Genomic DNA, 72,089 nt, shown 5'->3' on the forward strand with positions numbered 1-72,089 from the left:
TGGATAAAAGGCACGTAAATTTAGACCCTGCTCCCTCCATTTTCTTGCATATGACCTTGAACCAGTCAAGGGCGACCCTCTCTCCATGGTCTCTGTTCCTCTCAGGCTCACACCCCTCTTCTCCCAGAGATTCAGAAAGGAGGAAAGCACCTGAAGAAAAGATGAAGAAGCCCCGGAGGAAGTGACACAGGCTGGAAATTTCAGACTAACGAAACTCTCCGGGAATTTCATGACGTCAGAAGGATGAAGGATCAAATGTTGGGGGCTGATACAAACTTAGAAAGGAGGATGACAATTTACAAAGCATAGAAACGGTGTTGGCTCCCCGTTGACAATTATGCCATGGGAAGAAGGCAGTCCCTGCTCTTACTACTCTTGATAAGTTTATTACAAAGAAATACAGCACTTTAATTCTCAAAGTTTTAAAATCCAGTGTACTAAATAAATATTCCTTTTACTGTTTTTACATTTACATATATATTTATAACTACATCAAGTGAGTCCTTAACTTTTCTAAAGGTTATGTAATAATCATCATTTTTACTATTGATTATTAAGATTGTGCTGTAGCTTCAGTTTGCATGTTTATTTTTATTGGGGAGGAAAAATGTTTTCTGTAACCTTCAATGTTCTTCAGCTGGTCTAATAATCAAGTTAATCAGAGAAAAACAGAACAAAATTAATTACAAACCTACAGGAGTCAGACAAGTGCAGTGAAACCCAAGGAGAAGCCAAACAATTGAGGCTCATGTGTGATCTCAGGACACGGGATGGGAGACAGTGCCAGGTCTTCAACGGGGAAGAATGTGATTCACAGAAGAGCTAGTAATTTGTTTGGTAATTAGATGTTTGTCCTGCCGTACAGATACACCACTCAGATAAAGTTATGTCTTGATAATAGCTCTCTCTCTGGCCCAGGCCCCCTTTCTAAATTCTTTTAGGTAGTTCAGAGAGAGGGAAAAGGTTTTCTTTGTTTCAGTCTGCTGTGTCTTGATTGCCTACAGCTCAGAACAGTAAGTATACCAGTGTTGCACATTGGGAAGGGCTCTTTTTTAGTCCCTTTACCTTCCTGCACTACTGTGGTCTAGGTACACATCTGTCTGTATTAAATTCATGTTTCAGCTTATGTGTTTTTTGTCTGTCTCAATAGAATGTAAAGTCTGTACATATGAGATAACATGGTAGTGGGACATATCACATTAATTGGATGTTTCCCTGATACCCAGAATAGCAGTTGGTACACTGTAGATACTCAGTAAACACATTTTAATTGAATGATAAGTGACAAATACAATTGTAGATAGTTAAAGTGTGCAATGTGGTGATGTGATATACGTATACACTGTGAAATGATTACCAAGGTCAAGATAATTAAGACATCCACAACCTCATAGTTAACTCTTTGTGTGTGTGTGGTGAGAATGCTTATAAGATCTACTCTCAGCAAATTTTAAATATACAATATTATATTATTAACTATGGTCACTGTGAGTGTACTAGATCCTTGAAGAGACGTCTGAACACCCATGTTCACTGCAGCGTTATTCACAATAGCCACAGTATGGAAACAACCTAAAAGTTCTTTGGTGGACGAATGAATAAAGGAAAAGTTGTATATGTTCATATTGGTATATTATTCAGCCATAAAAAGGAAATTCTGCCATTTGTGAAAATATGGATAAACTTGGAGGACGTTATGCTAAGTGAAGTAAGCCAGAGAGAGAAAGACAAATACTACATCGTATCATTTATATGTAGACTCAAAAAAAGGAAAAGAAAATCAATTTCTCATGAACAGAGAATAAAATGGTGGTTGACAGGGACTGGGCCAGAGGGAATGGAGAGAAATACGTCAAAGGGTACAAATTTTCAGTTACAAGAAGAATAAATAATCCTTTTTTTTTTTTTTTTTTTTTTTTTTTTGCAGTACGCGGGCCTCTCACTGTTGTGGCCTCTCCCGTTGCGGAGCACAGGCTCCGGGCGCGCAGGCTCAGCGGCCATGGCTCACGGGTCCAGCCGCTCCGCGGCATGTGGGATCTTCCCGGACCGGGGCACGAACCCGCGTCCCCTGCATCGGCAGGTGGACTCTCAACCACTGCGCCACCAGGGAAGCCCTAAATAATACTTTTAAATGAATCAAGGAGAAAAGTGAGAGGGCAATACTGGGTAAGAGTATTAGGCTGTGTCACATGTGCTGGAGACAACCCAGTGAACTTGTCCACAGAGCCCTCCCCCCACCCACCGCCACCACCAGAAGCTCCTGCCGGTCGTCAGCCCGGGACTTTAGAAGATTTTCCCACAAGAGGGAGGCCAGTACAGGTCCCTGCGCTCCTCCTTCATTTGTGCTGGACAAGCAATGGGTACTGCTTTGACTTTCATCTCCTATGACCTTCATAAGGATTAAAGTAGGCAATTTGCTGTCATTTGGATGACGGAGACACAGTAACAGACCTCATTATTTCTCATTTTCTCCTGAAAAACACAATTCTCAAAGTCTGGAAGCTGTGATGAGTGAGGAGACAAAACTGCAAAATTTCCAAAGAGCATCCCTTCCCCTGGCATATATGTCAAGGTGAGGATCCTCGCCTTCCCTCCTAACCTGCCCCTGGTATTTGCACCCAGACTGGATGCCCACCGCTCTTTCTCTCTCCAGACTCTTCGCTGGCCAGACACTGTGCCCTTGCGGTGAGTGCGAGAGCAGCCACTGGAGCCTAATGCCAGTCAGGGCAAAGCAATCCAGACCCTGGGAACTCACAGCCCCCAATCCAGGGCCTCAGTGTCCGCAGTGGCCTCAGACACAAGTCCCCAGACTTGATGGGACACAGTCCTGTGAGAGCCAGAGGACATGGTCTCCTGCTAGGCTGCCATTTCTCTACTCCCCCGCTCATTGTGGGCCCTACAGCAGCTCCTCTGGACATTCTCTGCACTCCTCTCTCTTCTTTCCTTCATTCCCTGTGGCCCAATCCCACCTGGAGAGAGTCCCAGACATCCGCCCCACCCACCATGTCTCTACAAGCCTGTCCTTTGGGATTAATTGCCTGGACCCAGGGTAATGTTGTCATCAAGTCTTTATTGATGAGGAAGAAAGAGCAACAGCTCCTTGTTTATAGCAAGATATTAGTGGATCTAAAGTGGAACCAGACCCTGTTGAGTACTGGGGGAGCAGGCAAGGTGGGCCAACACAGACAGCTGGACTTTTAAAAAGGCATAGAGAGTGAGACATTTCAGGGCAAGAAGAGATCTGAGTTGGGAGAGAAAAAAAACTTACTGAACCTGAGGAGAACATTGTCAGCCCAAGTGCTGGACCAAGAGAGTCACAAAGGGGAGAGCCTCTGCAGGGGACTGGTCCCTAAGGTCTCCCATCAGCTGTCATGTCTAGGAAGACCAGAGGAGTCAGGGTCCTCTTCTGTAACCCAGGATGTGTCGCCCCCCCAGCATTCCTGGGTGCTTTGATGGATCCAGAGATGCAACAGGGGAACTCTATGCATTAGGGTTAGTCAATTTGTCCAAAATAGCACAGAGGAATTAGAAAAGAAGTACTTGATTTTTGCTGATCCCATTGGAAGTGTGTCCCAGCATTGTAACCAGGCTCCAGGTTCCTGGAGAGGTGATGTTGGTGGGCTGCAGAAAGAGAGGGCTGCCAAGTCAGTTCATGCTGGGAGGCGGAACTGGACGCACAGAAATATGCTAACCCCCTGAGCAAAGACCCTGGAGCAATGTTTTAGGATGTCACTTGGGATCGTGTGACTGGAGAAGCGAGAAGGACAACCCCCTGATGGGCTCAGGGAGCTGCTCCGACCTGGGCAGCAAACAAGGTCATGAAACAGGCAATCAGGACAGGGTAGAAATGTCAAATCCAGGCTTCTCACCAGACCCCAAGTGTCCTGCAGGCCCCGAATTGGGTGGGAAGGACGGCACCTCTGTGCACATGTGCTCCCTCCTCCTCGCCGCCCAGTATGTCCCCTGAGCAAACAGGCTCTGTGTGGAGTTGGACAGAGGAGGTCCCCTCTACTCAGGGGGAAGGAAGAGGGCTGGGCTTTTATAATTTCTAGAACATTCCAACACTCTGACCCCTCCTACCTCCTTCGATTTCACAAAACTGGGAAACATCCCCAGCTTGGAGTCTGCAGTTTACCCCTTCCCACTGACATCATGTGAAGTCTGTCAATCAGTCCTTCCTAACACTCAGGGGACCTTCTGAACCCCTCACATGAGGGAATCTACCAATTATTCAGTGGATGGAAGTGGGCAGGTTTCTATCCCAAGGCCAGACCCAGGTCCACCAGGCTAAAAATGGAGAAAGAGCAGTGAACCTTTCATTTCCTGTGAAGGTTAATCGAGGTGGTGGATAAAAAGTGCTGACACCGTTGCTCACCACGTTGTGTTCAATAAACAGAGAGGTTTATGATTATCGTTGTTACTAATCTCACTCTATTGCAGCTTATTAATAAAGGGGTTTGGCGGCCTGGGAGTTAAAATGTCTATTGAGTACAATCCAGTTTAACCTAATTTTATGCACAAGGCATTTATACCCATAGCAGGAATGTGGTGAAAGGAATCTTCCGGAAAGATATCAAGGTGGAAAACACTCTTCAAAACTCCTAGCCTTCTTTGGCTGTTTTATAATTGAATTACTTGGACATCGCAGTGAATGGAGGAAAGGAAGGCATGAAGGACTCTTAGGGGTGGAGGGAGGGTCACACTTTCTTTGTATCCTGAAACTGGAAAAAAAAAATCTCCATGTGATGAAGCCCGGGGTGGGAGTCACCCATGAGCATGGCAGATCCTTAAAAACCAAATATAGCTTCTGAACTTTGTAGGGAAATTTGTTGGTATTTATGAAGAGTGCTTAATATGAGAAGAGCAGAATTTTATTTCTGTGGCTAACGATGTCACTTTGGTCAGAATTTCTGCTGAACTTTCCTAATTTTGAGGAAATAGTAATTATCATAATATACGTGGAAAGGGGCCAATGGGATTATCGTTTGGCTACCAAGCCCCCAGGAAAATGGCTGGGGCTAATTGCCATTGGGGAGCGTCCTCTGCGGGAAGAACCTAAAAGAAAATGTTTACTGGTAGCAGCCACCACGATGAGGACAGGGTTTGGTGCACCTTATCCACGTTCATGTCTCCCCTTGTATCCAAGTTCCCGAACAGCCCACAGTGCCCACCCTCAGTGGCTCTCAGTCTCGGAAATGTCTGACTTCCCAGGGCTCCCAGCCTCTCCCTCTGCTCACATTCTCATATTTAATCTTTTCACGCCAGTTTGCTGTGCTGATCCCATCTTTCTGGGAGGAAACACCTCAAACAAACACTGGTTTCCTTTTTAATTTCTAAACTCCACCCAGAGAAAAGTCTTTTTTTTTTTTTTTTTTGAGAAAAGTCTTTTAGTCTCCATTTTCCCAGGAGAAAAGGAATATACCCATACTATACACTGTTGATTCCTTCACAGTGTCCCTTTAGGAATGCCCAGCTCTACACTGCCCAGTCCCCGCCCTTCCTTCTTTTTTTTTTTTGCGGTACGCGGGCCTCTCACTGTTGTGGCCTCCCCCATTGCGGAGCACAGGCTCCGGACGCGCAGGCTCAGCGGCCATGGCTCACGGGCCCAGCCGCTCTGCGGCATGTGGGATCTTCCCGGACTGGGGTACAAACCTGCATCCCCTGCATCGGCAGGCGGACTTTTAACCACTGCGCCACCGGGGAAGCCCCGCCCTTCCTTCTTATTGTGATTTTGACCTGACCTGCTTCAGAGAAGCCCTGACTTAAGCCCCCGAGTGCCAAGCATATCCCCCATTGCATTTCCCTTGCTCCCTGAATAGGCTCATGATCTGCTATGTTTCTTATATAACACCTAAGTGACAACTTGATGCAGACAGAAGTTTATGTTGTTTCCTTTGGGAATGACATCACCATATTTTTATAATGTTTTAATTGTTGGACATCTTGATGAGTTTGATCTGCGCAAAGATTCTCCAACAATGATGCTTTCTAGTTTTGTTGTTTCTGTCCAATATCAGGAACCAATAATCTCTTCCCACACCCATGGCTATAACTGACCCTATTAGGAAAACTCAATCCATGTTTGTGCAGTGAATCAATGATTGAGTCCTTGAATCCCCTACCCCCATTTATTCCCTCCTGAATGAAAATCAGATTCAATCAATTCATCAGGATGTAGGGGAAGATCCAATCATGATTAACCTGATGGACAGTCTGGAATCTAATCAGGCATCGCTTTCTGATTGGTTGTTAGTAGTTGGAAATGGGGAAGACATGATTAGAAAGGCCTATAAAAGCCTCGGGCATCAAAGAAGAGATGCAGAAACTTCTTCCTCTGGAGTCACTGTCTGGGTTCTCCACCCGGTCTTAGGACTCAGCACCCTGCCAACCACATCAGAGCTGGTAAGTTATAGACCTCAGTCAAGGACACTCTCCTCTTATGTATGGTCAGCTGGTCTTGAACTGTGCCATGTAGCTCAGGATGGCAGGGAGAGGGGTATCTTTAGTTATTTCTTTTCCGATGAACAAATTTAATGCTTTGGTTTTGCCTCTCAGTGTAGTTTTGCCTCACTCTCAACATTTTGATTTGTCCTTTGGTTTATATCATTTTTAATTATCTTAACCAAGAAGATTTTCCTTTTAATGAAAACATCTAACAGTTTAGAATTTTATTTCTTGATGTTTACAATATTTAGTCTGTACACAAAAGAGCATTCATTTTAGGTGTATGTCCTTCATCTTTTCCAGCCCAAGTTAACAGTGGGAATTGTGGATGGAGGCTGTGTTGGGCCACATGATGCTCTTATTCCCATAGTTTTAGGGACCTAAGCGATTTTCTAAAAGTTTTCACCAAAAAGATTAGGGTCAGCCTTCAGGCTCGTGGTACCCACTTCCCAGTGCAGTACAATTAAGCGAAGTAGTGAATGGAAATGAATGGACAAGTCGTTGGTTTTCTACCTCCTTGGAAGGAGGCTTGCTCTGGTTCCTGTAGAGGCAGCGTTATGGATTTGTGCCCACAGAGACTAGAGTAGAATTCTGCTAACAGAGGCTTTTCCACTACTGTGGGAGCAGTGATTTGGCTATGAGTTTGTTCCTCTGCAGGGTGAGAAGACAGATTAAGGGGTGCTCATGCTTGACTGAGAAAGATGCCTTGTTCCCTGCAAGTTTCCACAGGATTCCTTTTGGAGCAGAGTCAGCATGAGTGTCTGGAACCCACCCAGACTCCTGGGCCTGGCGGGAATGAGCCTGCTGAGGGATAAGACCGTGGTCATCTCCATTTTGGAGTACCTGCCCACCGAGCTCTTCCCACCACTGTTCATTTTGGCCTTCTATGGGAGACACAGTGAGGCCCTGAAGGCCATGGTGCAAGCCTGGCCCTTTGTCCGCCTGCCTCTGGGGGGTCTGATGCAGACGCCTCACCGGGGGACCTTACAAGCAGTGTTGGACGGTATTGATGTCCTAGTTGCCCAGCAGGATCGCCCCAGGTGAGTCTGATCCAAGTATCCTGGTAGAGTCCTAGACATCCTTGAGAGGCAGCTGGTGTCATAAGAGTGGATGGCCGGTTGATGGACTAGAGGCTTCTGATGATGCCAAATGAAGAGGCTCAGAGGCCTTGGCCATTGCTGAGTTCACTTTGGGAAATGCCTTCCAGAAATGTAGGAGTACCTAAGATGAAAGGGCACCTGAAGGAACATGTCCCCACATCTTTCTAGTGATGCTTAAGGTACTAGAAGTGGAGAACCAGGAAGGATGGAAGGGGAAACAAGATGGAGGAAGGTGAGACGGAGAGGGAAGAAGAGGGCAAGGCAGCAGGTGATGTCACGGATGAGAATTAAAAGCTCAGGTGGGAAATGAGTGCTGCCTAAATGCTGAGACTGTGGTTTCATTATGTGTGGATCTTAAACCATCGCTGCCAATCTGCTGTTTCCCCACAGGAGGTGCAGGCTGCGGGTACTGGATTTAAGAAATACCAGCCAGGACTTCTGGAGAATGTGGTCTGGATACAGGGTCCATGGATGTTCAAGCTCACTGATGGCACAAGTGGCTGAGGACAAGTCAAGGGCAGAGCGGTCCTTGGCTCCCGTGGTGGTGTTCATAGAACTTCACCTCAAAGAAAGGACTGTGGATAGATTCCTCACCTACCTCATCAGGTGGGTGGAGGAGAGGAAAGCTTCCATACACCTGTGCTGTAAGAAACTGAAGATACTTTCAATGCCCATGGAAAATATTATGAAGGTCCTGAGTATGGTGCAACTGGACTGCATCCAGGAGGTGCAAGTGAACTGCACCTGGCATCTGTCCACCCTGGCCGTGTTTGCTCCTCTCCTGGGCCAGATGAATAAAGTGCAGAGACTCCTTCTCTCCCACATCCACGTCTCTGCACTTGACGAGCAGGAACAGCAGCACGTTGTCCAAATTACCTCTCAGTTCCTCAGGCTGCACCACCTCCGGGATCTCTGCATGGAATCTCCCTCCTTCCTTGAAGGCTGTCTGGATGAGATGCTCAGGTGAGTGTGCACCACTGACCAGGTAATGATGAACACAACACTAGAATGTGAAACACACTGTCCGCTTTGCTGCTTTATCCTGAAGTGTGGTATCACATAACCATACAAATCAAGGTAGGGACCCAAACTGGGATAGGGGCTCTGGAAAGGGACACCATGCTAGGAAGATATAGACTAGAGGCTAGGATCTAGTGGGTGTGAGTATGTGATTTCTTCGTTAGGAAGAGATATCTTTGTTTAGATGACTTAGGAAAACAGGGGGCCTTAAAGAATGAAAACTCCATCAGGCCTGAACATTTCTAAATGGAAGCTCTGTGCTCATCAGTTTTGTGACCACATTGAGCCTGTCTCAGATTCCCTGTCTGTAAAAGGTTGTTTTTTGCTCCAGATAAGGTACTTAATATATGGAAAATGCATGATTCTGGAGATGATGGTAATAGAGCAGGAGCCTAAGGGATAATAAATATTGGAAGATGGTTTGCAGATGATGCAGGGATGTAACTAAGGCCCTGTAGACCGGCAACCCCAGCTGATGTCGTGAGATCTTGCCCACGCTGGTCCACTATGCATGTCACCCAGAAGCCTCACCTGGCCTGAGGTATGGGTGCCTGTGGCCCACGCATGGGCTGAAGGAAGCCTGAGTAGGAAGAGTTTTAGGTATGTCACGTACTATTAAAATTCAGTGATGCCCACTCTTGATGGACACACGGTGTCAGGCTCTCCTCTGAGCATGTTCTAGTGCATTCCATTATCTTCATTCATCCTCAAAAGAAAGTGGAGTATGTTGTACCCTTTTAGCAGATTAGGAAAGAAGGCTTTCAGGGTTCTGTGGACTTGATCCAGTCACACAAAGAAGGTGAAAGATCTCAGGATAAAATGAGACAGCGCATTCTGGGTATTGATCATTATCAGATGGTGAGACCAAACTTAGCCTTGGGCAGATCACTTGTCTCCCACCTTAAGTTCACTTTCCACCCCAGTTTCTAAGACATAATTGCTCTGTTTCTCCCCAGGTGTCTGACAACCCCCTTGGACAACCTTGCAATAACTCACTGCCTCCTTTCGGATTCAGACTTGAGCCATCTGTCCCAGTGTCCGAACATCAGTCAGCTAAAGGGCCTGGATCTGAGTGGCATCACCCTGACCTACTCTAGTCCTGAGCTCCTCCCGGTTCTGTTGGAGAAAGTTGCAGCCACCCTCCAGGAACTGTATTTAGAGCAATGTGGGATCATGGACTCTCACCTCGAGACCATCCTGCCGCCCCTGAGCCGCTGCTCCCAGCTCACGTTCTTCAGCCTGAGGGGAAACCTCATCTCCATGGCCATCATGGAGAAGCTGCTGCGACACACCTCCGGGCTGCCCAGTTTAAGTCAAGAGCTGTATCCTGTCCCTCAGGAGAGTTACAGCTCTCAGCGAATCCTCCAACCTGGGAGACTTGCACAGTGTCGGGCTGAACTGTTTGAGATTCTGAGAGTCTTAGGACGTCCCAGGATCATTTGGATTAGTTCCAGCCCCTGTCTGCACTGTGGAGATAACACATTCTCTCATCCCCAGCCCATCGTATACCGCTGAAATACCCCTAACTACTTGGGTGCATCTGTCAAAAGCTTTCTTCTGAGCACTTGGAAATTGAAATCTAGGACATAGTTGAATCGTAAAGGGAAAACAGACCCGTGGTTTCAGACATCTGCTCAATGTAAATGTGAAAAGAAAAAGTGATTAAGGGAGGGTGCAGGATTGCAGAGGGAAAAGTTGACTCTGACAGGTAATAGACCTTTAGGGGACATGTGTCCTATAGAGTCAGAAATATGAATCTAAGTTTCTTTAGGTGGATTCGAGCTTGAGACACATATGTTGGAGCTCTCCCTGGGTGGATTTTGTAAAGAAATGGTCAGAAATAAAGAGGCCCTCAGTGTAAACTGACTGCTGCCCTCCATGACGTATTATTCAGCGTTCTCAGTTTATAACTCAGCAAACTCCAGTTACTGATGGAAAAAAAAAAAGAAAGCACTGAGTTGTCTGTGATCTGACACGTTACCATTCAAGCAAGTTCTTTATTCTGTCTGGGGCATCTCTTTCTTCCATCCTTATTTCTGTGGCTGCTCAGTAGGTTAATACACACAAAGGTGAACATACTCAGTGGTCAATGAGCCACTGGAATGAGAGTTCTTGGCAGGGCCCTCACTGCTCTCTCAGACCATGACCCTGGATATGAGCAGCCCTCATGGTTCTCTTGTGGGTCCAGATGTCTCAGCCAGGGCAGGAAGGGCATGGGGAGGGCATAAGAGAGATCGGAGTCATCTCTTGTGATAGACATTCTGAGCCTCAGGTCTCCTAGGCCACCTGTTGGTAGATCAGACCAGAGGATAAAAATTAGTTTGGTAAGCAGGACTCTACAGTTCAGTATTAAAAAAATAAATTAGGGCTTCCCTGATGGCGCAGTGGTTGAGAATCTGCCTGCTAATGCAGGGGACACGGGTTCGAGCCCTGGTCTGGGAGGATCCCACATGCCGCAGAGCAACTAGGTCCGTGAGCCACAACTACTGAGCCTGCGCGTCTGGAGCCTGTGCTCCCCAACAAGAAAGACCGCGATAGTGAGAGTCCCGCGCACCGCGATGAAGAGTGGCCCCCGCTTGCCGCAACTAGAGAAAGCCCTCGCACGGAAACGAAGATGCAACACAGCAAAAATAAATAAATTAATTAACTCCTACCCCCAACATCTAAAAAAATAATAATTAATTAATTAAATTAATTTTTTTAAAAACACAAAAAACAAACCAAAACCCTGCTGTTATGTAAATGTCAGTTGACTAAATCATTGTGCTCTGATCTATCTATTAAAGATATGTGTCATTTTAAAATTATAAAAAATATTTAATACTTTTAAAGAATAGATGTGGATTTAAAAAAATGTTTTATTTGGTTTGGAGCCTCAAAACAAATAGGATTTTAAAACTGATTTTAAAAATCAATGAACACGGATATTTTTTCTCCCTTAAAAATATTTAGAATAATCAAATTTTAGAGCTAGAAGGATTATAGTTATAGTTTTTAAAGTAGACTTTATTTTTCAGAACAGTTGTAGATTCATAGTAAAGCTGAGCAGGAAGTACCGAGAGTTCCCATCTAACTGCTGCCCCTATACGTGCACAGCCACTCTATTGGCATCTCCACCACAGGAATACATTTGTTATAATTCTTGAACATACACTGAGACATCATTATCACCCAAATTTCATAGTTTACACTGAGGTTCACTCTTGGAGTTGTATATTCTATGAGTTTTGGCAAATATTTAGTTGTAGTGTCCTACAGAGTAGTTTTACTGCCCTAAAAATCCTCTTTACTCTGCTATTTATCCTTCCATTCCTGCAACCCTGGCAACCACTGATCTTTTTGCTTTCCCCAGAGCTTTGCTTTTTCTAAAATATTATATAAATGGAATCATCTGGTATGTAGCCTTTTCGGATTGGCTTCTCAGTTAGTAATAAGCATGTAAGTTTCCTCCATGTCTTTTCATGTTTTGATAATATTCCATCGTCTGAATATACCAGAGTTTATTTATTCATTCATATACTGAAGGACATCTTGGTTGCTTCCTTGGTTTGCTGCTATAAGCATCTGTGTGCACATTTGATATGGACATAAGTTTTCAACACATTTGGGTAGATACCAAGGAGTGAGATTGCTGGATCATATAAAAAAGGTGTGCATTGGGCTTCCCTGGTGGCGCAGTGGTTGAGAGTCCACCTGCCGATGCAGGGGACATGGGTTCATGCCTCGGTCTGGGACGATCCCACATGCCACGGAGCTGCTAGGCCTGTGAGCCATGGCTGCTGAGCCTGCGCGTCCGGAGCCTGTGCTCCGCAATGGGAGAGGCCACAACAGTGAGAGGTCCGCGTACCGCCAAAAAAAAAAGAAGCAAGGGAAAAGCAACAAATAACAGAGGGAATCCCCATAAGGTTATCATCTGATTTTTCAAAAGAAACTCTGTAGGCAAGAAGGGAGTGGTAAGATATATTTAAAGAAATGATAGGGAAAAACGTACAATCAATATTACTCTACCTAGCAAGGATCTCATTCAGATTCCACGGAGAAATCAAAAGCTTTACAGACAAGCAAAAGATAAGAGGATTCAGCACCACAAAACCACCTTTACAACAAATGCTAAAGGAACATTTCTAGGCAGGAAACACAAGAGAAAAAAAAAAGACCTACAAAAAGAAACACAAAACAGTTAAGAAAATGGTAATAGGAACATACATATCAATAATTACCTTAAATGTAAATGGATTAAATGCTCCAACCAGAAGACACAGACTGGCTGAATGGATACAAAAACAGGACCTATATATATGCCGTCTACAAGAGACCCACTTCAAACCTAGGGATACATACCCACTGAAAGTGAGGGGATGGTAAAGATACTCGATGCAAATGGAAATCAAAAGAAAGCTGGAGTAGCAATACTCATATCAGACAAAATAGACTTTAAAATTAAGACTGTTACAAGAGACAACGAAGGAAACAACACAATGATCAAGGGATCTATCCAAGAAGCAGATATAACAATTGTAAATATTTATGCATCCAACATAGGAGCACCTCAATACATAAGGCAAATGCTAACAGCCATAAAAAGGGAAACTCACAGTAACACAATAACACTGGAGGATTTTAACATCCCACTTACACCAATGGACAGATCATCCAGACAGAAAATAAATAAGGAAACGCAAGCCTTAAATGACACATTAGACCACATAGACTTAATTGATATTTATAGAACTTTCCATCAGAAAACAGCAGAATACACTTTCTTCTCAAGTGCACACGGAACATTCTCCAGGATAGATCACATCCTGGGTCACAAATCAAGCCTCGGTAAGTTTAAGAAAATTGAACTCATATCAAGCATCTTTTCTGATCACAACACTATGAGATTAGAAATCAATTACAGGAAAAAAACTGTAAAAACACACAAACACATGGAGGCTAAACAACATGCTGCTAAATAACTAAGAGCTCACTGAAGAAATTAAAAAAATACCGCAATGACAATGAAAACATAACCTAAAACCTATGGGATGCAGCAAAAGCAGTTCTAAGAGGGAAGTTTATAGCAATACACTCCTACCTTAAGAAGCAAGAAACATCTCAAATGAACAACCTAACCTTACACCTAAAGCAACTAGAGAAAGAAGAACAAACAAAACCCAAAAGTTAGTAGAAGTAAAGAAATCATAAAGATCGGAGCAGAAATAAATGAAATAGAAACAAAGAAAACAATAGCAAAGATCAATCAAATTCAAAGTTGGTTCTTTGAGAAGATAAATAAAATTCATAAACCTTTAGCCAAACTCATCAAGAAAAAAAGGGAGAGGACTCAAATCAATAAAATTAGAAATAGAAAAGGAGAAATTGCAACTGACACCACAGAAATACAAAGGATCGTAAGAAACGACTACAAGCAACTACATGCTAATAAAATGGACAACCTGGAAGAAATGGACAAATTCTTAGACAGGTACAACCTTCCAAGACTGAACCAGGAATAAATAGAAAATGTGAACAGATCAATCACGAGTAATGAAATTGAAACTGTGATTAAAAAGCTTCCAACAGGGAGGGTGGGAGGGAGGGAGACGCAAGAGGGAAGAGCTATGGGAACATATGTATATGTATAACTGATTCACTTTGTTATAAAGCAGAAACTAACACACCATTGTAAAGCAATTATAGTCCAATAAAGATGTTAAAAAAATGGTTAGCACCATTTTTAAAGTAAATATTGGTGCAATACGAAAAATAAATAAATAAGAGCATAAAAATAATAATAATAAAAAAGCTTCCAACAAATAAAAGTCCAGGACCATATGGCTTCACAGGTGAGTTCTATCAAACATTTAGAGAAGAGCTAACACTTATCCTTCTGAAACTATTCCACAAAATTGCAGAGGAAGAAACACTCCCAAGTTCATTCTACAAGGCACCATCATCCTGATACCAAAACCGGTGATATCACGAAAAGAAGAAAATTACAGATGAACATCACTGTTGAACATAAACACAGAAATCCTCAACAAAATAGAATCCTAGCAAACAGAATCCAACAACACATTAAAAGGATCATACACCATGATCAAGTGGGATTTATCCCAGGGATGCAAGGATTCTTCAATATATGCAAATCAATCAATGTGATATACCATATTAACAAATTAAAGAATTAAAACCATACGATCATCTCAATAGATGCAGAAAAAGTTTTTGACAAAATTCAACACCCATTTATGGTAAAAACTCTCCAGAAAGTGGGCATAGAGGGAACCTACCTCAACATAATAAAGGCCATATGCGAGAAACCCACAGCAAACATCATTCTCAATGCTGAAAAACTGAAAGCATTTCCTCTAAGATCAGGAACAAGACAAGGATGTCCACTCTCACCACTATTATTCAACATAGTTTTGGAAGTCCTAGCCACAGCAATCAGAGAAGAAAAGGAAATAAAAGGAATACAAATTGGAAAAGAAGAAGTAAAACTGTCACTGTTTGCAGGTAACATGATACTATACATAGAGAATCCTAAAGATGCCACCAGAAAACTACTAGAGCTAATCAATGAATTTGGTAAGGTTGCAGGATACAAAATTAATGCACAGAGACCTGTTGCATTCCTATACACTAACAACAAAAGATCAGAAAGAGAAATTAAGGAAACAATCCCATTTACCATCACAACAAAAATAATAAAATACCTAGGAATAAATCTACCTAAGGAGGCAAAAGACCTGTACTCAGAAAACTATAAGATACTGATGAAAGAAATCAAACAGATAGAGAGATATACCATGTTCTTGGATTGGAAGAATCCATATTGTGAAAACGACTATACTACCCAAAGGAACCTACAGATTTAATGCAATCTCTATCAAATTACCAATGGCATTTTTCACAGATTTAGAACAAAATATCTTACAATTTGTATAGAAACTCAAAAGACCCCGAATCACCAAAGCAGCCCTGAGAAAGAAAAACGGAGCTGGAGGAATCAGGCTCCCTGCCTTCAGACTATACACAAAGGTACAGTAATCAAGACAGTATGGTACTGGCACAAAATCAGAAATATAGAACCATGGAACAAGATAGAAAGTCCTGAGATAAACCCATGTGCCAATGGTCACCTAACCTATGACAAAGGAGGCAAGAGTATAGCAACACAATGGAGAAAAGACAGTCTCTTCAGTAAGTGGTGCTGGGAAAACTGGACAGCTCCATGTAAAAGAATGAAATTAGAACACTCCCTAATACCATACACAAAAATAAATTCAGAATGGATTAAAGAACTAAATGTAAGGCTGGATACTATAAAGCTCTTAGAGGAAAACAGGTAGAACACCCTCTGACATAAATAACAGCAAGATCTTTTTGATGCACCTCATGAAGTAATGAAAATAAGAGCAAAAATAAAGAAATGAGACCTAATTAAACTTAAAAGCTTCTGCACAGCAAAGGAAACCATAAACAAAATGAAAAGACAACCCACAGAATAGGAGAAAATATTTGCAAATGAAGAAACCAATAAGGGATTAATCTCCAAAATATACAAAGAGCTCATGCAGCTCAATATCAAAAAAACAAATCACTGAATCAAAAAATGGGCAGAAGACCTAAATAGACATTTCTCCAAAGAAGACATACAGATGGCCAAAAAGCACATGAAAAGATGTTCAGCATCACTAATTACTAGAGAAATGCAAATCAAAACTACAATGAGGTATCACCTCACACCAGTCAGAATGGCCATCATCAAAAAAATCTACAAATGATAAATGCTGGAGAGGATGTGGAAAAAAGGGAACCCTCTTACACTGTTGGTGGGAATGTAAATTGGCATAGCCACTATGGAGAACAGCATAAAAGTTTCTTAAAAACTCAAAATAGAGCTACCATATGATCCAGCAAGCCCACTCCTGGACATATATCCACAGAAAACCATAATTCGAAAAGACACATGTACCCCAGTGTTCATTGCAACACTATTTACAATAGCCAGGACCTGGAGGCAACCTAAATATCCATCGATAAAGGAATGGATAAAGAAGATGTGGTACATATACACAATGGAATATTACTCAGCCATAAAAAAGAATGAAATAATGCCATTTGCAGCAACATGGATAGACCTAGAGATTGTCATACTGAGTGAAGTAAGTCACACAGAGAAAGACCAGTATCATAGGATATCACTTATATGTGGAATCTAAAAAAAAGGGTACAAATGAACTTATTTTAAAAACAGAAATAGAGTTATAGATGTAGAAAATAAACTTATGGTTGCCAAGGAGGAAAGGGATAGGGAGGGATAAATTAGAAGTTTGAGATTGACATATACACACTACTATATATAAAAAAGATAACTAATAAGAACCTACTGGATAACACAGGGAACTCTACTCAATACTCTGTAATGACCTATATGGGAAAAGAATCTGAAAAAGAATGGACATATGTATATGTATAACTGAATCACTTTGCTGTACACCTGAAACTAACACAACATTGTAAATCAACTATACTTCAATAAAAATTTAAAAAAAGAGAAAAAACTCCACAAGGAGATATCACCTCGGAACATTTAGAATGGCTGCTATAAAGACAAGAGATAACAAGTGTTGATGAGGACATGGAGAAAAGGGAGCCCTTGAAACTGTTGCTGGGAATGTAAGTTGATGCAGCCACTGTGGAAAACAGTACGGAGGTTCCTCAAAAAATTAAATATACAACTACCATAGAATCCAGCTATTCCACTTCTGGGTACATATATGAGTGAAATGAAATCGGTATCAAAAAAAAATCTGCAGCCACAGTTTCACTGAAGCATTGTTTACAGTAGCAAGACATGTAAGCAATCTAAGGGTCCATCAATGGATGACGGAGAAAATATGAATGTATATATTTTTATATATATGAATATTATTCAGCCATAAATCCATAAAAAAGAAAGAAGTCCTGCCACTTTCGGTAACATGGATGGACCGTGACGGCATTGTGCTAAGTGAAATAAGTAAAGAAAGACCTATGGGGAAAGACATAAAGTGGTTAAAAGGTACAAACTTCCAGGCACAAAATAAATAAGTCAAGGGGATGGAATGTGTCTGTCATATAGCACAGTGACAAAAGTTAAAAACATTGTGTGTTGTGTATGAAAATTGCTAAGAGAGCAGATCTTTAAAATTCTCATCATGAGGAAAAAACACATTTATGTGATGTGATGTATGATAACTAAACTTCTTGTGGTGATCATTTCACAATGTATACATGTCACATCATTATGTTGTACACTGGAAAAGGAATACAGTGTTATAGGTCAACTATACCTCAATAAAACTGGAAAAATTCTTCTAGGAAAATATGCCAAAAGAAAAATGAAAAAAAATATAAGGAGACAGGGCTTTTACAGTGAAAAAGAAAAAAACCCCACAAATATTTGCATGTCTGACTGACTTAGCTGTGTAAACTATGATAGCCAGTGGAGAAGCAGTAGAGAGAGTGTGGCTGTACCACCCTGTGCTCACCCTCACCACACAGACCATAACACGTGTGTTTGGATGGTGTGTGCAGGATTAAATAACAGTATAAGGGGGAAAGAAACTTCACTTTTCTCACCAGTAGGGAAAAACCACTGCTTTCATTATTGGTAAATTTTCATCCTAGATCCACTGTTCTCAAATTTTCAGTCTCAAGATGCCTTTATATTTTAAAAATATATCGATGATCCTAAAGAGCTTTTGAGTATCTGGGTTATATTTATCAATATTTGTCATCTAGTTACAATGGGAAAATATTTAAAACTCATTTATCAATTCAATTATGCATAACAATACCAACCTGTGACATAAATAACACATTTTTACCGAAAGTTGTTATGTTTTCCAAAACTATAAATAAATAGATAGATAAAAAATTTTTTAAAAGTAATGTGAAGTGTCTTATTTAAAAAGTATAAACTCTTTATTGGGACATAATTTATTGCTATGCAGTTCATCTTTTTCAGTAATTTAATTTTTATTTTATATTGGCGTATGGTTGACTTACAATGTTGTGCTAGTTTCAGGTGTACAGCAAAGTGATTCAGTTACACACATACATACATCCATTCTTCTTCAGATTCTTTTCCCATATAGGTTATGAAAGAATATTGAGTAGAGTTCTCCACCACACTGGACCTTGGCTGACCCTTGCCTGACTTCCAGGTGCAAGTGTCCCAGGAGGACTTGGAGGGAAGGAAACCTGTCGTGAACTCAAGGGAGGGGAAAGCGCCAGGGAGACAACCTCTCCCGCACTCCCCCACCCACTGCCAAACGCCTCTGGTCCCCTTATGGACTTTGCACCCAGGTGGGTGCTGGGGCCCTCTCCTGCACAGGGACAGGTGCAGCTGTCCTGCAGCTGAGACTTCTCTAGAGGAGGGACACAGGAATATGTGAGGAACCCAGAGCCAGCTGTTCTCTGACTCTGCACCTGATAGAGGGAAAGGGCTCACCTGCACTGCAGGCCCTGGTGTGGGTCCTGGTCTCAGCGTCTCATCCTCTCCCTTCCCGAGATCCAGAGTCCAGTGGGTGTGGCCTCAAACCTTACCCCGATCCCCTGGGTTCCCAGCCCAAGGAGAACAAACTCCTCCCAACTCCCTGGTCAATCTGGTCCTTGATCCCCACGGTCCCGAGTTTCTGCCGGGAAACAGAAGCCAGCTTTGATCAGGTACACCATATTAATACTGTTAGGAATGTTTCCCATCTGCTGTTCCAGGGACTTGCTGATCCAGGACCTTTCTCCTTCAAATGGAGCCAACCTGCACCGGTGAGGCGCCTCATGTGGATAAAATGCAGGTAAATCCAGACCCTTCTCCCTCCATTTTCCCATGTGTGACCTTGAACCAGTCAAGGGATCCCCTCTCTCCATGGCCTCTGTTCCTCTCAGGCTCACAGCCCGTATCTCCCAGAGATGCAGGAAAGAGGAAAGTGTGTGAAGAAAAGAATGAAGAAGCTCCAGACAAGGTGACACTGGTCAGAAAGTTCACACTCACAGAACTCTGGGGGAATTTCATGACATTGGAAGTCCAAAGGATCAAATGTGGGAGGCTGATACCAACTTAGTAAGGAGGATGACAATTTACAAAGCATAGAAAAGATGCAGATGTCCTGTCATCAGTTATGAGAAGGAGGCAGCCACTGCTCACACTACTCCTGATAAGTTTCTCACAAGGAAATAAAACACTTTAATTCTCAACATCTTAAATTACAGTGTGCTAAGTCAATGGTAGTTTACTAGTTTTTATTTATCTGTATATTTATAATCACAGCAAAAGTGTTCTTAATTTTTTTTTGCGGTACGCGGGCCTCTCACTGTTGTGGCCTCTCCCGTTGCGGAGCACAGGCTCCGGACGCGCAGGTTCAGCGGCCACGGCCCACGGGCCCAGCCACTCTGCGGCATGTGGGATCTTCCCGGACCGGGACACGAACCCGTGTCTCCTGCATCGGCAGGCGGACTCTCAACCACTGCGCCACCAGGGAAGTCAGGAGATAATCATAATTTTTTCTACTGACGATTAAGATTGTGTTGTAGTTTCAGTTTGCACATTCATTTTTAGTATTGTTGGGGAAAAATAATTCCTCTAACCTTCTACTTTCTTCAACTGATCTAATAATCAAGTTGACATAAGACAGATTAACACAAGAAAAAAAGAAGTTTAATTGGGAAAGTTCAGGAGTCCCACAAGCACAGTGAGACCCCAGGAGAAGCCAAGCAATGGAGGCTTATGTGTGAATTGTGAAAAGGTTACCAAGATCAGGATAATTAAGACATCCATCACCTAATAGTTAATTCTTTTTGTGTGTGTAGTGAGAATGCTTCAGATCTACTCTCAGCAATTTCAAGTATAAATATTATATTATTAACTATAGTCACTGTGTGTGTCTTAGATTTTTGAAGAGATGACTGAACACCCATGTTTATTGCAGCATTATTCACAATAGCCACAGTATGGAAACACCTAAATGTCCTTTGATGGATGAATGAATAAAGAAAAGCTGGTATATGTACATAATGGTATATTATTCAGCCATAAAAAGAAGGAAATCCTGCCAAAAGACAACTATTATATGGAATCTTTATATGTAGAATCAAAAAAGAAAAGAACAATTTCACAGAACCAGAGAATAGGATGGTGGTTGCCAGGCCCTCGGCCAGGGGGAATGGGGAGAAGGGTAAAGATGTTCAGTTATATGAAGAATAAATAAGTACATGTAAATGAATCAGGAAGAAAGGAGTGAGGAGGCAGTATTGGGTATTAGGGGGTGTCGTGTGTGCTAGATACTTCCTAGTGAAAGTGCCCACGGAGTCCCCACCTCGATGGGTTCCTGCTGTCCTCAACCCGGTCATTAGAGGAGTTTTCCCACACAACGGGAGGCCAGTGCCCCTGACGCCACTGCAGGTCGTCCCTGCGCCCCTCCTTCATTTGTGCTGGGCAAGCAATGGATCCTGGTTTGACTTTTATTTCCCATGACCTTTCTACGGGTCAAAGTAGACAATCTGGTGTCACTTGGATGACAAAGACACAGTGTCAGACCTCCTTCTTTCTCATTTCCTCCTGAAAAGCACAATTCTCAAAGTATGGCGGCTGTGTGGAGTGACGACGCTAAATGGCAAAATTTCCACAGAGCATCCCTTTCCTTGGCCTAAATACCAAGACGGGGACCCTCCACTTCCCACCTAACTTGCTCGTCATCTTTGCATCAAGAATGGATGCTGTTTACCCTCTCTCTCCAGACTGCCCATTGGGCAGACCCTGTGACTTTGGGCTGGGCGTAGGGGCAGCCACTGGAGCCTAAGGCAGGTCAGGCCAAGCAAATTCAGTCTCTTGGGAACTCCCAGCCCCAAGCACTGGCCCTCAGTGCTCCCAATGGCCTCAGACACAAGTCCCCAGTCTTGAAGGGACACAGCCCTGTGAGTGCTGAGGACATGGTCTCCCGCTCAGCTGCCATTTCTCTTTTCCCCCCTCATTCTGGGCCCTACAGCAGCTCCTCTGGAAATTCTCTGCCCTCTCCCTCTTCCTTCCTTCAGTCCCTATGGTCCAATCCCTCCTGGAGAGGGTCCCAGACATCCTCCCCACCCACCATGTCTCTACAAACCTGTCCCTCGGGATTAATTGCCTGGACCCAGGGTAATGTTCTCATCAAAACTTTATTGATGAGGAAGAAAGAGCAACAGCTCCTTGTTTATAGCAAGATATTAGTGGATCTAGAGTGGAACCAGAGCCTGCTGAGAACTAGAGGGGGCAAGGAAGGCCAACACAGAGACCTGAACTTTTAAAAAGGCGCAGAGGACAAGACATCTCAGGGCAAGAAGGGATCTGAGTTGGGAGAGAAAAAAGACTTACTGGGCTTGAGGAGAACTTTATCAGCTCAAGGGCTGGAACAAGAGAGCCACGGAGGGGAGAGCCTCTGCAGGGGACTGGTCCCCAGGGTCTCCCATCAGCTGTCATCTCTAGGAAGACCAGAAGAGTCTAGATCTTCTTCTGTAACCTGGGGGGTCTCCCCCCAGCATTCCTGGGTGCCTCAATGGATCCAGAGGAGCAGTGGGGAACTCTATGCCTTGGGGTTAGTCATAAACTCCAAAATAACTCAGAGGAATTAAAGCAGAATTCCTGCATTTCTGCTGATCCCAGTGGAAGGGTGTCCCAGCATTGTAGCCAGGCTCCAATTTCTAGAAGAGGTGATGTTGGTGGGCTGCAGAAAGAGAGGACTGCCGAGTTGCTTCATCCTGGAAAGGGAACCGGATGCACAGAAACATTCTAACCCCCTGAACAAAGACCCTGGAGCAATGTTTTGGAATCTCACTTGAGATCCTGTGACTGGAAAAGCAGGACAGGACGTGCCCCTGATGGGTTCAGAGGGCTGCTCTGACCTGGGCTGCAAATGAGGTCATGAAGACAGGGAATCAAGACAGGGTAGAAATGCGAAATCCAGGCTCCTCACCTGACCCTGGGAGTCCTGCTGGACCCAGAATTGGGCGAGAAGGACGGCACCTCTATGTACCTGTGCACCCTCCTCCTCGATGCTCAGTGTGTCCCCTGAGCAAACAGGCTCTGAGTGGAGGTGGACAGAGGAGGTTACACTCTACCCAGGGGGAAGGGAGAGGTCTGGGCTTTTTTCTAGAACATTCCAACACTTTGACCCCTCATAGCTCCTTGGATCTCACAGAAGCTGTGATCCTATAGAGACATCCCCGGCTTGGACTCTGCTATTTGCCCATTTACACTGACATAACCTGAAGTCCGTCAGTCAGTCCTTCCTACCACTTAGGTTGTCTGACAACTCGGGGGGCCTTCTGTACCCGTCACCTGAGGGAATCTACCAATTATTCACAGTGTGGAAGTGGGCAGGTTTCTATCCCAAGCCCACACCTGAATCCACCAGCCTAAAAACGGGAAAAGAGCAGTGAACCTTTCATTTCCTGTGAAGGTTAATCGAGGTAGTGGATAAAAAGTGCTGACACCGTTGCTCACCACGTTGTGTTCAATAAACAGAGAGGTTTATGATTGTCATTGTTACTAATCTCACTCTATTGCAGCTTATTAATAAAGGGGTTTGGTGGCCTGGGAGTTAAAATGTCTATTGCGTACAATCCAGTTTACCCCAATTTTATGCAAAGGCTATTTATACCCAGAGCAGAAATGTGGTGAAAGGAATCTTCTGGAAAGATACCAAGGTGGAGAACACTCTTCAAAACTCCTAGCCTTCTTTGGCAGTTTTATAATTGAATTACCTGGATATCACAGTGAATGGAGGAAAGGAAGGCAAGAAGAACTCTTAGGGGTGGAGGGAGGGTCACACTTTCTTTGCATCCTGAAACTGCAAAAAAATCTCCATGTGATGAAATCCAAGGCGGGAGTCATCCCTGACTGTGGCAGATCATGAAACACCAAATATAGCTTCTGAACTTTGTAGGGAAAGGTGTTGGTATGTTTGAACAGTGCTTAATATGAGAACAAAATTTTATTTCTGTGCCTAATGGTGTCACTTTGATCAGAACTTGTGTTGAACTTTCTTAATTTTGAGGAAATAGTAATTATCAACATATACTTGGACAGGAGCCAATGGGGTGGTGGTTCAGCTGCCAGAGGTCCTGGACAAAGGCTGTGGCTAATTGCCATTGGGGAGCGTCCTCTGTGGGAAGAACCTAAAAGAAAATGTTTACTGGTAGCAGCCACCAGGATGAGGACAGGGTTTGGTGCACCTTATCCACGTTCATGTCTCCCCTTGTATCCAAGTTCCCGAACAGCCCACAGTGCCCACCCTCAGGGGTCTCAGTCTTGGAAATGTCTGACTTCCCAGGGCTCCCAGCCTCTCCCTCTGCTCACATTCTCATATTTAATCTTTTCATGCCAGTTTGCTGTGCTGATCCCATCTTTCTGTAAGGAAACACCCCAAACATGACACTGTTTCCCTTTTTAATTGCTAAACTCCACCAAGAGAAAAGTCATTTAGTCTCCCTTTTCCCCAAGAGAAAAAAAAAGTATTTCACACTGTTTGGGTCATTCAAAGGGTGCCTTTGGGAATGGCCTACTCCACACTGCTCAGTCCCCACCCCTCCTCCTTATTGTGATTTTGACCTGACTTCTTTCAGAGGAGCCCTGACTTTAGCCTGGGGGGTCGTGAACATCTCCAATTGCATTTCCCTTGCTCCCTGAATAGGCTCATGGTCTGCTATGTTTCTGATGTAAAATCTAAGTGACAACTTGATACAGATAGGAATTTATGTTGTTACCTTTGGGAATGACCCCAATGTGTTTTTAAAGTCGCTTTAATTGTGGGACATTTTGATTAAGTTGATCTGGCCAAAGATTCCCCAACAATGATGCTTTCAAGTTTTGTTTTATCTTTTCAATGTCAGGAACCAATAATCTCTTCCCAGTCACACACCCTTGGCTATAACTGACCCTATTAGTAAAACTCAATCAATGTTTGTGCAGTGAATCAATGATTGAGTCCTTGAATCCCCTCCCCCCCATTTATTCCCTCCTGAATGAATACCAGATTCAATCAATTCACCTGGTTATAGGCAAAGATCCAATCAGGATTAACCTGATGGACAGTCTGGAATTCAATCAGGCATCGCTTTCTGATTGGATGGTAGTAGTTGCAAAGGGGGAAGATGTGATTAAAAAGGCCTATAAAAGCCTCAGGCACCAAAGAAGATATGCAGAAACTTCTTTCTCTGGAGTCACTGCCTGGGTTCTCCACCGGATCTGAGGTCTGAGCGCCCTGCCACATCAGAGCTGGTAAGTTACAGACCTCAGCTAAAGACACTCTCCTCTTATCTATGGTCAGCAGGTTTTGAATGGTGGCATGTAGCTATGGGTGGCAGGGAGATTTTCTTTCTTTTCAGATGTACAAATGTAAGGCTTTGATTTTTGCCTCTAAGTGTAATTTTGCCTTAATCCCAAACACCTTGATTTGTACTTTGGTTTATATCATTTAAGAATCTCTTAACCAACCAGATTTTATTTTTTAATGAAAACATCTGTTTGGAATTTTATTTTTTTACATTAAAAAGCTTTAGTTTGCACAGGGACTTCCCTGGTGGTCCAGTGGTTAAGACTCCACGCCCCCAATGCAGGGGGCACGGGTTCAATCCCTGGTTGGGGAACTAAGATCCCTATGCCTTGTGGTGCGGCCAAAAGATTAAAAAAAAAAAAAAGATTTAGTTTCCACAAATGGCACTCATTTTAGGCATATCTGCTTTATCTTTCCCAGTGCAGTTAACTGTGGAAACTGAGATTGGAGACTGTGTTGGGCCACAAGATGCTCCTATTCCCATAGTTTTAGGGCCCTAAGTGGTGGTCTGAAAGGTTTCCCCCAAAAAGACCGGGGTCAGCCTTCAGGCTCATGGTACCCACTTCCCAGTGCAACCTAACTGAGCAAAGCAGTGAATGGAAATGGATGGACGAGTGGGTGGGTTTCTTCCTCCTTGGTACTTGTGAGAAGCTTGTTCTGGTGCCCACAAGGGCAAAGCTATGGCTTTGGGCCCACTGAGCCCAGAGTGGAATTCTGCTAAACTGAGGCTCTTCCCCCACTGCCAGAGCAGTGACTTTGGCTCTGAGTTGGTTCTTCTGAAGGGTGGGGAGACCGAGTAGGGGGTGCTCATGCTTAACCTGAGAAAGATTCCTTGTTCCCTGCAAGTTTCCACAGGATTCCTTTAGGAGCAGAGTCACGATGAGTGTCCAGAACCCCCTGAGACTCCTGGACCTGGCGGGAATGAGCTTGCTGAGGGATGAGGCCTCCACCATCACGGCTCTGAAGGATCTGCCCACAGAGCTCTTCCCCCCAGTGTTCATGGAGGCCTTCTATGGGAGATGCAGCAAGACCCTGAAGGCCATGGTGCAAGCCTGGCCCTTTGTCCGCCTGCCTCTGGGGGGCCTGATGAAGATGCCTCATCTGGGAACCTTACAAGCAGTGCTGGATGGGCTTGATGTCCTGCTTGCACAGAAAGATCATCCCAGGTGAGTCTGAGCAAGGGAGCCTAGTAAGGTTTGGGGCAGCTCTGAAGAGAAAGCTGAAGTCAGGAGAGTGGATGGACAAGGGACGGAACAGAGGCTTCGATGATGCCAATGAAGAGACACAGAGACTTGGCCATTGCTGAGCTCATTTGGGGAAATGCCTTCCAGCAGTGTATGAGTGCCTAAGATGCAGGGGAGCCTGAAAGTACATGTCTCAGCCAGGGATGCGTAAGGGTAATAGGTGTAGAAAGCCAGGAAGGATGGAAGGGGAAAGGTGATGGAGGAATGTGAGGCAGAGAGGGAAGAAGAGGGCAAGACAGCAGGTGATGTCAGGGATGAGAAGTAAAAGCTCGGGTGGGGAGTCTGAGTGTTGCCTAAATGCTGAGACTGTGATTTCATTATGTGTGGATCTTAAGCCATCGCTGCCAATCTGCTGTTTCCCCACAGGAGGTGCAAACTGCGGGTGCTGGATTTAAGAAATACCAGCCAGGACTTCTGGAGAATGTGGTCTGGATACAGGGTCCATGGACGTTCAAGCTCACTGATGGCCCAAGTGGCTGAGGACAGGTCAAGGGCAGAGCAGCCCAGGGCTCCCTTGGAGGTATTCATAGAACTTCATCTCAAGGAAAGGACCGTGGATGGATTCCTCACCTACCTCATCAGGTGGGTAGAGCAGAGAAAAGTTTCCATACACCTGTGCTGTAAGAAGCTGAGGATTCTTTCATTTCCCATGGAAAATATTATGAAGGTCCTGAGTATGGTACAGTTGGACTGTATCCAGGAGGTGCAAGTGAATTGCACCTGGCATCTGTCCACCCTGGCCGTGTTTGCTCCTCTCCTGGGCCAGATGAATAAAGTGCAGAGACTCCTTCTCTCCAACATCCACATGTCTGCACTTGGGGGGCAGGAACAGCAGCACTTTGTCCAAATTACCTCTCAGTTCCTCAGGCTGCACCACCTCCGGGATCTCCATCTGGAATCTCACTCCTTCCTTGAAGGATGCCTGGACCAGATGCTCAGGTGAGTGTGCACCATTGTTCAGGTAACAGCGAACACAACACTAGAATATCCAAAGCACTGTCCCTTTTGCTTCTCTATCCTGAACTGTGGTATCACATAACCACACAAATCAAGGTAGGGGCCCAAACTGGGATAGAGCCTCTAGAAAGGGACACCCTGCTAGGAAGCTATGGACTAGGGGTTAGGATCTAGTGGTGTGGGTATATGATTTCTTCTTTAGGAAGAGATAGCTTGGTTTAGATGAATTAAGAAAATAACTAAGGGAAGGGGGCATTGAAGAGGGAAAACTCCATCAGGCCTGAGCATTTCTAAATGGAAGCTCTGTGCTCACCAGTGCTGTGACCACAATGAGCCTATCTCAAATTCCCTGTTTGCAAAAGGTTGTTTTTTCCTCCTGATAAGGTAATTAATATATGGATAATGCGTGATTCTGGAGATGCTGGTAATAGATCAGGAGCCTAGAGCAGAATAAAAACTGGTAGATGGTTTGCAGATGATGCAGGAATGTAACTGAGCCCCTGCAGACTGGCAACCTCAATTGATGTCCTGAGATCTTGCCCTGGTGGGTCCACTATGCACATCACCCAGAAGCCTTACCTGGCCTGAGATATGCGTGCCTGTGGCCCAAACGTGGGCTGAAGGAAACCTGAGTAGGAAGCATTTTATGTATGTATCTTACTATTAAAATTAAGTGATGCCCACTCTTTACTGAGACAAGGTGTCAGGCTCTCCCCTGAGTGTGTTCTAGTGTACTCTGTTATCTTCGTTCATCCTCATAAGAAGTGTAATAAGTTTTTCTCTGCTTGACTGATGAGGAAAGAGAGCTTTCAACTTGACTCAGTCACACAGGAAGGTGAAAGGACTCAGGTTAAAATGAGACTGGGCATTCTGGGTATTGATCGTTATCAGATGATCAGACTAACCTTGGGGCTGGGCAAATCACTTGTCTCCCTACTTGAGGTCAACTTCCACCTCGGTTTCCGAGACCTAATTGCTCTGTTTCTCCCCAGGTGTCTGACAAACCCCTTGGACAACCTTGCAATAACTCACTGCCTCCTTTCGGATTCAGACTTGAGCCATCTGTCCCAGTGTCCGAACATCAGTCAGCTAAAGGGCCTGGATCTGAGTGGCATCACCCTGACCTACTCTAGTCCTGAGCTCCTCCCGGTTCTGTTGGAGAAAGTTGCAGCCACCCTCCAGGAACTGTATTTAGAGCAATGTGGGATCATGGACTCTCACCTCGAGACCATCCTGCCGCCCCTGAGCCGCTGCTCCCAGCTCATGTTCTTTAGCCTGCGGGGAAACCTCATCTCCATGACCGTCATGGAGAAGCTGCTGCGACACACCTCCGGGCTGCCCAGTTTAAGTCAAGAGCTGTATCCTGTCCCTCAGGAGAGTTACAGCTCTCAGCGAATCCTCCAACCTGGGAGACTTGCACAGTGTCGGGCTGAACTGTTTGAGATTCTGAGAGTCTTAGGACGTCCCAGGATCATTTGGATTAGTTCCAGCCCCTGTCTGCACTGTGGAGATAACACATTCTCTCATCCCCAGCCCATCGTATACCGCTGAAATCCCCCTAACTACTTGGGTACGTCTAAAAGCTTTCTTCTGAGCACTTGGAAACTGATATCTAGGACATAGTTGAATCGTAAAGGGAAAACAGACCCATGGTTTCAGACATCTGCTCAATGTGAATGGAGAAGAGAAAGTGATTAAGGGAGGGTGCAGGATTGCAGAGGGAAAAGTTGACTCTGACAGATAATAGGTCTTTTGGAGACATGTGTCTTATAGAGTCAGAAGTATGAACCTAAATTTCTGGAGGTGGATTGAGTCTTGGGACCCACGTGTTGGAGTTATCCCTGGGTAGATGGTTGTAAACGAATGGTCAGAAATAAAGAGACCCTCAGTGTAAACTGACTGCTGCCCTCCATGCTGTATTATCCTGATTTCTCAGTTTATACCGCAGGAATCCAGATATTGATGGAAGAAGACAGTGGCTCTGAATTGTCTATGATCTGATCTTACCGTTCCCACCAGTTCTTTAGTCCGGAGCATCTCATACTTCCTTGCTTATTTCTGTGGCTGTTCAGTGGGTTAATACACACAAAGGGGAACATACTCAGTGGTCAGTGAACCACTGGAGTGAAGAGTTCTTGGCAGGGTCCTCACTGCTGGCTCAGGCCATGACCCTCGACATGAGCAGTCCTCACGGTTCTCCTGGTGGGTCCATAACTATCAGTTCTTGACTTTTCAATGTGGGGGGAATGGGCTTTACTGCACAAGGCATGGCTCCCAGTTCTGGAAGGGGTCATCCACACTGCAGATAAGCTGAACCTCTGGACCCATGGTGAGTAATGGTCCTTACTGAATTAATGCAGTTGGACCAGGGAAGTTATACAAATTTCTTTTAGCTAACTATTAAAATCATACAGGCATGTAACATGGTTTTAGTGTTTTTATACCTCATTAAAAATTATATCCTTTCAGGACTTCCCTGGTGGAGCAGTGGTTTAGAATCCTCCTGCCAATGCAGGGGACACGGGTTCGAGCCCTGGTCCGGGAAGATCCCACATGCCGTGGAGCAACTAAGCCCGTGCGCCACAACTACTGAGCCTGCACTCGAGAGCCTGCGAGCCATAACTACTGAGCCCGTGTGCCACAACTATTGCAGCCTGTGCACCTAGAGCCTGAGCTGCACAACAAGAGAAGCCCCACTCGCTGCAACTAGAGAAAGCCCAAGAGCAGCAACGAAGACTCAACACAGCCAAAAATAAATAAATAAATAAATTTATTAAAAAAAATTATATCCTTTCAGGGGCTAGATTATATCAATGAGAGATTGAATTTATTCCCATAAAACCTATTTCTCACCAACAGGGAAGACTAGAATAGCATGTTTTGCCATCAAATAATCAGAATGTATAATGTATAATAAAACACTTGTGGGTGTAGGTGACCTCCTTGCCTGTGGTAAGACTGTATTTGTCAGGGTTCTCCTGAGTAACCAACAGGGTACGTTTGATTGCTGAGCAATGTGTCAGTGAGGGTTACCACCCCCTTCTCAGTTGAAAAATCCCCATATAACTTATTGTCTGCCCTCCATAGCCTCATTCCCACATCCTTGGTTCCACTAACTAGATCCTGTAGAACTATATTTACTCCTGAAAAATTCTGTGTGTAAGTGAATCTGATCATTTCAAACCAGTGTTTTCCAGGGTCACCTGTATATATATTAAAGGAGATTTATTATGGGAATGGGCTTGCATGATTACAGAGGCTGAGAAGTCCCTCAGCTTGCTGTCTGTAAACTAGAGAGTCAACAAAGCCAGTGGTATAACTCAGACTGAGGATTAAGGTTGAGAATCAGGTAAGCTGATGGTGTTACTCCAAGTCTGAGGCCAAAGACCTGAGAACCAGGGGACCGCTGGTTTGAGTTTCACAGTATGGAAGCTTGAGAGCCAGAAGCTTTGATATTCATGGGTAAGAAGAGAGAGGAGGAGAGAACTTGTCCTCTTTGTTTCATGCAGAACCCAAGGATTGCATGATGCCCACCCATACTGATGAGGGCAGATCTCTTCACTCAGTCTACTGTTTCCAATGTTAATTTCTTCCAGAAACACCCTCATCCAGAATTCGTTCTTTACCATCATTTTTTTGCACAGCAATATTCATAGAGAAAAATTTTAACCATCATAGTGACCCTAACAAACGGCATTCACAGCAAAGCTCCCTGCTGAGGATTCAGGGGCTGGTGTTGTTGACTCAGTAAGGGAGGGGATATAGAGTTGGAGGGACCTTAGGTTAAAAGCTCAGTTTTCTTGTGAAAGAAAGACAATGTTACAAACCTAGTTTCTGGGACTTTTTTTTTTTTTTTTTTGGTTTCTGGGATTTTTGTAGGATCCAATGAGATGATGCACTTGTGGGCTTGGCACCCAACCTGGCAAACAGTAAGACATTATTAAATAAGTCTTTTCCTTCATAGCAGAAGCCCCCAGGATTCTTTATCCCTCTAGCTTACCCTCTATTCCTTGCAACAGAGGAGGAGAACAAACCCAGGACATGAAATGTGTCTCAGCATTTACATGTGGCCACCAGTGAATCATGATTTACCAGGCTGCTCTAGTAGCCAGTGCAGGGAGGGTTGGGCGTGGACATAGAAGTGATTGGATTCATCTCTAGTTATAGACATTCTGAGCCTCAAGTCCTGCAGGCCACCTGCTGGTTGATCAGGCCAGAGGATATAAATTTGGCCTGTTTGGCAGACAGGACAGCACGGTTCAGTATTTTTTAAAAAATCTGCTGTTATGTAAATGCTAGTTGACTAAATAATTGTGCTGTGAATCATTTAAATATTAAAGATATAAATATTCTTATAAAACTATAAAGGAAATTTAGTATTTTAAAGAATGCATGTGGGTTTAAAAAAATGTTTAACTTGGTTTGGAGTCTCAAAACAAATAGGACTTAAAAACTGATTTTAAAAATCAATGAGCATTGGGACTTCCCTGGTGGTCCAGTGGTAAAGAATCCTCCTTCCAATTCAGGGGACACGGGTTTGATCCCTGGTTGGGGAACTAAGATCCCACCCACATGCCGTAGGGTAACTAAGCCCACGGGCCACAACTAGAGAGGGAAAACCTGAACATCACAACTAGAGAGAAGCCCGTGCGCCACAACAAAGAGACTACGCTGCAGCAAAAGATTCTGCGTGCCTCAAGGAAGATCCCAAGTGCCGCAACTAAGACCTGACACAGCCAAAAACAAACAAACAAGCAATGAGCATTAATTTTTTTCTCCTTTAGAACACATTTAAAATAATAAAATTTTAGAGCTAGAAGGATTACAATTATATTTATAATAGTAGATTTTATTTATTTATTTTATTTTAAGTTTTTAAATTTGTTTTTGACTGCGTTGGGTCTTCGTTGCTGCACGCGGGCTCCCTCTAGCTGCAGCGAATGGGGGCCACTCCTCCCTGCGGTGCGTGGGCCCCTCACTGAGGCGGCCTCTCCCGTCGCGGAGCATGGGCTCTAGGCGCACAGGCTTCAGTAGTTGTGGCACACGGGCTCGGCAGCTGTGGCTCGCTGGCTCCAGAGCACAGGCTCAGTAGTTGTGGCACACGAGCCTAGTTGCTCTGCGGCATGTGGGGTCCTCCCAGACCAGGGCTCGAACCTGTGTCCCCTGCACTGGCAGGTGAACTCCCAACCACTGCGCCACCAGGGAAGCCCCAGATTTTATTTCTTAGAGCAATTTTTGATTCATAGTGAAACAGCAGAAAGTACAGAGGGTTCCCATTTAACTCATGACCCCACCATATGCACAGCCACCCTATCAACATCTCCACCAGAGTAGAAGATTTACTATAAATCATGAGTCTACATTGAGACATCATTATCACCCAAATATCATAGTTTACACTAAGGTTCACCCTTGGTGTTGTGTATTCTCTGAGTTTTGGCAAATACATAATTGTATACCCTACAGAGTAGTTTTACTGCCGTAAAAATCCTCTTTACTCTGCTATTTATCTTTCCATTCCTGCAACCCTGGCAACCACTTATATTTTTTATTTCCCCAGAGCTTTGCTTTATCCAAAATGTTATATAATTGGAATCATCCAGTATGTAGCCTTTTCAGATTGGCTTCTCAGTTAATGATATACATGTAAGCTTCCTCCATGTCTTTTCATGTTTTGATAACATTCCATTGTCTAAACATACCAGAGTTTATTTAGTCATCTACTGAACAACATCTTGGTTGCTTTCTTGGTTTGCCACCATGAGTATCTGTGTGCACAATGGTGTGGACATAAGTTTTCAACTCATTTGGGTAGATACCAAGATTGCTGGATCATATGAAAAAGTTATGTTTTACAATTATTTTTCTACCTTGACAATCTTATCTGTTAGAGATTATCTCATTAAGGGAAGGGACTGTGTCTTTATCATCTTGTGGTCCCACAACTGAACAAGAAGCCCAGTGAGGCAGTAAATGTCTATAACTGCAGGTGCATGGAACAATTTAACATCAGTTTATAGCCAAATGTTATTTTGCACTGCAATGCAAATTGGGGAAAGTCAACATTAGCAGGCTACTGATAACATAAACAAGTTGGATATGGAAGAAATAGCACTTGTGTTCTATTTGAACCTATAAATTGTACATGAAAGTGTAACCAAGCAGGACTCTCTGGGGCCTTCCCGGGGCAGATCCCCACCATATTCTCCTCCTGCCTCTTGTTTGCAGAAAATCTTTAGCCTCTTAGGACTTCCCCAAGTTACAAAGAATAAATTGAATAACAAAATATGAGAAAATGCAGAAACAAAGGAAAACAGTCAAGCAAGACAAAATAATAATACTTTAGCCATTAAACAAAGTAAAGAACATTTAGTTTCTCCTCACAAGCTATAGATAATATTCTGAGCCATAGCCTTTGAGCTGTTTTGCAGATACAGAACCTCCCATCAGGTGGAAGAAGTTAATTGTATCCAGACCACAAGCACATACACCACAGACCAGTTGGAACCAGAAGTTTGATGATGCTGACTCCCAATTACATCACCATCAGCCAATCAGAAGAATGTCCAGGGCCTAATCATACGCCCCACAACACTCTCCTGTCTTTAAAAGACTTTCCCTGAAAGTAATTAGGGAATTTAGCCTTTTAAGGAATAGTTGTCCTTCACACTCACAGAACCCATGATACCAGATGGACGAAAGACCAAATGTGGGAGGCTGATCCAGACTTAGAAAGGAGGATGACAATTTCCAAAGCATAGAAGAGATGTTGGCTCCCTGTCATCAGTTATGCCATAAGAAGAAGGCAGTCACCCTTTCACACTACTCTTGGTAATTTTCTCACAAAGAAACAAAATACTTTAGCTCTAAATGTTTTAAATTACAGTGTACTAAGTACTAGTTTTAATTTACCTATATATTTATAACCACAACAAGAAAGTTCTTAAATTTTTTAAAGGCCACAGGATAACCATAGTTTTTCTTTTTGATTATTAAGATTGGGTTGTAGTTTCAGTTTGCACATTCATTTTTATCATTGTTGGGGAGGAGACACGTTTCCTCTACCCTTAAACGTTCTTCAACTGGTCTAATAATCAAGTTGACATAGGACAGATTAACAGGAGAAAAAAAGAAGTTTAAATGGGAGTGTTCAGCACAGTAAGACCAAGGAGAAGCCAAGCAATTGAGGCTTATGTGTGATCTCAGAACACGGAATGGGAGAGGGGGCCTGGGCTTCAAAGGGCAGGAAGGTGATTCACAGAAGAGCAGATGTTTGGTAATTAGATAGTTGTCCTGCCATATAGTTACTTCATTCAGATAAAGTTATCTCTTGGTAATAGCTCTCTCTCTGGCCCAGGCTCCCCTTCTGAATTTATTTAGGTAGTTCAGAGAGAGGTAAAATGTTTTCTTTGTTTGTTTCAGTCTGCTGGGTCTATAGCTCAAAATAATATGCATACCAGAGTAGCACATTTTGGGGATGGAGGGGCTCATTCTGAACTACTATAGTCTAGGTACAGGTCTGCCTGTATTAAATTTATTTTTCTGATTATGTGTTTTTTTGTCTGCCTCAATAGAATGTAAGGTTTGTACATATGAGATAACATGAGAGCAGGACGATGTTATATTCATTGGATGTTTCCCCATCACCCAGAATAGCAGTTGGCACACCCTAGATACTCAGTAAATGCATTTTTCTAATTGAGTAATAATTGACAAATATAATTGTAGATATATCAAATGTGGAATGTGAAGATGTGATATATATATACATTGTGAAATGATTACCAAGATCAGGATAATTAAGATATCCATCACCATATCGTTGACTTTTTGTGTGTGTGTGTTGCGGGGGGAGGGTGAGAATGCTTAAGATCCACTGTCAGCAAATTTCAACTATACAATATTATATTAATAGCTACAGTCACTGCGGGTGTATTAGGTACTTGAAGAGATACCTGAACACCCATGTTCACTGCAGCATTATTCACAATAGCCGAGATATGGAAACAACCTAGATGTCCTTTGATGGATGAATGGATAAAGAAAAAGTGGTATATATACATAATGGTATATTATTCATCCATGAAAAGAAGGAAGTCCTGCCATTTGTAAAATTATGTTTGGACCTGGAGGACTTTACGCTAAGAGAAGTAAGCCAGAGAGAGAAAGGCAAATACTATATGGTATCACTTATGAGTACAATCTAAAAAAAGAAAGAAAAGAAAAGAAATTTCTCAGAAGCAGAATATAATGGTGGTTGCTAGGGGCTGGAGAAGGGAGAAATGGAATGATATAGGTCCAAAGGGTACAATCTTCAGTTATAAAAAGAATAAATAAAAGCTTTAAATGAATCAAGGAGAGAGATGTGAGGGGGCATTATTGGATATTGAGTACTAGGGGGTGTCTCATGTGTTGGGGACATCCCAGGGAACTGGTCCACAGAGTCCCTGCCCCCAGGGGGTTCTGCAAGTCCTCAACCCTGACATTAAAAGTTTTTTCCCACAAAAGGCCAGTGTCGCTGAGACCACTGTGCTCCTCCTTCATTTGTGCCAGGCAGCCAATAGGTCTTGGTTTGACTTTCATCTCCCATGACCTTTCTACGGATCAAAGTAGGCAATCTGGTGTCACTTGGATGAGAAAGACATCCTCCTAAAAAGCACAGTTCTCAAAGTCTGGAGGCTGTGATGAGTAAGGAGACTAAACTGAAAAATTTCCAAAGAGCATCCTTTCCTGGCCTAAATGCCAAGATGGGGACCCTCCACTTCCCACCTAACCTGCCCCTCATCTTTTCATCCACAACGGATGCTATTCACTCTCTCTCTTTCCAGACTGTCCATTGGCCAGACTCCATGCCCTTGGGCAGGGGGTGGGGGCAGCCACTGGAGCCTAATGCAGGTCAGGGCAAGCAAATCCAGTTCATTGGGAACTCACAGCCCCAAATCCAGGCCCTCAGTGATCCCCAGTGACCTAGACACAAGTCCCAAGACTTGAAAGGACACAGCTCTGTGACAGCCAGAGGACATGGTCTCCAGGTTGTCTGTGATTTCCCTGCTTCCCCCTTATTCTGGGCAACATACCAGCTCCTATGGACATTCCCTCCTCTTGTCCCTCTGTAACAGGGTGGAAGCTTTGTATTCTATTACAAGTGAATCACTAAAGCGATGTTGCCTATAAACTTAAATTATACATAATGGCACATCTCTGGGAACACTGTCTCCCAGGTAGTGAGCATTAAGCTAAAATACATTTGTTTAGCTCACAGAAAACATCCTGACCAGGCCCACCTGTGAATGACTACAGAACAGAAGAAATTAATACATTCCCTCCAGAGTCTGAACAGAACCAGGAAATGTTCGACTTTACTGCCTCCCCTTAATATAAAAGAAGCCTGAATTCTAACTCAGGCAAGATGGTTCTTTGGGACATGAGTCCACCATCTTCTCTGTCAGCCAGCTTTCCCAATAAAGTCACTATTCCTTGCCCCAGCAACTTGTCTCTCAATTTTCTAGGCTGTCATGCAGTGAGCAGTATGAGCTTTGACTCAGTAACACCTCTCCGTTCCTTCATTCTCTGTAGCCCAATCCTGCCTGGAGAGAGTCACAGACATCCTCCCCACCCACCATGTATCTATAAGCCTGTCCTTTGGGATTGTTTGGACTCAGGGTGATGTCATCATCAAATCTTTATTGATGAGGAAGAAAGATCAACAGCTCCTTGTTTATAGCAAGACAGTGGATCTAAAGTGTAGCCAGACCTTGTTAAGTACTGGAGAGGGCAAGGATGGTCAACACAGGGACCTGGACATTTTAAAATGCACAGAGGGCAAGACATTTCAGGGCCAGCAGAGATCTAACTTGGGAAAGAAAAAGGACTTACTGGGCCTGAGGAGAACTTTGTCAGCTCAAGGACTGGCTCAAGAGAGTCACAGAGGGGAGAGCCTCTGTAGGGGACTGGTTCCCAGGGTCTCCCATCAGCTGTCACCTCCAGGAAGACCAGAGGAGTCAGGGTCCACCTCTGTAACCCAAGAAGGGTCAACCTCCAACATTCCTGGGTGCTTCAGTTGATCCAGAAATGCAGCAGGGAAACTCTTTGCCTTGGGGTTAGTCATATTTCCATAATAGCTCAGTAGAACTTGAGAAGAATTCCTTGATTTCTGCTGATCCCGGTGGAAGGGTGTCCTAACACTGAAGCCAGGCTTCAGGTTCCAGGAGAGGTGATGTTGGTGGGCTGCAGAAAGAGAGGGCTACTGAGTCCATGCTGGGAGAGGAAACTGGATGCACAGAAATATTCTAAAACCCAAAGCAGGGACCCAAGAGCAGATGTTTTGGAATCTCACTTGAGACCCTTTGACTGGAGAAGGGGATCAGGACGTCCCCCTGGTGGGCTCAGACAGCTGCTCTGACCTGGGCAGCAAATGAGGTCATGAGGACAGGGAATCAGGACAGGGTAGAAATGCCAAACCCAGGCTTCTCATCAGACCCTGGGAGTCCTGCTGACTCGGAATTGGGCAGGAAGGATGGTGCCTCTGTGCACACGTGCTCCCTCCTCCTAGAAACACAGTGTGTCCTCAGAGCAAACAGGCTCTCAGTGAAGGAGGACAGAGGTGGTCCCCACCCTCAGGGGGAAGGGAGGTTGCTGGGCTTTTATAACTTCTAGAACATTCCAACACTTTGACCCTTCTTACCTAGTTGGATCTCATGGAAGCTGGGATCCCATAGAAACATCCCCAGCTTGGAGTCTGCAGTTTCCCCATTTCCAGTGACATCATGTGAAGTCTATCTGTCAGTCCTTCCTAACACTTAGGTTGTCTGACAATTCCGGTGACCTTCTGAACCCCTCACCTGAGGGAATCTACCAGTTATTCACTGGGTGGAAGTGGGCAGGTTCCTCTCCCAAAGCCATCCCCGAATCCACCAACCTAACAATTGGGAAAAAAGCAGAGAACTTTACATTTTCTGTGAAGGTTATTTGAGGTAGTGTTAAAAAAATGTACTGGCACCATTGCTCACCCAGTTTGTGTTCAATAAACAGAGATGTTGATGATTATCATTGTTACTAATCTCACTCTATTGCAGCTTATTAATAAAGGTGTTTGGTGGCCTGGGAGTTAAAATGTCTATTGAGTACAATTCAGTTTAACCCAATTTTACACAAAGGCTCTACAAGGGTTAGAAATGTGGTGGAAGGAATCTTCCAGAAAGTTATCAAGATGGCAAACACTCTTCAAAGAATCCTAGTCTTGGTGACCAGTGGTATATAAAAATCGTTTGGGCATCACATTGAACAGAGCGGGGAGAGAGAAGCATAATAAATCCTGGGGATAGAGGGAGGGTCTTACTTTCTTAGGGTCCTGAACTTCAAAAAATCTCCATGTGATCCAGTCCAGGGTGGGGGACATCCCTGAACATGGCAGACCATTAAACAGCAAATATAACTTCTAAATTTTGTGTGGGAAAAGTGTTGGTATTTGTGAACAGTGCTTAATATGAAGGGGAAACAGAATTCTATTTCTGTGCCTAATGGCGTCACCTTGATCAATATCTGTACTGAATCTACCCAAGTTTGAGAAAAGAGTAATTATCAAAATACACTTGGAAAGGGGCCAATTGGATTTTGGTTCCACATCCAAGGCCCCTGGAAAATGACTGGTGTTATTTGCCCTCTGAGAAGCATCCTCTGTGGGAAAAACCTGGAAGATAACTTCTGGTAGCAGCTGCCATGATGAGGACAGGGTTATGTGTGACTGATACATGTTTATTTCTCCCCCTGGTCCAAGTTCCCAAAGAGCCCACAGCACCTCCATTAGTGGTTCTCAGACTTGGGAATGTCTCACTTTGCAGGGCTGGTCACCTCTCTCCCTCTGCTCACATTCTCAGGTTTAGTCTTTCAAATGATTTTGCTCGTCTGATACTATCTTTCTGGGAGGAAACACCCTCAAAGTTGACACGGTCTCCTCTTAGCCCAGCCATTTAGTTTCTAAACTCCACCCAGAGAAAAATCTTTTAATCTCCCTCCTGGGAAACAATATAATCATATTTGAGAAACAATATACTCATATTTTACACTGTCTTGAGTCATTCACAGGATCCCTTTAGGAATGCCCAGCTCCACGCTGCATTACCCCACTCTCATTTCTCACTGTGATTTTTTTTGGGGGGGGCTGCGTTGGGTCTTAGTTGTGGCAGGTGAAATCTTCATTGTGGTGCACAGGCTCCAGAGCGCACGGGCTTAGTAGTTGTGGCACGCAGGCTCTCTAGTTTTAGCTTGCAGGCTCCAGAGTGCGTGGGCTCTGTAGATGTGATGCATGGGCTCAGTAGTTGTGGCACGTGGGTGTAGTTGCCCTGCAGGATGGGGGATCTTAGTTCCCCAACCAGGGATCGAACCTGTGTCCCCTGCATTGGAAGGCAGATTTTTAACCACTGTACCACCACTCTCACTGTGATTTTGAACTGCTCTTCATCAGAGAAGCCATGACTTAAGCCAGGAGGACCAACCACATCCCCAAAAGCACTGCCCTTGCTCCCAGAATAGGCTCGCAATCTGCTATGATTCCAACATAACACTTGAGTGACAACTTGATACACGGAGAAGTTTATTTTGTTTTCTTTGGGGTAGCACCACTGTCCCTGTGAAGATGTTTTATTTCTAGAACGTTTTGATAATATTGATATGGCCAAAGGTCCCCCAACAATGATGCTTTCAGGTTTTGTTTTTTCTGTCCAATGTCAGGAAGAGATGAGTCCCTTCCCTGATCACACCCAGGGCTACAACTGTCTGTATTAGTAAAACTCAATCAATGTTTGTGGAGTGAATCCAGGAATGTGTTTTGACTTCCCCTCCAACCTAAGTATTTCTCTTTCCTGAAATGAAAATCTGATTCAATCAATCTGGAGAAAGATAATAAGTATCAGGATTAACCTGCTGGATATTCTGGTATCTAATCAGGTATCACTTTCCAATTGGAAGTTAGTTGTTGGAAGAGGGAAGAAATGATTAGAAAGGTCTATAAAAGCCTCAGGCACCAAAGAAGAGATGTACAGTCACTGCCTGGGTTCTACAAAGTGTCTGAGGTCAGAGCACCCTGCCAACCATCTCAGAGCTGGTGAGTTACCGACCTCAGCTAAGGACACCCTCATCTGACCCATGGTCAGTGGGTCCTGAGTGGTGGCTTACAGCTCTGGATGGCAGAAAGAGTCATCCTTTTTCTTTCTTTTCAGATGAACAGATTTAAGGCTTTGGTTTTCCCTCTAAGTGTAGTTTTACCTTATTCCCAAACTTTTTGTGTGTCCTTTCATTTATATCATTTTTAAATGTCTTAAGAAGCAGATTTACTTTTTAATGAAAAATTGTTTGGAATTTTATTCCTTGACATTTTAAGTAGTTAGTTTCTGCACTTAGATTATAGCTCAAACACTTTGTAGTTTTGTGATTTTACTAGTTAGGATTTCTAAATAAAAACTTAAAAACATTCCATATGCTATTTGTACAGAGTGGCGTCTTTGTACTTAATGTGAAGTATTTCCTCCACTGAACTCCTTCCAAAGTAGTAATTCTAATATATGTAAAGTAAGAGTGCATAGAAATGTACATCTCATCGAGGACCATCAAGATGGCAGAGGAGTAAGACGTGGAGATCACCTTCCTCTCCACAAATACATCAAAAATACATCTACATGTGGAACAACTCCTACAGAACACCTACTGAACACTGGCAGAAGACCTCAGACTTTCCAAAAGATGCCAGAGGGCAACCTACATGCAGAGGCAGGACCAGACCCAAAGCTGAACCCCAGGAGCTGTGCGAACACAGAAGAGAAAGGGAAATTTCTCCATGCAGCCTCAGGAGCAGCAGATTAAATCCCCACAATTAACTTGAGGTAACCTACATCTGTGGAATACCAGGATAGACAATGAACCTTACCAAAATTAAGGCAGTGGACTTTGGGAAAAACTGTAGACTTGGGGTTCGCTGTATGTGACTGACTAGTTTCTGATTTTTTTATTCTTTTTATTTATTTATTTTTGCAGTAGCGGGCCTCTCACTATTGTGGCCTCTCCTGTTGCGGAGCACAGGCTCCGGACGCGCAGGCTCAGCGGCCATGGCTCACGGGCCCAGCCGCTCCGCGGCATGTGGGATCTTCCAGACCGGGGCACGAACCCGTGTCCCTTGCATCGGCAGGCGGATTCTCAACCACTGCGCCACCACAGAAGCCCTAGTTTCTGATTTTTATGCTTGTTATCATTGGTGAATTTGTTTATTGGTTTGGCTGCTCTCTTCTTTTTTTGTTTATTATGGATTTTTAAAAATAATATTTTTATTTTTTATTTTAAAAATTTTATTTTTATCTATTTATTCTTTTTTTCCTCCCTTTTCTTCTGAGCTGTGTGGCTCAAAGGGTCTTGATCCTCTGGCCGGGTGTCAGGCCTGAGCCTCTGAGGTGGGAGAGCTGAGTTCAGGATATTGTACCACCAGAGATCTCCTGGCCCCATGTAATATCAATTGGCGAGAGCTCTCCCAGAGGTCTCCATCTCAACGCTAAGACCCAGCTCCACTCAAAGAACAGCAAGCTCCAGTGCTGGACACTCGATACCAAACAACTAGCAAGACAGGAACACGACCCCGCCCATTAGCAGAGGCTGCCTAAAATCATAATAAGGTCATAGACACCCCAAAACACACCAGCAGACACGGTCCTGCCTACCAGAAAGACAAGATCCAGCCTCATCCACCAGAACACAAGCAGCAGTCCCCTCCACCAGGAAGCCTGCACAACCCACTGAACCAACCTTACCCACTAGGGGCAGACACCAAAAACAATGGGAACCACGAACCTGCAGCCTGCAAAAAGGAGACCCCAAACACAGTAAGTTAAACAAAATGAGAAGACAGAGAAATACACAGCAGATGAAGGAGCAAAGTAAAATCACACCACACCAAATGAATGAAGAGGAAATAGGCAGGCTACCTGAAAAAGAATTCAGAATAATGACAGAAAGGATGATCCAAAATCTTGGAAATAGAATGGAAAAAAATACAAGGAACGTTTAACAAGGACCTAGAAGAAATAAAGAGCAAACAAACAATGAAGAACAATGCAATAAATGAAATTTAAAATTCTCTAGAAGGAATCAATAGCAGAATAACTGAGGCAGAAGAATGGATAAGTGACCTGGAAGATAAAATAGTGGAAATAACTATTGCAGAGCAGAATAAGGAAAAAAGAATGAAAAGAATTGAGAACAGTCTCAGAGACCTCTGGGACAACATTAAATGCACCAACATTTGAATAATAGGGGTCCCAGAAGAAGAAGAGAAAAGGAAAGGGACTGAGAAAATATTTGAAGAGATTGTAGTTGAAAACTTCCCTAATATGGGAAAGGAAACAGATAATCAAGTCCAGGAAGCATGGAGAGTCCCATACAGGATAAATCCGAGGAGAAACATGCCAAGACACATATTAATCAAACTATCAAAGATTAAATACAAAGAAAAAAAATTAAAAGCAGCAAGGGAAAAGCAACAAATAAAATACAAGGGAATCTCCATAAGGTTAACAGCTGACCTTTCAGCAAAAACTCTGCAAGCCAGAAGGGTGTGGCAGGACATATTTAAAGTGATGACAGAGAAAAACTTACAACCAAGATTACTCTACCCAGGAAGGATCTCATTCAGATTCGATGGAGAATTCAGCACCACCAAACCAGCTTTACAACAAATGCTAAAGGAATTTCTCTAGGCAGGAAACACAAGAGAAGGAAAAGACCTACAATAACAAATGCAAAACAATTAAGAAGATGGTAATAGGAAGACACATATTGATAATTACCTTAAATGTAAATGGATTAAATGCTCCAACCAAAAGACATACACTTGCTGAATGGATACAAACACAAGACTCATATATATGCTGTCTACAAGAGACACACTTCAGACCTAGGGACACACACAGATGGAAAGTGAAGGGATGGAAAAAGATATTCCATGCAAATGGAAATCAAAAGAAAGCTGGAGTAGCTATTCTCCTATCAGACAAAATGGACTTTAAAATAAAGACTATTACCAGAGACAAAGAAGGACACTATATAATGATCAAGGGATCAATCCAAGAAGATATAACAATTGTAAATATTTATGCACCCAACATAGGAGCACCTCAATACATAAGGCAAATGCTAACATTCATAAAAGGGGAAAGTAACAGTAACACAATAATACGAGGGGACTTCAACACCCCACTTTAACCAATCAACAGATCACCCAAAATGAAAATAAATAAGGAAACACAAGCTTTAAATGACACATTAAACAAGATGGACTTAATTGATATTTATAGGACATTCCATCCAAAACCAACAGAATACACTTTCTTCTCAAGTGCTCATGGAACATTCTCCAGGATAGATCATATTTTGGGTCACAAATCAAGCCTTGGTAAATTTAAGAAATTGAAATCGTATCAAGTACCTTTTCTGACCACAATGCTACGAGACTAGATATGAATTACAGGAAGAAAACTGTAAAAAATACATACACATGGAGGCTAAACAATACACTACTAAATACCCAAGAGATCGCTAAGAAATCAAAGAGGAAATAAAAAAATACCTAGAAAAAAATGACAATGAACACACGATGGCGCAAAACCTATGGATGCAGCAAAAGCAGTTCTAAGAGGGAAGTTTATAGCAATACAATCCTACCTCAAGAAAGAAGAAAAATCTCAAATAAACAATCTAACCTTACACCTAAAGCAATCAGAGAAAGAAGAACAAAAATACCTTACACCTAAAGCAATCAGAGAAAGAAGAACAAAAATACCTCAAAGTTAGCAGAAGGAAAGAAATCATAAAAATTAGATCAGAAATAAATGAAAAAGAAAGGAAGGAAAGAATAGCAAAGATCAATAAAACTAAAAGCTGCTTCTTTGAGAAGATAAACAAAATTGATAAACCATTAGCCAAACTCCTCAAAAAAAAAGGGAAAAGACTCAAATAAAAAGAATTAGAAATGAAAAAGAAGTAACAACTGATACTGCAGAAATACAAAGGATCATGAGAGATTACTACAAGCAACTCTATGCCAATAAAATGGACAACCTGGAAGAAATGGACACATTCTTAGAAAAGCACAACCTTCTGAGACTGAACCAGGAAGAAATAGAAAATATAAACTGAACAATCACAAGCACTGAAATTGATACTGTGATTAGAAATCTTCCAACAAACAGAAGCCCAGGACCAGAGGATTTCACAGGCAAATTCTATCAAACATTTAGAGAAGACCTAACACCTGTCCTTCTCAAACTCTTCCAAAATATAGCAGAGTGAAGAACACTCCCAAGCTCATTCTACGAGGCCACCATCACCCTGACACCAAAACCAGACAAAGATGTCGCAAAGAAAGAAAACTACAGGCCAATATCACTGATGAACATAGATGCAAAAATCCTCAACAAAATACTAGAAAACAGAAACCAACAGCACATTAAAAGGATTATACACCATCATCAAGTGGGGTTTATCCAAGGAATGCAAGAATTCTTCAATATATGTATACCAATCAATGTGATACACCATATTAACAAATTGAAGGATAAAAACCATATGATAATCTCAGTAGATGCACAAAAAGCTTCTGACAAAATTCAACACAGATTTATGATAAAAATCCTCCAGAAATAGGCATAGAGGGAAACTTACTTCAACATAATAAAGGCCATATATGACAAACCCACAGCCAAAATTGTTCTCAATGGTGAAAAACTGAAACCATTTCCACTAAGATCAGGAACAAGACGAGGTTGCCCACTCTCACCACTATTATGCAACATAGTTTTGGAAGTGTTAGCCACAGCAATCAGAGAAGAAAAATTAAAAAAAGGAATCAAAATAGGAAAAGAAGAAGTAAAACTGTCACTGTTTGCAAATGACATGATACTATACATAGAGAATCCTAAAGATGTTACCAGACAACTGCTAGAGCTAATCAATGAATTTGGTAAAGTAGCAGGATACAAAATTAATGCACAGAAATCTCTTGCATTCCTATACACTAATGATGAAAAATCTGAAAGAGAAATTAAGGAAACACTCCCATTTACCATTGCAACAAAAAGAATAGAATACCTAGGAATAAAACTACCTAAGGTGACAAAAGACGTGTATGCAGAAAACTATAACACACTGATGAAAGAAATTAAAGATGATACAAACGGATGGAGAGATATACCATGTTCTTGGATTGGAAGAATCAGCATTGTGAAAATGACTATACTACCCAAAGCAATCTACAGATTCAATGCAATCCCTATCAAACTACCACTGGCATTTTTCACAGAACTAGAAAAAAAATTGCACAATTTGTATGGAAACCTAAAAGACCCCTAATAGCCAAAGCAATCTTGTGAAAGAAAAATGGAGCTCGAGGAATCAGGCTCCCTGACTTCAGACTATACTACAAAGCTACAGTAATCAAGACAGTATGGTACTGGCACAAAAACAGAAAGATAGATCAATGGAACAGGATAGAAAGCCCACAGATAAACCCACACACATATGGTCACCCTATTTTGATAAAGGAGGCAAGAATATACAATGGAGAAAAGACAGCCTCTTCAATACAAGGTGCTGGGAAAACTGGACAGCTACATGTAAAAGAATGAAATTAGAATATTTCCTAACACCATACACAAAAATAAACTCAAAATGGATTAAAGACCTAAATGTAAGGCCAGACACTATAAAACTCTTAGAGGAAAACATAGGCAGAACACTATGACATAAATCACAGCAAGATCCTTTTTGACCCACCTTCTAGAGAAACGGAAATAAAAACAAAAATAAACTAATAAGACCTAATGAAACTTAAACACTTTTGCACAGCTGAGGAAACCATAAACAAGACAAAAAGACAACTCTCAGAATGGGAGAAAATATTTGCAAATGAAGCAACAGACAAAGGATTAATATCCAAAATTCACAAGCAGCTCATGCAGCTCAATATCAAAAAAACAAACAACCCAATCCAAAAATGGGCAGAAGACCTAAATAGACATTTCTCCAAAGAAGATATACAGATTGCCAACAAACACATGAAAGCATGCTCAACATCACTAATCATTAGAGAAATGCAAATCAAAACTACAATGAGGTATCATCTCACACCAGTCAGAATGGCCATCAACAAAAAATCTACAAACAATAAATGCTGGAGAGGGTGTGGAGAAAAGGGAACCCTCCTGCACTGTTTGTGGGAATGTAAACTGATACAGCCACTATGGAGAACAGTATGGAGTTTCCTTAAAAATCTAAAAACAGAACTACCATATGACCCAGCAATCCCACTATTGGGCACAAACCCTGAGAAAACCAAAATTCAAAAAGAGTCATGTACCACAATGTTCATTGCAGCTCTATTTACAATAGCCAGGACATGGAAGCAACCTAAGTGTCTATCAACAGATGAATGGATAAAGAAGATGTGGCACATATATACAATGGAATATTACTCAGCCATAAAAATAAACGGAAATGAGTTATTTGTAGTGAGGTGGATGGACCTAGAGTCTGTCATACAGAGTGAAGTAAGTCAGAAAGAGAAAAACAAATACTGTATGCTAACACATATATATGGAATCTAAAAAAAAAAAAAGAAAGGTCATGAAGAACCTAGGGGCAGGATGGGAATAAAGATGCAGACCTACTACAGAATGGACTTGTGGACACGGAGAGGGGGAAGGGTAAACTGGGATAAAGTAAGAGAGTGGCATGGACATATATACACTACCAAATGTAAAATCGATAGGTAGTGGGAAGCAGCTGCATAGCAGAGGGAGATCAGCTCGGTGCTTTTTGACCACCTAGAGCGGTGGGATAGGGAGGGTGGGAGGGAGATGTAAGAGGGAGGAGATATGGTGATATATGTATATGTATAGCTGATACACTTTGTTATAAAGCAGAAGCTAACACACCACTGTAAAACTCCAATTATACTCCAATAAAGATGTTAAAAATAAAATAAGAAATGTACGTCTCAAATCTTTGCACCTCAGACTCCCACCTTTTAACAATTCTCTTTGCTCCATGGCTTTTACAGTTTCTCATTTACCATTTTTAAAGTGAATAGAAATAGTCTTTTCATGTCAATTTGTGCTGCTGATCCCAACTTTCTGGGAGGAAACACCCTCAAAGGTGACACTGTTTCCTTTTAGTCACTCCCTTTAATATCTAAACACAACCCAGAGAAAAGTCTTTAAATCTGCCTCCTCCCCAAGGGGAAAAAAAAAAACACCTATATTTTATACTAGTTGGGTTATTCACACTGTCCCTCTAGGAATGCCCAGCTCCACTCTGCCCAGCCCCCACCCTTACTTCCCATTGTGATTGTGGCCTTACCTCCTTCAGAGAAGTCTGGACTTAAGGTTGGAAAACCCATCACATTCCCCAAAGGAGTTCCCTTGCTTCCTGAATAGGCTCCTGATCTCCCATGTTTCAGACAGAACACCCAAGTGACACTTGATAGAGGGACACATTTATTTTGTTTCCTTTGGGAACAACACCACTGTCTTCATGAAGCAGTTTTAATTCTAGGACATTTTGATACTTTTTTTTATGGCTAAAGGTCCCCAAACAATGATGCTTTAAAGTTTTGGTTTTCTTCTCCACTATCACAAATGGATAACCCTTCCCCTGTCTCACACCCACAGTAGGTATAGATGTTGACACACGAGCATATTTTACAACAGTCACTGTAATTATTGCTATCCCAACAGGGGTAAAAGTGTTTAGTTGACTAGCAACACTTCACGAGGACAATAGTAAATGGTCCCCAGCCATGATGTGGGCCCTAGGTTTCCTCTTCCTTTTCACAGTTGGTGGGTTAACAGGTATTATCCTAGCTAACTCATCATTAAATATTGTTCTTCATGATACCAACTACATAGTTGCATTTTCACTATGTACTCTCAATAGCAGCTGTCTTCGCTATCACAGGAGGGTCTGTGCACTGTTTCCCACTATTGTCAGGATATACACTCAACATAAGCAAAAATTCCCTTTGTAATCATATTTGTAGGCGTCAACATGACCTTCTTCCCCCAACATTCCTTAGGTCTATCTGGCATACCTCGACAATACTCCAACTACCCAGATGCCTATACAACATGAAATACTATTTCATCAATAGGCTCATAACAGTAGTCATGCTAATAATTTTCATTATCTGAGAGGCATTCACATCCAAATGAGAAGTCCTAACAGTAGAACTTACTAGTACAAATTTAGAGTGGTTAAATGGATGTCCTCCACTATATCACACATTTGAAGAACCGACTTAACGTCAATATAAAATAATCAAGAAAGGAAGGAATTGAACCCTCTTTTACTGGTTTCAAACCAACACCATAACCATTATCTCTTTCTCTATAAATGAGGTATTAGTAAAAATTTATGTAGTTTTGTCAGAGTTAAATCACAGGTGGAAATCCTCTATATCTCTATGGCATATCCTTTCCAACTAGGATTTCAAGATGCAACATTGCCCATCATGGAAGAATTACCACACTTTCACACCACACACTAATAATTGTCTTTTTAATTAGTTCTCTGGTTCTTTATATTATTTCACTAGTGTTAGCAACTAAGCTAACACATACCAGCACAACAGATGCACAAGAAATAGAAACCATTTGAACGGTTTTACCAGCCATTATTTTGATTTTAACTGCTCTGCCATCATTACGAATCCTCTGCATGATGGATGAGATTAATCACCCATCCCTTACTTTAAAAACTATAGGTTACCAGTGGTATTGAAGTTATGAGTACACTGACTATGAAGATTTAAGTTTCGACTCCTATATAATCCCAACATCAGACTTAAAACCAGGGGAATTACGACTGCTAGAAGTAGACAATTGAGTAGTATTACCCATAGAGGTAGCAATCCGAATTCTAATTTCCTCCAAAGATGTATTGCACTCACGAGCCATACCTTCCTTAGGCCTAAAAACAGACGCAATCCCAGGATGCCTACATCAAACAACCCTAATATCAACATGACCAGCTTTGTATTACGGACAGTGTTCAGAGATTTGTGGGTCAAACCACAGTTTCATGACTATTGTCCTCGAACTAGTACCGTTAAAATACTTGGAAAGATGATCCCCATCAATATTATACGCTCATTAAGAAGCTAAGTAGCGTTACTTTTTAAATTAAAGACTGAGAGCTAAGACTCTCCTTAATGGTATGCCACAGTTAGATACATCAACATGATTCATTACTATTTTATCTATGTTTCTATCACTGTTTATTATATTTCAACTAAAAATCTCAAAATACACTCATTACTCTAACCCAGAATCAACACACACCAAAGTACAATCCACCCCTTGAGAAACAAAATGAACGAAAATCTATTTGCCTCTTTCATTGCCCCAACAATAATTGGCCTCCCTGTAGTCATTTTAATTATTTTATTTCCAACATCAAATCAACTAATTAATAATCACATAATCTCTCTTCAACTACGACTAGTCCAACTCACATCCAAACAAATAATAAGCACCCACAATCACAAGGGGCAGCCTTGATCATTAATACTAATGTCACTTATTCTATTTATTGGGTCAACTAACCTTCTAGGGCTGCTGCCCCCCTCACTCACCCCCACCACACAGCTCTCAATGAATTTAGGAATGGCAGTTCCCTAGTGAGCCCACACCATGATTACAGGTTTCCATACCAAAACAAAAGCATCATTGGCTCACTTCCTACCATAAGGAACACCCCCCACCCCCACCTCATCCTTATACTAGTAATTACCGAGACTATCAGCCTACTTATCTAACCAGTAGCATTAGCCATGCGATTGACAGCCAATATTACAGCAGGGCACTTGTTGATCCATCTAATTGGAGGGACAACTCTAGCACCAACAAGCATCAGTACTGCTACAGCTTTTATTACATTCATCAGTCTTATCCTACTTACTGTCCTCGAATTTGCCATCGCTCTAATTCAAGCCTATGTATTTACTCTCCTAGTAAGCCTTTACATACATGATAATACATAATGACCCACCAGACCCATGTATACCATATAGTAAACCCCAGTCCTTGACCTCTCACAGAGCCCTTTCAGTCCTCTTAATAACATTGGGCCTAATCATGTGATTCCACTTCAACTCGATAATATTACTAATATTTGGCCTACTAACTCTCTACCAATATATCAGTGATGACGAGATGTCATTCGAGAGAGCACTTTCCAAGGTCATTACATACCAATCGTTCAAAAAGGACTTCAATATGGGATCATCCAACTTATTATCTCAGAAGTCTTCTATTTTATTGGCTTATTTTGAGCCATCTACCACTCAAGCCTCGCCCCTATCCCTGAATTAGGCGGGTGCTGGCCGCCAACAGGCTTCGCCCTCTAAGTCCACTAGAAGTACCGCTCCTCAACACTTCTGTGCTACGAGCTTCTGGCGAGTCTACTACTCGAGCCCACCACAGCCTTATGGAGGGGAACCGCAAGCATATACCCCAAGCCCTTTTTATTACAATCACCCTAGGCGTATATCTTACACTCCTACAAGCCTCAGAGTACTATGAAGCATCCTTTACAATTTCAGACAGAGTATACGGATCAACTTTCTTCATAGCCACAGGATTCCACCGACTGCATGTAATTATTGGGTCCACCTTCCTCGTTATCTGTTTCCTACGCCAATTAAAATATCACTGCACGTCCAACCATCACTTCGGCTTTGAAGCCGCTGCTTGATGCTGGCATTTTGTAGATGTTGTATGACTCTTCCTTTACGTATCTATCCATTGATGAGGCTCATAATTCTTTTAGTATTAATTAGTACAATTGACTTCCAATCAGTTAGCTTTGGTGTAGCCCGAAAAAGAATAATAAACTTAACACTGGCCCTATTGACAAACACAGCACTAGCCTCATTGTTCGTACTCATCGCTTTCTGACTCCCCCACTTGAATATTTATACAGAAAAAACAAGTCCTTATGAATGTGGCTTTGACCCCATAGGATCAGCCTGCTTGCCTTTTTCTATAAAATTCTTCCTAGTAGCAATCACATTTCTTCTCTTTGACCTAGAAATTGCCCTCCTACTGCCCCTCCCCTGAGCAACTCAAACAAATAATCTAAAAACAATACTCACCCGTAGCCCGTGCTCCTAATCTCATTATTGGCAACTAGCCTGGCCTATGAATGAACTCAAAAGGGACTAGAATGAACTGAATACGGTATTTAGTTTAAAATGAAACAAATGATGTCGACTCATTAGATTATGACTAAATTCATAATTACCAAGTGCCTTTCGTATATATAAATATTATTATAGCTTTCACAGTATCTCTTGTAGGACTGCTAATATATCAATCCCACTTAATATCCTCATTATTATGTCTAGAAGGCATAACATTATCGTTATTCGTCATGGCAACCCTAATGATCCTAAATTCACACTTCACCTTAGCCAGCATAATACCCATCATCCTGTTAGTGTTCACAGCCTGTGAGGCCACACTCGGATTATCCTTACTAGTAATAGTATCAAACACATACGCCACTGATTACATACAAAACCTCAACCTCCTCCAATGTTAAAATTTATTGTCCCTTTGATTATATTAATACCCCTGACTTGATTATCAAAAAATAATATAATTTGAATTAATGCTACAGCCCATAGCCTACTAAATTAACCTCACAAGCCAGCTTCTCCTTAATCAGTTTAATGATAACAGCCTTAATTTCTCATTACTGTTCTTTTCCGATTCATCTACACTGCTATTGATCTTAAAATATGATTCATACCACTAATATTAATAGCCAGCCAATCTCTCCTGCTCAAAGAGTCACTGACCCGAAAAAAAATTTGCGTCACTATAGTAATCACATTACAAACATTTTTAATCATAACACTTACCGCCACAGAACTAATTTTATTTTACATTATATTTGAGGCTACACTAGTTCCTACACTCATTATCATCACTCGATAGGGTAACCAGACAGAACGCCTTAATGCAGGACTCTACTTTTTATTCTACACACTAGTCGTGTCACTCCCACTTCTAGTAACATTAGTATATATCCAGACCACTACGGGATCTCTAAATTTCTTAGTACTCCAATATTGAACTCAAGCATTACCCAATTCCTGATCTAATGTCTTCATATGACTAGCCTGCATAATAGCTTTTATGGTACAAATACCCCTCTATGGCCTCCACCTTTGACTACCCAAAACACATGTAAGAAGTCCCCATCGCAGGCTCTATAGTCCTTGCAGCCATATTACTAAAACTTGGAGGCTACGGCATATTCCGAATTACAGCAATACTTAACCCACTGACAGAATTCATAGCATACCCCTTTCTTATGCTTTCGCGATGAGGAATAATCATAACCAGTTCAATCTGTCTGCACCAAACAGACCTAAAATCACTTATCGCATATTCTTCCATCAGCCATAGAGCACTTGTCACTGCAGCTAATCTTATCCAGACGCCTTGAAGTTACATAGGAGCCACCGCTTTAATGATCTCCCACGGCCTCACATCATCTCTACTATTCCGCCTGGCAAACTCAAATTACAAGCGAATCCATTAGCTGAACGATGATCTTAGCCCAAGGCCTACAAACCTTCCTCCCACTGATAGCCACTTGGTGACTGCTAGCGAGTCTAACCAACTTAGCTTTACCCCCAGCTATTAATCTGGTCGGAGAGCTGTTTCTAGTTATATCGTCTCTCTTATGATCAAAATTTACCATTATCTTAATAGGAGCCGACATTGTAATTACAGCCTTATACTCTCTCTCTATATTAATTACAGCACAATGCAGTAAATACACACACCATATTAACATTACACCCTCTTTCACACGAGAAAATACCCTTAGAGCCCTTCGTATTTTACACCTCCTACTCTTGTCACTAAACCCCAAAACCAGCCTAGGCCCTCTGTATTGTAAATATAGTTTAAAAAAAAAAAACACTGGATTGTGATTCTAGTAACAGAAGACTGAAGCTTCTTATTTACTGAGAAAGTATGCAAAAAGTGCTAATTCGTGCTCCCGTGCCTAACAGTATGGCTTTTTCAAGCTTTTAAAGGATAGTAGTTACCCGTTGGTCTTAGGAAACAAAAAATTGGTGCAACTCCAAGTAAAAGTAATAAACCTATTTTCCTCTTTCACTCTGGTCACACTGCTTATACTAACAATCCCAATTATAATAACTAATACAGATCTTTACAAAAGCGACAAATATTCATCATATGTAAAAAATACTGTCTCATATGCTTTCATTACCAGCCTAATTCTAACAATACTATTTGTCCACACAGGCCAAGAAATAGTTATTTCAAACTGACATTGGATCGCCATTCAAACCCTTAAATTAACACTTAGCTTCAAAATAGATTACTTCTCAATAATATTCGTACCAGTAGCGTTATTTGTCACGTGGTCCATTATGGAGTTCTCAATATAATACACACACTCTGATCCCTACATTAACTGGTTCTTCAAATATCTCCTCCTCTTCCTCATCACCATGCTAATTCTTGTTACTGCCAACAACCTCTTCCAACTATTTATTGGGTGAGAGGGAGTCGGAATTATATCTTTCCTGCTCATTGGGTGGTGATACGGGAGAGCGGACGCAAACCACGGCCGCTCTCCAGGCAATCCTATATAACTGCATCGGGGACACTGAACTTATTGTACCAATAGCATGATTACTGTTTAACCTAAACGCATGAGACCTGCAACAAATTTTTATACTCAACTTAAATCACTCAAATCTCCCCCTCGTAGGACTCATACTAGCTGCAGCTGGAAAATCAGCCCAATTTGGACTTCACCCCTAAATCCCATCAGCAATAGAAGGCCCTACTCCTGTCTCAGCCTTACTCCGCTCAAGCACAATAGTTGTAGCAGGAATCTTCTTGCTTATTTTATTTTACCCTTTAACAGAAAACAACAAACTTATTCAAACAATAGCACTATGCTTAGGAGCCCTTACCACCCTATTCACAGCAATAGGTACCCTCACCTGAAACAACATTAAAAAAATTGTCGCTTTCTCCACTTTAAGCCAATTAGGCCGAATAATGGTAACAATTGGCACCAACCAACCCTATCTAGCATTCTTACACAACTGCACACATGCTTGTTTTTAAGGCCATGCTATGCACATGCTCCGGATCTATTATTCACAGCCTGAACGATGAACAAAGTATTCGAAAAATAGGAGGCCTATTCAAAGCTGTACCTTTCACCACAACAGCCCTTGTTATTGGAAGTTTAACACTGACAGGAATGCCTTTCCTCACCGGCTTCTATTCTAAAGATCTGATCGCTGAAACTGCTAACACATCTTATACCAATGCCTGAGCCCTGCTAATAATTCTAGTTGCCACTTCCCTCACAGCTATCTATAGTGCTTGCCTTATCTTCTTCCCACTACTAGGACAACCTCACTTCTCTCCCTTAACCTCAGTAAATGAAAACAACCCACCCCTAATTAACTCCATCAAACGCCTATTAATTGGAAGTGTTTTTGCCAGGTTTATTATCTCCAACAACATCCTCCCAACAACGGTCCCCTGTACCTAAAATTAACTGCCCTTCCAGTGACCATCCTGGGCTTTGTACTAGCACTTGAAATTAATCTGAACACACAAAACTTAAAATTTATTTACCCTTCAAATACCCTCAAATTCTCTAGTTTTTTAGGATATTTCCCCACTGTCATGCACCGTTTACCTCCCTACCTAAACCTATCAATAAGTCAGCATCCTCCCTCTTAGACTTAATCTAACTAGAAAATATTTTACCAAAACCCACATCCCTTATTCAATTAAAGTTCTCCATGCTAGTCTCAAGCCAAAAAGCCCTTATCAAACTATATTTCCTATCATTCCTTATTACCTTCATCCTTAGCTTTTATTTAATTACCACGAGTAATCTCCATCATAATCACAACACCAATAAACAGCGACCAGCCAGTAACAATTACCAGCCAGGTACCATAACTATATAATGCTGCAATCCCCATAGCTTCCTCACTAAAAACACCAGAATCACCAGTGTCATAAATAACCTAGTCTCCCAGAGAGCCACCAGAGAACTACGTTGAATAAAAGATGTGAGAGTACACATCTGTACCTTGTGCCTAAGGAGAAAGGATTCAGTCCTTCATAATTAAGTATGAATTTGGCTATAGATTTTTTTCATAGTGGCCTTTATTATATTGAGGAATAATATTTTATCCTTATTTTGCTAAGAGTTTAGAAAAATCATGAATGGATAATTGAATTTCGTCAAATGCTTTTCCTGCATCTACTGAGATGATCATATATTTTTGTTTTTGTTTTTATTCTATTGAAATGGTTAATTCTACTGATTGATTTTGAAATGTTAAACCAATCTTACATTCCTGGAATAAATCTCTCTTAAATCACTGGAAGAGATACAGGGATATGGAATTGGCAGGAGGGGAGGGATGGGGGCACACAGCAGCCCTAAGATGGGTGATGCTTACATATGGGCCTTCATTTTACTATTATTTTTTTCAACTGTATACATATGTGTGTGTGTGTGTGTGTGTGTGCATGTGCATATACATTACATATAGTCTTGTTTGTATGTATAGTTCATAATAAAATGTGTTATAATAAAAATATTAACAACAATATGTTAATAAGTTTTGAAAACCAAGACCAAAAAGGACATATTTCTGGAAAAATATGAAATGACAGTTTTGGTGCCAGAAGAAACAGAAACTGGAATAGACAAATTAAAGAAATAGAAATGGTAATCAATAAGACTTCCCTCCCCCAAACCTCCAGGCTCAGATGTTTGATGTGATTTTTCCACACCTTTGGGAAATTCCTGCCTTACACAAGTTGTTCCAGAAAATACAGAGAAAACTGTGCAATTAATTTTATGAGGCTGTCTGTAACTTATATTTCAAAGCTGAATAAGTACATTAGAAGAAAAGTAAATTATAGGCTCATTTGGCAAAATTTCTTAATTCAGCTAAATGAATCCAACAGTGTATTAAAAAGTAATATATTGGGCTTCCCTGGTGGCGCAGTGGTTGAGAATCTGCCTGCTAATGCAGGGGACATGGGTTCGAGCCCCGGTCTGGGGGGATCCCACATGCCGCGGAGCAACTAGGCCCATGAACCACAGCTGCTGAGCCTGCACTTCTGGAGCCTGTGCTCCGCAACAAGAGAGGCCACGATGGTGAGAGGCCCATGCACCGTGATGAAGAGTGGCCCCTGCTTGCCACAACTAGGGAAAGCCCTCACACAGAAATGAAGACCCAACACAGCAAAAATAAATTAATTAATTAATAAACTCCTACCCCCAAGATCTTCTTAAAAAAAAAGTAATATATCATGATAAAGGTTCATTCTAGGAATATAAGACAACCTCTGAAAAATCTATCAGTGTAATTCAAAATGACAGGCTAAAGAAGGAAAAGTATAGTTTCCTCAAAAATTCAGAAAACAATTTTATAGAAATCAAACCTTATTTTTGAATAAAAATTCTTGGAAAATGAAATGTCGTATACCAAAAACTCGTATTAAACATCGGATGCAATGTAGAAACTTTAGCTGCCTTCCCGCTGAGTTATGAACTAAGACCCTCAGAACAGTTGGAAGGCAGCTATGCTCACCACTACGCAACCAGTCCTGCCAAAGGCCCTCAGAATCTTCTCTTTGTATTCAGAGGCAGCTATGGTCTTATGGTTAATAGCAGAGACTCCAGAGCCAGGCTGACTAATTTAGGTTCAAAACTGACTCAGTCCTCTTTGGTTGTGTGACTTTGTACAATATGCTTAATCTCTCTGTGCTTCAGTTCACACACCCATTAAATGGGGATAATAACAATGTCTACCTTACAGAATTGCAAAGATGTTTTCCATATAGCAAGTAATATTATTGTCATTGTCATTATTATATCTTAAAAACATGCTACCAAGTGAAAAAAAAACTAAGTAAAAGAACAAGGTCTGCAGTTAAGATGATTATAGGTCCAACAGGGTTTCCCTGTTGTTCTGGAAGTATTAATAATAAGAGCACTTCTGTTCACTCTCAAAAGTGTTTCTGGATTGGGCAGCTAATTGTAGGATCAAGCTGTCTGTAGCACTATGTACTATACCATGTATGTGAATTAAAATAAATACACACACAAAATGACACTAGTGTCATTTTATAAGGACACATGCAAATTTAAGGTTAGATCAAATGGTACAGTAGTTATCTATGGTGGGGAAGAGAGTGGAAGGGAATAAGGGGAATAAAAGGGAATATATGCAAATGTATATACATATACCTGCAAGAGAGGGGCCTCTCGTGGACCAATTATGATAATGAGCCATGAATGAAGAATCTAGAATAGTTCAATTCTGAAAGATGGAGGAAGGGGAAAGGGAGGGAAAAGAAGAAATAAAAAAGAAAGAAGAGAGAAGAAAAGAAAAGAAGTAAAATATAAAATTAGTGCCTCTATCCTCCTTCCAAACAATAGAAAAATTTTAATGCCAATTACCCCTCCCCCTTCTTACATAATATTACATTGTTGGATAGAGTTTTAGGATTTTAATTAGCCCTTATTTTTGTATCCAAACCTTGTCATTATTTCTGTTTTATACAGTTGAATTTGTTTAGATTAACAGCCTGTTTTTAAATTTCTTTACTTACTATTCCTTTTTGAATCTCAGACCTTTTTATAGATGGGATTTTCTTTTTTAATAGAGCTAAAAGTGGGAAATTCTCTCAGTCCTCATCTTAAAATGCTTTTATTCCACCTCATTCTTGAATAGGCTTTGCTGAATTTAGAATTCTAAGATGGCAATTACATTCTTAGCAATATGGAGCTACTATTCCTATTTGAAGGACTTTTGATTTCCATTGGTGGAGTTGAGAAGCCAGCTGTAAGGCAAATTGCCGTTCCTTTGTAGGTAATTGTTTTTTCTCTCTGGCACTATTAAGATAAGCTTTTTGCCTGTGGTGTTCTGGATTTCATATAGTTTATCTAGGTATGGGTTTATTTTCCTTTATTCTGCCCAGGATTTATTGGGCTTCCTGAATCTGAGGGTTGGTGTCTCTTACCAATTCCGAGAAATTTTTAGTTTTTATCTCTCGGATGAAGAGTTTCAAAGAGTTCGACTTGCTTCTATTTTTAAATTTTTTTCTTAAACTAGTATTTTTTAAGCATTCAATTCCTTTATGTTTTTATTCATTTCTAATATCTTATTCTAGAGCCTTTTCCAGATCATTCTATCTGTAGTTTCCAGGGTTCTAATCCTCCTGATTATTATGGGTTGCTGACCCTGACTCTTGGAGGAATATTTTAGAATGAGTGTTTTAATTTTGGTTTGTGAGCTCATCTTCACCAGGCTTTATCTGTGGGAATTTCTCGTAGCTCCTGCTCTTGGATCACCCTTCAAGATCATTTTGCTCTTGTGTTTTTCAAGTGTTTTTCAAGTGTCCCAGTGATGTCAGTTTCATGGGACAAATTTTAACTATGTTTCTCATCTTGGAGTTTTCTAGACCACATAGTGAATATAAAATAGGCTGCAAACCTACCTAAGGAACAGGCTGGATGATTGAATTTATGAGGGGAAACAATTTTTCCCCACCCAGAACCATCCCTACAGTGGCAGGTGGACTTCCAGAATCCATTCTTTCACTTAAGGCAAGATCTTGATGGTACAGCTATATGTAGTGATGTTAATTCCAGTTGCCTGTCTTTTGCAGACTAGTTTCCTACTCATTCCCCACGTGGGTCTGAAAACCCAGGCACCTAGGTTCCTGGGCCCATAATGATTCCCTGCACTACCTCTCCTTTGCCCCATCAGACATTCTATTAGTTCACTTTCTCACCACTCTAGTTTCAAGCTCCATTTGCTTCCAGAATATAAATACTTCCTTTTTTCCTTTGTGGGTTCAGCTATGCATTAAAAGCAATTTGTATTAGAGTTTATCCAATATTCCTAAACTTGTAGTTAGGTATTTGTTCAAGGACTGGAAGTCTGAGAGGTCCTGATTTGTGTACATGACTTTTGTACCTGCCCATCTTGCTGAACTGACATATTAGTTCAAATAAGTTTACTGGTGGATTCTCTTGGATTTTCTATGTAGGCAATCGTATCATCTACATTATTCATTTCAAATATTTATACCTAATATTTATTTGTCTTATACCTATTATTTATTTGTTCTTTTCTTGTAAAGCTGGCTAGGACCCTTAGTGCAATATTGAATAATACCAAAGACATATTAATGCACATAGCTCATAATGCTTGTCTTGATTCACTATTAATTATGATATTTGCTGTAGGTTTCTGGAAGATGCTCTTTATTAAAAAAAAACTTTTCTGAACCTATAAAATTTAACACTCACCATATAACTCAAGTGATGTTAAATGATTCTGCTAATGCTATCATAAGCCAGAATTTTTACCTTAGGTATAACATATGTATCATGCAAACATAAGCAATGGTACTATGGAGATTTCCATAGAGATATCAGGGACTGCGTACCTTCTGAGGGTCTCAGACCACTACTGAAGCTACTCCCCAAGATAGTGCAAGCACTGTCAGAGATGCCCATTTTTAGCTCCTGGGCTGTTTCTTACCCTTGCCACTATCCTCGAGCCATGTCCGATCCTGACCCACTCAGTCTCATATTACTGTATAGCCATTACTGGGAGAAGAGTTTACTTATGAGAAAGTTACTTATTCCCCACGTGAACAGAGCTGCAGCTGCAATCTGTAATCCCACCATGTGATGAGAAAACTCCCTAGATGTTCATTGTCAGGCTCTGTGCTTTCAAGTGCAAAAGCCTTTCTGCAAAGATAATGAAGATGAGTTTTCTCTCTGTTGGTCAGTGTGCCTTGTTGGTGACTTTTGGGTCCCTGCATATTCAAATGTCTTAGATCCCGTTCCCTAGAAGCAGAGATTAACACAGGGGTGAAGGCACACAGGACTGACTGGGGGAGGGGCAGAGCATGAGGTACATGCGACAACGCAGGGGAAGAGCCAAGCAAGGACAAGGTCTTAGCTGGAGCACGATTCCACCTGACCTCCCCCCCGCCCCCCGCAGTGCGTGGGGGTGATTTGGAGCTGGGTGTGTATCACAGCGTGGATCCCAACTGGAGGCCAGGGGGCTGCCTTTTGTTCTCCTGTGTCAGTGAGTCATGGCTGTGGGATGCCTGGGTCAGGGCTGTCAAGAGGGCTCCACTTCTGCTGGGGGTGGTTCTCTAGAAGAAGCAGGAGCCATAGGCCATCTACCCTCACAGCAGCTGGGGATGAGTGTGCCCACCACAGGGGTCTGGATGGGACTCTAACAGTCCACTACACCGAACCAAATCTGCTTCTAGTTGAGGGCACTACTGAGTGACCGAGAGGCAGACATCAGATTCACGGGACAAAAGACTATGACAGCAATGCCAGTAGTCAGCATTGCTCCAGGAATTCAGGACCTGGGCACTCAGCCTGTTGGGGAAAGCTGTGAAATGCCAAAGGGAGTTGGCGTTTCAAGAAGACACTTTAAGAAAACCGAGGAATGTACTGGAGGTAATTACTTCTCACTCAACTGCTCTTTAAACATATACATATTCATGAGCGGGCAGTGGGAGAGGCTGTCTGACAGTTAACTCGCTGTCAAAACATGACATTTTTTTCTTCCACTTAACACTGTGGCCCCCTTTCATGTCCCCAACATCTCCACGCAATCCAAAGACTCCAGGATGAGAACTATTCTATTAAGTTTCCATCATGGGCTGGGCCTGGCGCCAGCTTCCTATTTGACAGTGAAATCTGTTCGAGCGGATCTGTGACCCACTTTGATGTGGTTGCAGATGGAGGGCTCAACCTCCTTGAAAATTCAAATCCCTCTTTGCTCCCTTGAGGGAGAGAGTTTAGTGCAGAAACTGCATTGGCTTTAATGATGGCCGCTGTACTCCTCTGAAAAGCCTTCAACCTCGTAAGACCCCTTTTCCTCCCAGAAAAGAGACATGATAACCAAAGGGGAGGTCATTTTAAAGATTTACTACCTTTTCTCCCTTTGTTCTTTCCTTAAGTGAGGCAAAGTGACGTTAATTTTAATCCTTTGGTTAACACAGAGCATAACCCACATATTCACCAAGTCTGGCAGGAGTCCTTCAGTTTTTCTTATGATGGTCTCTATTTGGGACAAAGAAGTAAATCCAAGATAGTGAGCAGGACAAAGAAGGGAAAGAGAAGGTATAAAGCGATTTTATCTGCCAGGGTCATGCAGGAAAGTCAAAGGGAAAAGTTAGCTTTGAGGAAACCAATGCAATTTCCAAGGTCAGAGGGAAAGACAAAAATTGAGGGCACTTTAGAATGTTACCCTAGTGCTCCGTATAAACAAGCATTAAAAAAACAATTTTTCCTAATTCAGATAGCACTGGAGGTTCAAATCTGTATTCTGGTATAATCAAGGAACATTATTTATAAAATACCAATTAAAGGTGGTGGGGTTTTTTTCTTTTGTTTTTGTTTTGCAGAGAAGCTCAAAATTGATCTTCCATATTATTATTCACCGAGGCTGTCTCGAAGAGAATCTAGTCATGTGATAAATAAGTAATCAAACTGGCAGCTTGTCCTGCATCCATCCTCTGTACGCGGATTTGGTCAAACCCTTTCAGCTTCTCAACAATTCATTTGGCTATCGCATCGTTTCTTCTTTGTCCGGAGCAGTTTCTGCTTCCTGAGTAAATATGTATGCAAGTGGGCTTCTCCGAATGCACTTCAGGTCTATTTAGGTGCTGCCTTGTCACCCATTGGGAGGAATGTCAGCGAGAGATAAATCAAAGAGCTGTCACCTTCTTCCGCAGCACATTGTAGGGGACATTAACTCACCTCCAAACAAGACAGAGGTGGCCTTTCTGTCTCTGGGTAAAATCTTCCACTGCTGGCGGCTGGGTGGGAGTTGTTGCAGGAGCTTCAATGGACCGCATAACCTTGTCTCTGGCAGGTGGGGGCAGTGGAAGGAGACAGGCAGGAGACCTCTCCTCTCTGTCTGGAATCCTCTCCTACACCTCCCCCACCCCCTTCCCCTTTTACTAGACCTGCTCCTTCTCATCCTCCAGGTCTCAGCTTCAATGTCACCTCCACAAAGAAGCCTTCCCTGAGCGCTCTGCTGTTCCCATCACTCTCCCTATTGGTTTCCTCCACAGAACAAACATAGCACAATGTGAAATGATGTGCATTCTTGTTTCTTCTGGAAGGCCAGCTCCAGGAGGGCATAAGACCTCACCCATCTTATCCATCAACGCTGACCCAGCAGTGACCCCGTGTCTGGCCCACGTAGATGCTCAATACATATTGCTGCTGCTGTTGTTGAGACTTGAGGGGTAATAACTCGAGGGGTCATGCCTCTTCCCCCTACCCCCATATTCAGAACTGAGTGAGCTGATGCAGGAGCTAGGAGACTGCAGGTCCCAATGTTGGCTTTGTTCTGATAACACTATGACCAGAGACTGTGGCTTGGATCTATGGCCAGACGGGCACTCCAGGCCACCCTCTCCACTTGAACTGACCCACGCAAACTGAGTTGCAGGCTTTGAGGATGAGGGTGGAGGTGATGGAGGGGGAGGGCAAGGAAAAGAGGGGAGGTAGAGGAGGGAGGAGAAAGGGGAGGAATTGTGGGCCAAAGGTGTGATGAGCCAATGTCCTCCTCCAGGCAACCTGAGGATCTGGGAGAGGGTAGTCTTCCCACTTCTGGGCTCTCTCCTGTCAACCTTGATCAAGTGGCCAAACACATGATGATCTGAGAACCTTCAACTCAGCAATTCTTTCTTTCTTTCTTTTTTTTTTTTTTTTGCGGTACACGGGCCTCTCACTGTTGTGGCCTCTTCCGTTGCGGAGCACAGGCTCTGGACGCACAGGCTCCATGGCCATGGCTCACAGGCCCAGCCACTCTGCGGCATGTGGGATCTTCCTGGACCGGGGCACGAACCCGTGTCCCCTGCATTGGCAGGCGGACTTTCAACCACTGCGCCACCAGGGAAGCCCCTTTTTTCTTTTCTATTATGGTTTATCACAAGATATTGAATATAGTTCCTTGTGCTATACAGTAGTACCATTCTATGTATACTAGTTTGCATCTGCTAATCCCAAACTCCCACTCCATCCTTCCCCCATCTCTCCTCCTGCTTGGCAACCACAAGTCTGTTCCTTTTATCTGTGAGTCTGTTTCTTTTTCATTTGTGTCATATTTTAGATTCCACGTATAAGTGATATCATGTGGTATTTGTCTCTCTTTCTGACTTACTTCAGTAATCTCTAGGTCCATCCCTGTTGCTGCAACTGGCATTATTTCATTCTTTTTTTATGGCTGAGTAATGTTCCATTGTATATATATACCACGTCTTCTTTATCCATGCATCTGTTGATGGGCGTTTAGGTTGCTTCCATGTCTTGGCTACTGTAAATAGTAATTCAGTAATTCTTTATGGATCTCTCTGGTGTGGGACCTGGGGCCGGAAGCCTTTGTCTGTCTTACTCATGTCACAATGTGGGTTTCAAGAGTAGCCTAGGCTGATCGCATCACTCATTCTTTTCCCCCAGGTTTCATTGAATGGAGGCGTACCACTACTTTCAGCTCTCTGTCCCCTCACCTAGGACCCTTCTGAAGACTGAGATGCCCCCTCAGGTTACCCCAAGGGGTGGGAAAATGAGGATTGTCTTCCACTTCCCCACCCCTCTGCACACCCAGCTCCCACAAAAGGGGGCACATGTAGAATCTATATGAGGGCATCACCACATCTGTTCAGCAAATATCTGCTGAGAGTCAGGTACCGGCTAAGCCCTGCGGGATTCCAGAGATGCGTGGGGCCTGAGCCAGGCCTTGAGGATTGGCATTCATTCATTCATTTATTTTACAAACTGAGCATCCACTCCTTGACCAGCATTGTGTCCAGAACTCGGGCTGCAAGTGGTCAAGACAAATGCTGTTCCTTTTGGAGCCGGTGGCCAGGGAAGACCTCTCTGGGGACGTGGTGCTCAAGCTGACTGATGAGAAGCCAGCCCTCTCAGCATCTGGGGAGAGCAGTCCAGGCCAGGAGAAGAGCTTGTACTGAAACCCTGGAGCAGGAAAGCCCCAGCGTATTCCAGGACCTGATAGAATGTGGCTGGGGCAGTTCTTGGCACAAGAGAGGTGAGTTGGAGAGGCAGCAGGCTCACCAGCCCCCGGAGGCCATGGTAAAGGGTTCAGATTTGCTCTAAGACTAATGGAAAAGCTTTGAAAGGTTTTGAGGTTTCTAAGCAGGAAGCAGTGTGATCCGATTATTAAGATGGCTCTGGTGCCTCAGTGGAAGACAGATTGGAGGGGAGCCCAGTTAATTGGCTCTGGAGGCCAGAAGATGATGCTGGTGCAGGTTAGGATGGGGGATGTGCCAGGTGGCTCTGGTTGTGTAACAAACTAAAGCTCAGTCGTGTCAAATCAACAGCCATTTTTTTGGTGCTCATTATTCAGGAATTCAGGCGGGTAGAGCAGGAACCACCGTCTCTGCTTCCCCGCGTCTCATCTGGGGAGCTTTGATCAGCTCAACTGGGACCAAGTGTCTGTGGCCTAGTATCGCCATGAGGTGTCCATGGTGCTGGAATGTCCAGATGGTTCCTTGTTTCCCCTGTGTGGCTCCTTGGTGCTCCTGGCCTCTTCCTCTCTCTCTCTATGTGACCCACCAGCTCCTCCCCCCATGGCTGGGCCTCCCACCGCTTGGTGGTCCTAGGCGATTTGAACTTCTATATGATGCTCGTTTCAACAGAGGCAGGAAGCAGAACCTGCCAGACCAGTTAAGTTCCTCTCCAGGAACTAGCCCGGCATGACTTCCCCATAGTCTATTCCTCAGAGCTCTCAAGGTCCCTCACATTCTTGATGGACCCCACCGCTTGATGGAAGCATGACAAAGTCACATTGCAGAAGGCCATATAAGGTGGGAGATGTCATTGCAGCCATCTTCAGAAACGGCCATCAGCCACATGGAAAGTGGAGAAGAGCGAAGTGGACACGTTCCAGGTACTTTTTTCTCTTAGGAGGTAAACTCAGTAAGAGAATAGTGTAGTAAAAGACAGAAGAGCTAGAGATCTGAACACACCTGAGTGGAAAACTCTGAATCTAGGTAGAAACAATACTTCATAAAATAAAAGTATATTTTTTTAAGTTCAGAGAAAGGAGAAGTAATTTTCATCCAGGGGGCAGGGCAGGCTACTACATTTGGTTGCCCAGGTTGTACACTGTACAACTCTGGGGGCTGACATTCACATATGCAACACGCCCTGTGGAGGAGGATCCAGAAAACTTCATGGAGGAGATAGCGTTTGAGATGTAGGATTTCGATGGGTGGAAGAGATTGGTGGATGGATTTCCAGGTAGAAGATGTAAGGGAGCACTACAGAGGTGGGAGTGCTTGTGTGGTTCAGTGTGAGCGCCCTAGTTTGGCTGGTGTGTAGGAAAGGGAAGGGCAGTAATATGGGATAAGGCTCAGAAAAGGGCTTGAAGAAGATCACAGGAGGCCTTGAATGCCAAGCTCAAACTGTAATTTATTCTCTAAGCCAGGGGTCAACAAACTATGGCTTACAACCCAAATCTAGCCCACACTTGTTCTCAGGCCTAGCCTGTGGACTGATGATGGTTTTTACATTTCTGAAGAGTTGTAAAAACAAAAGAAACAAAAACAAGAAAGTTATACAACAGAGGCAGCAAGTGGCTGGAAAAGCTTAAAATGTTGACTGCCTGACCCTTTACAGAAAGAGTCTTAGGAGGTTCTTGTGTGCCTCTCTGTGCTTGACAAATGGTATTCTGGGGACAGGACCTGGGGAAACAGGAGGTGGGAGGAGAGAGGAGGCAGGAGAACAGGTAAGAGGTGGCCCTAGTCAGCCAGGTGCCCAGAAGGGGGAGCTTGTGCTAGGGAGGTAGTAGGTACACAAATGAGCTCCACCAGGACCATTCATGGGTAATACTGCTGATTTCTTCAATATCAGGGAGCAAACGGTGATGAACACACCTGCCAGGAGACAAGGATGTGCTGGGCAGCCCATCACAGGGCATCCCACGCTGCTGGGCTTCTTCACAGCCCACTTGCATCAAGGGTTCCATGTCAGGTTCTATTTGAAGATTAAAAAAATTTTTTTTATTATTATTTTTTTTTGCTAAAACTAAATACAGTTGAAAATCATTGGTAGAGATGACAAGGTCCCCCTTTCATCCCAAGAAGCCCAAGGAATTGTTTCTAATGAAGAACTCACTGTTACAGAGGAATTATGTCTCCCTGCCCATCCATTTCAGAGCTATGAGCTTCTGGATGGTTCTTGATGTTGGTGGCGGGGCAGCATAATGGGAAAGACATGACCACTGACTCTTGCATCTCACTGGGCACGTGGCTTTCCATCTGAGCATCAATGTCCCCAAGGGAAAAACACAATAATATCTATGTCACAGATAATGTGACCTGTCTGTCACAGAGATTTGAAAAATGTATGGAAAGTACCTGGCACGTGGTAAGAGCGCAAAAGGTAATTATTATCATTATTCTTTTCATCCTCTCCATTCAGGGCCAGCGTCACCCTAGGACATACCTTTGTAGCCATTTTGCTTGAAGCATCCTAGGGTTGGAAGGGATCTGAGCCATGTGAATTCTTAGTCCATGACTCCCCTTCCTCTCCCTACAAGCAAGAGTGGTTTCTGACAATTAGAACAGGGCCCACGTGGAATGGATGTTGCCTTGCAAAATGTTACCACTGATGCTCCAATGGGGACCCTGCCACGTCACCAAGCATCGATGGTCAAACCCCACGGGAAATCCAATGGGCAAGGCAGCCCATTCTATGTGGGGGGGCAAAGTACCAATGATAAGAAATACTTAGAATCATTTAAAGCTCTTATTTTCCACCTGCTGGCTCTGAGGGTCCCACAGCTATGCTAATTTTGCTTCTATCTCAATGTTTCCTCCAAGTCTTTCTTTTCCCTGTGAAACAACATAAGCTCTTTCTGCCTTCGCTGTCTGCTGTTTTTATATTTTTCCAAAGGTGAATGTCTTCCTCTTCCTTCTACCGTAGCCAGCACCCTTCACCCTTCACCATGTGAAGGGACTCGCTGGCCAGTACCTGGGGCCTAGGGCAGTGGTGTAGGGCGAGGCTGCCAGCCGCCGGATTTGTGTAAAGATGAAGGATGCCAGCCTTCAGTGAGGCAGACAGAGGGCAGGGAGACAGTGGCAATCAATCCTCGGTTATATATAACTGTTCACGCGCAGCGGAGCCAGCCCCATGCTGACCACCCACTCTGCAGCTCAGCCTAGAGGCCGCGGGCAGCAGGCTTGCTCACTTCTCCTGAGGCCCCTCGGCAGATTGTGGAGCCAGAGAGGGTAGGAGGGGGGGCTCTGGGCTCCTCTGCTCAGCAGAGCTGGATGCATGACCTCTCTGAGCATAATTTTCTACCCTGCCACCTCCATCCTGGTTTTCGTCTTAACTCCAACTGTCTCTCTATTCTGCCTGGATGGGGCAAGAGGGAAAACTGGGGTTGAATTCAGGACAGAAGTGAATTCTGGTTGTGCAGCTTTGGAGGAGCCACTTAACCTCTCTGAGCTGGTTTTCACCTCTGTCAAATGAGCCTAATGGTCCCTCCTTCATGGGAATACTGTGAGGATTAAATAAGGTGTGTGTGTGTGTGTAGTTGTTTGAAGCAACCTCCCTGTCACTCAGGAGGATCCAGTAGAATTGAGACTATGACTCAGGAAGGCAGAGATATCCTCCCAGAAGCCTCATCCAGGGTGCCACTTACTCCTGTCTCTTTTGGTTAGCCTGAGGAAATCCTCTCCTTACAGAGAAAGTCCCTGGGCCCCATGCATCAGAGTGCTGGGAAGGCACTGGTTGGAACGGCAGAGCCGGGGTTACAAAACCGATGCTGTTCACAGTGGGGAACGGCCAGCCTGCCACAGTGCAGACAGACACTGACCAAGAGCGCCCATCGGCACTTCCACCTGTAGTAAGCTGCCTGCTCCCTTAGAACCCCCATTGCTAAGAGCACCTGCTCCCCTAGACTCTGCCCTGGATGGGAAAGGACTTTACAATACAAATGTGACGTTCAGGAAACTCCCAGGAACTGACTACGTGATCATTTCTGTCTAGTTGATGGGTGGCCCGGGAGCTCTTCCTCCTCTAATTACCCTCTCATTACCGTCAGGAAAGTTTGCTGTAAACTATAGAGGCATCAGAAAGCCTAGAGATTCAGCGAATGTCAGGATCCTTCCTGCTTTGGAGCCTGTTAGCCGGTGTCACCATGCCCTTGATGAAGAACTTTCAATGACTCCCTACTGCATTACATAATGAGCCCGAACTCCTCTGTCTGGCTTTCAGGGACTCTATTTGGGATGTAAAGTGACTGCTTATAATGGGCCATCTTTTGAGGGTTGCCAGGCACTCTGGCTCTGGGGTTCCCCCATGTTAAAGGACCCTTTGGAACCTGCCACTCAACTAGGACCTGCTGAAAGTGCTGTGCCTCTGATGGGTTTGGTTATGAGCCTCTCCCCCCAGGGATGGTGACTTGCTGCCCCCTCCCACATTTCTGCTACTTCTGCTTGCTTCTCCCACCCTTAGGTCTTGTAGGAGCTTCTGCTTATAGCAGTGAGAACAAACAGTGTGATTCAGAGGGAACTACCTCCATCTAAAGACAGTGCTTGAGAGGGGACACGGTTATGAAGGGGAGGGAGGTAAAGCAAAACTGATGGGTCCCCAGATAAAGAATTCCATGTAGTTTTCCTTTCCTTCCCTTAAAACAATAATGGTAGTAATGACAACTTTAAGAAAAATAAGAGAAAATATATCTGTACACTTCTACACACATATAATTGGAAAGTATAACATAAATAGACTTTATTTTCAGGGTAAAGAGGTTTGTGGGGAATTCAATCCACAGGGTCTCCTTACCATAGTTTGACAAGTGGCCATGACAGTTCAAGGTTCATAGATTTTCGGGTATGATTTTGGCCCCCGGGGGATGTCTTGGCAGAGTCTGGAGGTACTTTTGGTTGTCACACTGAGGAGGGTGCCGCTGGCATCCAGTGGGTACAGCCCAGGGAGGCTGCTTAGCACCTCCTGTAGGGCACAGGACAGCCTCCACGGCAAAGAATGATCCAGCCCAAATTTCAGTGGTGCCAAGGCTGAGAAATCCTACCCGAGAACAGTTTCCCCCCCTCACCTGATCACAGACTGTCCAGAGGTGTTTGTTAAAGAAGAAAGCACCCCCACCTGGCATAAGGAACCTGAGTTTCCACTAATGGGGCCTAATAAAGAATTTCAAGGCTTCTTGGCATGATGGAGTCAGCACCCGTTCTTCTCCTGGTAAGAGTTAAGAAGATCCAGTGGAAGGACCTTGTCCAGGGTCAGCAGTGGAGTCAGGACCCAGATTTCCAGCTTCCTAGTACAGGGCTGTTCTGACCACCTCACAAATATCAGGGATGGTCATGTCCTCCCTCCCTGCCACTCTCAGAAACCGGCATGCAGGTGGGGAGAGCTCCCGGCCAACCTCAGGACAGAGCCTGGTCTGGGCCATTGCTTAGCAAAGAGGCCTGTCATGGGCTGGGACCCCTAGAAGCCGAGCCTGAGACCAGGGTCTGTGGGCATGTGATTTATCGAGTGAGAGCCCTTGGAAGAAACCAGTAAGGGAGTGAGGGAAGCAGAAGTAGTAAGGGGAAGGAACACAAGTCTGGTTTCAGCAGAAGTTTAGCTATGGCATGTCCTCAGGGAGCACGACCTGCCCCCCCAGGACCCTTCCCACCTTGAGGCAAAGGAGGGGGGCTTCTGTACCCCTGACTACCTTCTCTCCATCAGTCACTGCTGTTGGCCTGGGGGACCCTGGGGAGGAAAGCAGTGATGTGCTCTTGTCAACTCCTATCAGCTGGTGAGACCAACTGCACTAGTTCAGTGACATCACATTGGGAGCTTGAAATTGGCCAAGGGGGGAATATTTACACTGGGGAAATCGGCAAGTGCTACAAACCAGTACTTTTTTCCGTGAGCCCTTGTTCTAGCACACCCCTGGGGGGAGGGCTGTGTGACTCCCAGGTGGTGGCTTCAACGTGCCACAACTAAGGAGCTGGCAAGACGCAACTGAGAGCTGGTGCAACCCAATTAATTAATTAATTTAAAAAACAGTAAACTGTAAGCACTAGAGAAGGCTATAGCTGTTAGGCGAAGCCCCAGCAGGAACGTAAGGATGGGCAAAGCCTAACTAACCCGAAACTGCATCTGGTGATGTCCCTCCCCAACCCATCGCAATGTCGGTGTGAACAAAGAATGTCACCTGCCATTTCAGTAAACAAAAGATGTTGAGGCCATCAAGCCACCAGCCTCTGCAGTCATCCCCAACAGTGCACTCTGAGGGGATTCAGGATGGAGAAAAACAGGATACCGGCCCTAGATAATTCAGGTGGATATCAAAGGAATAATTTCAGTAAGCCCAGATCTTGCATCTTCCAGCACATAGAAAAGGGCTAAATTCATTAACCTGAGAGGTCTGGTTTTCTTGGGTTGGTTGGTGTCCATGCGATTAGGAAAGCTGTGTCTGCTAGCTGACAGCTGTGGAAGTCAGGATTCCATCCTCCCACGGAGAGTGGGAGAGAGGCCCTATCTTCCTGATAATTACTTTTCACAGGAATCTTCCCCAGGCCCTAGAGAAGGCACCCCTGAGTTGTAGGAGGTACATATACATCTCAAAGGGACAGAGGAAGGATTAACAGTTGTAGATCTCTAAGAAATGGAGACTGGAGTCGACTTCAGGTGTTGGCTAGAACAGTAGTAAATTTTCTTGGCCTCCTGGAGCTTGCCCAGGCAGGCATTTGATGGGGGGCTAGGGTCTTCCTAGGGACAAGGCCTTATGCTCCTAGAAGCCCTGCTAGGATTTGGTCCTCTCCCAGTGCAGGGATTTGGACAGAGTCCTTAGTTCTCACCAGGGACCCTTTTCCTGGCTCCTCACCCTGAGCTGGCCCCTGCTCTGGGTTCCCCAGGCACTGGCATTCCCTGGAGTAAATTATCACATTATTGTGATCACTTGTTTTATTTGTGTCCTCTGATGGAAAACTGCCTGTGATGAGAGCCTGTTTGTCCTGTGCTGCTGTATGTCCAGCGCCTGGCCAGGGGGAAACACTTAAGAAATGTTGAATGAATTAATGAATGTTTAAATGAATGAATGAGTCCCAAGTAAGAAGCATCTAAGACAAGGTGGATTTAGGCAGAACAAACTGGGGGAAATGAGGGGAAGGTGAAAAGTCAGACAACCTGGGAGCCTGTTACACTCTCTTTAGAATCAGAGAGAAGCGAGGTTTGACAAATGTGTCAGATGATGGTTTGAGGGGCATGGGACCTGCAGGCATTTATTGCCCCACCTGGACTTCTGTCCTGGGTCGGGCAGCTCCATGCTGCCTTTCCCTGGATATGGGAGTGACAACAGGGACCAGAAATGAATGAGTCAGTTAATTCCACATTGCACCAGCTCTCCCCTCCCTCTCCTGCTATCACACTTGTTTCCCCAACAAGCTATCAAGCACTTTAGAAGGTGCAGAATTAGTGAGAGAATAAGCTCTTAGAGGGAACTCATCAAGGGGACAGACTGATCTCCTTTGAGAGCAAATCTCTGGAAAACTGAGTAACCTGAGTGGTACACAGCCTCCTCCCTCTTGAGGCAGGTGGTGGGCAAGGACAGGTGAAAAACATCGTCTTCTTATCCTCCTTGGGTGCAAGTCCTTTTTGCAGGGAAAGCTGTCCAAGTACTTAATAGAAGTAATTAGGGGTCGGGTGGTCACGAATGGAAATCTTTCAGTACCCAGCCACCAATGCCAAGCTTGGTCATGCCAAGGAGAGGCGAACATGGAGGGGGTGGGGGGGGAGGGTCCAAAGAGGAGAAGAGGCAGCCA

At 43.2% G+C, this 72,089-nt stretch overlaps 2 protein-coding genes across 2 annotated transcripts; both read left to right on the forward strand.

The window, feature by feature from the left end:
- Positions 1-7,197: 7,197 nt before the first annotated feature.
- Positions 7,198-25,704, forward strand: LOC132425864 (PRAME family member 15-like). Its single transcript, XM_060012279.1, has 4 exons — positions 7,198-7,484; positions 7,935-8,507; positions 9,521-9,893; positions 25,651-25,704. The coding sequence occupies exons 1-4, from the start codon at positions 7,198-7,200 to the stop codon at positions 25,702-25,704; spliced, it is 1,287 nt and encodes a 428-aa protein (XP_059868262.1).
- Positions 25,705-25,783: 79 nt separating this feature from the next.
- Positions 25,784-28,656, forward strand: LOC132425869 (PRAME family member 12-like). The gene is made up of 3 exons (XM_060012292.1): positions 25,784-26,070; positions 26,515-27,087; positions 28,098-28,656. Exons 1-3 carry the CDS (start codon positions 25,784-25,786, stop codon positions 28,654-28,656), a joined length of 1,419 nt encoding a protein of 472 aa, XP_059868275.1.
- The last annotated feature ends 43,433 nt before the right edge of the window (positions 28,657-72,089 follow it).

The sequence above is a fragment of the Delphinus delphis genome, chromosome 1 (assembly GCF_949987515.2).
Source record: "Delphinus delphis chromosome 1, mDelDel1.2, whole genome shotgun sequence".
Classification (NCBI taxonomy): domain Eukaryota; kingdom Metazoa; phylum Chordata; class Mammalia; order Artiodactyla; family Delphinidae; genus Delphinus; species Delphinus delphis.

Bases quoted from the DNA above. Each gene is read 5' to 3' on its own strand.
- LOC132425864 (XM_060012279.1), top strand. From the start codon at position 7,198: ATGAGTGTCTGGAACCCACCCAGACTCCTGGGCCTGGCGGGAATGAGC. The intron at 7,485-7,934 runs GTGAGTCTGATC...GTTTCCCCACAG, and splicing joins GCCCAGCAGGATCGCCCCAG to GAGGTGCAGGCTGCGGGTAC. The intron at 9,894-25,650 runs GTCCCTCAGGAG...CCCCACTGCCAG, and splicing joins TAAGTCAAGAGCTGTATCCT to AGCAGTGACTTTGGCTCTGA.
- LOC132425869 (XM_060012292.1), top strand. From the start codon at position 25,784: ATGAGTGTCCAGAACCCCCTGAGACTCCTGGACCTGGCGGGAATGAGC. The intron at 26,071-26,514 runs GTGAGTCTGAGC...GTTTCCCCACAG, and splicing joins GCACAGAAAGATCATCCCAG to GAGGTGCAAACTGCGGGTGC. The intron at 27,088-28,097 runs GTGAGTGTGCAC...GTTTCTCCCCAG, and splicing joins TGCCTGGACCAGATGCTCAG to GTGTCTGACAAACCCCTTGG.